The sequence below is a fragment of the Sorghum bicolor genome, chromosome 6 (genome assembly GCF_000003195.3).
Source record: "Sorghum bicolor cultivar BTx623 chromosome 6, Sorghum_bicolor_NCBIv3, whole genome shotgun sequence".
In the NCBI taxonomy this organism is placed as follows: Eukaryota; Viridiplantae; Streptophyta; class Magnoliopsida; order Poales; family Poaceae; genus Sorghum; species Sorghum bicolor.
In genome coordinates, this window is record NC_012875.2 from 51,128,353 (window position 1) to 51,187,565 (window position 59,213).

Genomic DNA, 59,213 nt, shown 5'->3' on the forward strand with positions numbered 1-59,213 from the left:
TTAATTATTTATCTATAGAAAATTCTGGAAAAATTCATATCTTCTCCGTTTTAACTCCGTTTTTCGTGATCTTTACGTCTATGAAATCGTAGCGCTGCGTAGAATCTTTTTATAAACTTTTCATACTGTTTTTATATGATTGGTGTACTGTTCTAATTATAGCCTTGTTTGCTTCGTGTATGTTGTCTCCGTTTGTTTGTGTGATGATGATCGAGTTTAGACGGAGAGCAGTTTCGGTGATCAAGATCAAAGCTTTGGCAACAAGTGAGACTAGCAGAAACAAAAGGATAAGCAAGAGCATTTGGATTAAGGCAAGTTTAGCATTTGGATTTTATTTCTGTGACCATGATCCTGTGACTAGATCAATGTTAAGTAATAAATGATAAAAATGACTTTTTAGCCACTTGATGATTTATCTGTAAGTGATAACCGGGACAACAGTGCAACCATGAGGGCTATAATGGCTCTGGCTTTAGTTAAGTATGAGTAACTTTTCTAGCTCGTTAGCGGTTACCCGTTGTGGCGCAATTGGGGAATAGCAGACCGTGGATTCCTGCGGGTGAATCACATGGACTGACTAATGAAACCAAGCGGCCCTAACTTGTTAGACGAACCTTTGAAAGACTTCATAGTGATCCCTGCCGACCTCCCTAGGAAGGGGGTTAAGAGACTAGCTACCTCGGGCGAAAGGGTAAATCATGACTCATGGGTAAAGATGTGCAACCTCTGCAGAGGGTTAAAAACTAGTATACTAGCCGAGCTCACGGTCAGGAGCGGCCTTGGGGATTCTTGCTGCGACGATGATGATTCTTGTGTGTTAAATATGCCCATTATTTATTATTTAATGCTTTACATTATTTATGTCACATTGATCATGAGATTATGAGGGCTATACAATCTAGCTGCTATACTTGTGGAGTTCGACATGGACTCACTCTTGCTATTTCCCCCACACTTCAGGAGATGTGTTAGGCTTGTGATCAACCAGTCAGTTGGATCCTGTAGAGAGAAGTTAATACCCGAAGTTTGGAGTTGTCTATCCGCTGTTTGTTATTAAAGGTTATCTCTTTTATACTAAGTACGTTATATATTTATGCATTGTCTTTTGATATTACCCCTTATTTGTAGCTATATATGAGAATTGACTTCTAAAACTCATATATAGTGTATATCTGGTTTTGTCCTTAAAATCGGGTATTACACTTTAGGCCGGCCACACGGAGCGGCACGGCAGGCCGACCGTGAGGAGCTGTGCGCGGTGGGGCACGACTGGCCGGCCACGCGGAGCGGCGCTGTAGGGCGACGGGCAGGCCGACCACATGGAACAACAACAGCCCTCCCCACATGAATCTAGCGGCGACGGCCCCTTCCTCACGTAGATTTGATGGCGTGGCCCCTTTCTCACTCGGATCCTGCGGCGTCGCCCCTTCCTCACGCGGATTCGGTGACGGCGGCCCCTTTCCTCACATGGATCTGGCGGCAGTGGTGAAAGGTCCTAATATGGCTAGAGGGGGGGGTGAATAGCCTATTTAAAAAATCTACAAACTCACTAGAGCAAGAGGTTAGTAAATAACAAAGCGAAGCTTTTTGCTCTAGCTCTAATAGGGTGTTTGCAAGCCACCTATCCAACAATTCTAGTTGATATAATCACTAGGCACACAAGAGCTATGTCACTACTTACAATAGAAAGCTACCTAAAGTTTCTATACAAGTAAGTAAGCTACTCTAGTTTGCGGAAATGTAAAAGAGATGGTTTGAACTTTAAACCGCCGCGTAGAGGGGATGAACCAATCAATAATATGAAGTCCAATCACCGGGAGAATGCCAATCAAACACAATTGAGACACCAATTTTTTCTCCCGAGGTTCACGTGCTTGCCGGCACGCTACGTCCCCGTTGTGTCGACCAACACTTGGTGGTTCGGTGGCTAAGAGGTGTAGCACGAATCTCGTCCTCACTAGGACACCACAAGAACCTACCCACAAGTGAGGTAACTCAATGACACGAGCAATCCACTAGAGTTACCTTTCGGCTCTCCGCCGGGGAAGGTACAAGACCCCTCACAATCACCGGAAGATGGCCACGAACAATCACCAACTCGTGCCAATGCTCCTTCACTGCTCCAAGCCGTCTAGGTGGCGGCAACCACCAAGAGTAACAAGAAAACCGCAGCTAGAACGATCCCCAAGTGCCACTAGATGCAATCACTCAAGCAAATGCACTTGGAATAACTCCCAATCTCACAAGGATGAATAATCTATGAAGGAGATGAGTGGGAGGTGTTTGCTTAGGCTCACAAGGATGTTAAGTATGTTAGAATGCCAAGAGAGTGAGCCCCAAGCCGGCCAAACACGTATTTATAGCCCCTCAAACAAATAGAGCCGTTGGCTCTTTCACTAGGCGAAATACGGGGTCACCGGACGCTCTTAAAGGGGCACCGGATGCTCGACACCAGCGTCCGGTGCTCCAACGTCAGCCGCGTGTCAGAGTCTAACGGTAACCTACAGAGCACCGGACACTGAGCAGGTTGGCACCGGACTCATGCGCAGAGAGCTCCGCAAACTCGCAGGGTCACCGGACGCAAGCCACCGGACGCACACTGAGCGTCCGGTGCTCACCGGACTCACACCCAGAGAGGGTCGCAAAACGCCCGCACACCGGACGCGCACCACCGGACGCTCAAGCCAGCGTCCGGTGCCTATCGTCCGGTGCCTTACCCTAGCTGGGCCAGGCACTGTCTGCACCGGACGCTCAGACGCAGCGTCCGGTGCCTCAGAAGCTAGCGTCCGGCGACTTCTCCAAATTTCCCACCGGCGCAATAGAAAATATGCACTTCATTTTCTCGAAAAGCGCTGAATCCCGCCTCGCAAGCTCGGCGGGAGGGAGAGAGGAACCCATCCTCTCACTACCCTTCCAACTCCACCTCCTTCTCAAAGTGTGCCAACACCACAAAGTGTGTACCAACAAGTGCACGTGTGTTACCTTTTTCACAATCATTTTCTTCGAAGAAGTTAAGTTAGCTCACTAGGTTCTAAAAGCATGCATATGAACAATGACACCTAGTGGCACTTGATAACCGCTTAGCCAAAGAATTCCCCTCTTTATAGTACGGCTATCTATCCTAAATGTGATCACACCCTCTATGGTGTCTTGATCACCAAAACCAAAACCCTAAGCAATACCTTCGCCTTGATCTCCATAGGGTTTTGTTTTTCTCTTTCTTCTTTTCCAAGTTGAGCACTTGATCATCTTGTGGTCATCACCATCATCACCATGATCATCACTTGCTCCATCACTTGGCATATGCCAACCTCATTATGTCTACACACACTTAGCATAGAGGTTAGTACTAGGGTTTCATCAATTATCCAAAACCAAACTAGGGCTTTCAGGTGGCCCTCCCCACGTGGATCTAGCGGCAGTGCGGGCCCTCCTCCTCCATGACACAGACAATAGGTGGATCCGTGAGCAGCGGCTGCTACACATGGATGGCTCGGGGGGCCCTAGATTTGCTCGGCGTGCTCATCCAAGGTTTTTCTTTTATTTTTTTATCTAATTAACCGAGCTAGGCATGACACTGTCTCGGATAATTGTTGATTTATCGTGAGTCGTGACCTTTCATCAGAGAGGTTTCTTTTGCCCGCCTCTTAAAATCCAAAACGTCTGCCTCTATTAAGAATATTGTAGTAGTGCTTCTCACTTGCGGACAAATTAATCTGCCGGGGTACATCTTATCAGCTGACTGAAATTCCGTGATTCTCTTCAGTGAAAGAAAGTCGTGTGGCTTTTTTTGGTTGAAAAGCCTGCAGCCAATCTCATGGGTTGCTTTTCTATCTATGCTACATTAGTCATTATTAGGGCATGCAGGGCGCGTTGTACATGAAATTTAGATAGTACTGCATATAGCACGTAAACGCTCATTTGACAGCTTTTGGATGGACACGTGTGACATTTTATTATTGAGACACATGTTTAAGGCTATGTTTGGTAGAACTTTATTGGCTCTAACTCTAGCTCCTGACTTCTTCGAAGAAGTCCTACCAAATGGTTTAATAAAAAGAGTCGTTTTTTTAAAAAGGAAGCCGGAACTGTTTCGAAAAAACCTCCCAAACACAATCTAAATACATGTATGCTCGTTCACATCTATTAATGCATACTCTCTCCATACTTAAAAAATAAAGTTATTTTGAATAGCAACACAGTCTTCAAAATATAGCTTTGACTTCTTGTTTTTATAAAATATTTATCAAAAAAAGATATATCTATGTTTCAATAAAAATATTTTTAAGACAAATTTATTATTATGGTTTTCACACTTCAAACTCAGAAACTTAAAAAATATTCATTATTTATATTTTTAATGTTTGATTCAAGTCTTGTCTAAAATTATTTTATTTTTTTTAGTACGGATAGAGTATATACCATATCCCATGTAAAAGCTGCGCTTATAAAGGACTCCGAAAATTAGATCCGTACATATCGATGTATGCCTACACATCAACAAAGCTGCCTAATTCCATTCGGTGCAATCATCTTCAGTAACTTAACCATCGGATTGCTTTCATATGCATCAGCTGATTACTGCCGTCACCTTTAGCTTTCAGATAAGCTCTTGATATGATGCGGCGATGGCCCAATTGGTCAACTAAAACGGTGAAAAAAAAAATAGAGGGGTCAAGTTCACTTTCACTGACACGTGTACCTGACGTATTAGAGAAGAAGACAGAGCGAGTGGGTCACTTCGCACTAATAATTTACATTTTCTTTATCTGTTTCAAATGGAGATGATCCCCAAGTCCCCATCTCCAACCACGTACTGTTTAGTATCGCTGCATAATTCACCTTCACCCGGAGTCCGGAGAGCACATATTTTAGAGGACCCAGACAGCACTTGAGACGCGGGGAAAAAAAAAAAGAAAAATTCTATGCCCGTGATGCACATCAACCCCCTACAGCTAGCACCTCTCACACGTCACGAACCCCTACAGCAAGGCATTGATCAAGAGGATCTAACGGCATAGAATTAATAGAAAGGGTGTTGTATACAGGTTGATGTTTGTACACTGTACGTCACTCATGTATAGAAATTTTTCCCCCGAGACGCGATCCACGACTCAGTCACGAGACTCAGAACCATTTTCTTCGAGAACAAAGTACTGTAGGCAGCAGCTGGTTCTTGAATCAAAAACAGTGAGCAATCGAGCCTTGCCGCATTTGGGCCTACATAGTTCTTACTTTGGTTGGTGGTCGCCCAGCACGACTGATCGAGGCGTGTGGGCTCAAATAAGCCCAATGGACCAGAGTCGAGACCCAAACATCGTGGAGGCCTGCTTGATCAATGGCGGCCTCCACCCGCAAATCCCCAACGCCGCCGCGACGGCGCTGCTAGTCTTTGGTACTCCGTTCTGCTTCTGCCGTTCTTCAATCGAGAGATTACGATTTCTATAATCAAAATCCAGACGCGAATCAGAGAGAGATAGGGGGATTTGGGGGAATTAGTAGATACAGTAGAACAGAAGAGGAGGAGCAGCAGGTCGAAGGAAGCCCCAGCTTTCGCCGATGATTGCGGCGGCGGCGGAGAAGAGCCCCGAAAGGGAGGCGGAGGAGTCGAACCCGCGCGCGGAGGCGTTTCTGGATATCATCTGCCGCGTCCCGGCGGGGGAGGTGGAGGCGGCGCTGTCCGCTTGCGGCATCGGCCCCACGGCGGAGGTCGCGGAACTGGTGCTCAAGTCCTGCGAGTGCTACAAGCGCCCCAAGTCCGCCGTCCGCTTCTTCCGCTGGGCGGGGCTGTCCCTGTCGCACACCGCCTACGCGTGGAACCTCCTTGTCGACATCCTCGGCAAGGCCGCCATGTTCGAGCCCATGTGGGACGCCATCCGCTCCATGCACCAGGAGGGCGGTGGCCGGCTCGTCTCCGTCGCCACTTTCGCCTCCGTCTTCGCCTCCTACTGCGCCAGTGGCAACCTCAAGGATGCCATCGCGGCCTTGGACGTCATGGACCGCTACGGCCTCAAGCCCGACGCCGTCGCGCTCAACTCGCTGCTCTCGGCGATTTGCCGCGTCGAGGGCCGCGCGCAGGCAGCGCACGACGTCTTCGAGCGCACCAAGGCCACCATCCCGCCCGACGCCGACACCTTCGCGATACTGCTCGAGGCATGTGAGAAGGAGGGGAACGCCATGCGCGCCAAGAGCGTCTTTGGCGAGATGGTCGTCCGCGTCGGCTGGGACGCGGCCAACGTGCCCGCGTACGACTCCTTCCTCTCCACTCTCGTCCGCGGCGGCCTGTTCGACGAGGCCTTCAAATTCCTGCAGGTGATGCGGAGCAAGGGCTGCTTGCCGGGGATCAAATTTTTTGCTACCGCTGTGGATCTGGTCGTCCTCAAGCGTGACTACCCCAACGCCGTAGCCATCTGGAACTTGATGGTCTCTGAAGCTGGCCTCGTTCCCAATTTCTCAATGTACAACGCCATGATTGGCCTCTACTGCAATGCTGGTGCCATGGACTATGCCCTTGGGATGCTTGATGAAATGCCCCTCAACGGTGTCTTTGCAAATTCTGTCACATACAATACCATACTGGAGGGATTCATAAAGCATTGCAAGGCTCGTGAGGCTGAAAGATTCCTAACAGAGATGAGCAAGAATGAGCAACTGCCTACTGCATCCAATTGCGCTGCTGCTATCAGCTTGTTCTTTAAGGAGTTTAACCCATCTGCAGCAATTGACGTGTGGCGCTGTATTGTGGAGCACAACATTACCCCAGCTGAGGACTCTGCCAAAGAGCTAATAGCAGGGCTGCTTGATTTTGGCAGGTTAACTGAGGTGGAGAGGCGTGCCGATGAGATGATTGACATGAGAGTTGAGTTGTCACGGTCTACAATGGATAATATGAAGCGTGCTTTTGCTAAGGCTCAAAGGCACCAGTCATATGACCGCATTGCTAGAAGGCTGAAGAGACACACCTGAATGCTTTAATCAGCTGGTATGTCTTCTTTCCACTGTTTAGTGTGTGCCACTGTTTGTATGAAATTGACTGTGTTAGTGACTGTGAGTGCCATTGTTTGTATGTGATTGCTGATCATTTCATCTTGTGTTATTCACTTCCTAATTAGGCCTTGTGACATTTTTTTGTTGACTACCAAGTGCTATATTGAACTGTCAAGTTCTTGTATGTGTCAAGTCTTTGTTGCTCTTGGTTGGTGTTACTCTCCTTGTCTTGGTAAATAGGGTCCTTTAACACAATGCAAGACCTATAGAAAGGACTGTAATATGCTAACATATTCCTTTGATTGCTTCTCACCTCTTTCTTTGTCAAGGCATTGAATGTTTATTCCTTTTTTCCATTATCATTTATGGAATGTCGAATCAGCTTGCACCCAAAACCTTTTGAGGAACTTGAATAAAGAGAGAACTCACACATTTGATTCATTGAATGAATGTAGCTTGTTTCCCTTCCTTTGGTCTAATGACTCAACAGTTATGTCCTTGTTTTAGGCTTTACTAATTTTTCTCTTATATAACTATCATTAGTTGTCTTGGTCTTGCTATTTTGCCATAGCTGAGTCAAGTCATATTTTAGCTTAGGTTTAGTCAAACTAACAATGCTTGGCATATGAATATGAGATTCTTAACCCTAAACTTTGAAGACTTTCTTTCCTTGTTATACGCCAAAGCCAAGAGGTGGTGTCTGTTGTGCAATATTCTTCTTTCATTGTACCCTATTAGTAGCTTTCCTAAATGTTTTTGGTCATCATGGAGAAAGATTTATTGCACTATGAAGCATGGGTTTCTGTGGATTGTTGCTCATATTAGGTACGCTTTAATGTTTCTTCCATGTGGACCCTAGAGCATCTTGACATGTGTTCAGGATCAAACCTCTTGATTCATGTAGTTTCAGTGGAATTAAATGGAATGACCACATGACGATGCCATATTGTTAGCTACAAAATGTTTATGTTTCCATCCTAGAAAGTTCTTTAGATGATGCAAGTGAGCTAATAAGAGAATTCAATCTGTGCCCTCATTGCCAAGACATAGTTCCTCTCCTCGAGATCTAACATGGAGACATCACATAACATGACCTTTTGCTCTTGATCTCACATCAATCGACGCTCCTTAGTAAATACCTTGCGCTCTTGAATTGTTTCGGCCTCCTGCCATCTCATGTCCTTCATCTTCCTTTCTCCTTTTCCATAGCAACTCTTGAATTGCATCCTTGTATAATGCATCATCCCTCCTATCTTCCTTTGCTATTCCTTTGCACGCTTCATTCCAATGGGCCTTTTTCCTTGTGATGCTTGAGACGAATCAACAGTTTGGGTGCTCTTCACACCTTCATCTGCTTGATCTTCATCACAAAGGATTGGATTAGCAACTATGTCATTGTTACTCTTCTGCGTTTTACAACCTTTGTGGCAGGTCAAGTGCTTGAAACTTGGGTGAGTTCCTCACTTTGAGCCAACAATGAAGGAAACGAAATGACCTCTTATTTGAATCCTTACCGATGTAGCGCTTCATGCATCCGCATCAAAATGAAATAATTAGTAAAACAAGTTAGCATGCACACAAAAGGAATTTGAATTGACAAAAGACTACAAACCAAACCTACATGCTCTTGGTATGGGACACCACTGGGATGATGACATTCCACAATCATAAACATTGCCTGAAATTTTTTATGCTCCCTTTGCCCCAATGGTGCTCAAGTAAGCAGCTTTTCTTATCGAACTCCAAGCTCTTGTTGGCATGGTAATGTTCATCAATCCTTTTCCAATAGGACTTCTCCAACTGCTCATTGCCGTCAATAGGACTGCAACCTGTATTCTCCCAAGACATGTAAAGTTGTATGTCTTCTTTGGGTGAGTAATTGGCAGCTCTTTTCATGGACTTTGATTGAGTAGATCGATTGCCAATTGAAATTGCTTCAAGATTGGTGTCCTTTGACATGTTTGTGAAGGTCCCTCCGGAATTCATTCTGAACAATTTCAAAATCAAAAGCATCACGTTATCATATGAATGAATTTTTCATATTCCAATGCCTCATTGCAAGCTAATTTATAATACTCAAGCAAAAAAATTCTGGAGTCAATCTCATATATTCGTAAAAGTTCTCAAATCAATCTCATGTTGATGCGGATCGTAAATGTTTCTGAATTGGGAGCGTGGAACGTGGCCATGTTCCATGTTTCCGGCGTCTAAGGTCCTGACCAGACAGTGCACTCCAGCCAATGCTAGGTTGAAAGCCATGCACTTTGGTTACAAGTATGGAAACTGGCTGTACGGATTGTAGACATAAATGACTTGGATCTTGTGTTCGACATGAAATTTATGCCTCATTTGGCACGACTCCAGCTCCTTGCTACAATGTGCATAGGAGCCAAAGTAAGTGAAGCTAAAAGTAGTCGGTTCACTGGCTCCCAATCCATTCTGAGAACTAGGAACTAAAGGTATGGCCAGTATAGTGGCTGTAAAAAAAATATTTTGTTGGTAGTATGTTAGGTTGGTTGTTGACTTTTTTTTTAAAATAACTAAGCATTTTACCTACTATGAGCAAAACGATCAGATAAATCACTGTAGCACCGTAGCAATTCTTTGCAATTGTTATGCAAATATATGGATCATGGTTATCAAGGCGTCGCCTAGACGTCCGGGCAGTTTTCCAACCAAGTCGTCGTTTGGATGTCGCACACGCGGGAGAAAAAGGCACATCATGCGGGAAAGAGAGGGAATCACATGCCTATAGCTCTCCTGCAAGCAGGCTGCATTGGTAATCTGTGTGAGTTGAGAGGAGGAGGGGGGGGGGGGAGCGATGAGAGGGAGAGAGAAGAGGGCTGCCACTACCACTGCTGCTGCTGCTTCCGCCTGCCTGTTTCGATCCGCCGCTTGCCTGCCTCAATTTCGCCCCTACCCCTCTGCTCTTGAATTCGTGACTCCTTGATGGCCTCCAACATTCGTGCCGTCGATTCGCGCCTCCAACCTCCGCCTGACGCTCGTTGATTTGGCCTCAATTCCTTCCTCTGCTCTGCCTCCCTATCAACGGTTCATCACAACATAAGTACGTCTTCTGTCTTCCTCCCCTCTCGTTCCTCTGTTCTATGTTGTTGTCTGCTCCTTCCTTTGCTTGGATAGTTGAATTGGAGTGTATATTTTGGTTTGTTGCTGGTTTGCTGCTTTGTGCTAGGTTGCTAGGTTGTTGACTGGTTGTGCTTGGCTCTTCTCTACTCTGCAGCCAACAAGGCAACAACACAATGGAGAGTCTAGCTGCATATGATCCCAACAATGATCCAAAACGTAGACCACTGAACTTGAAAGATTAAGCTCTGCGACAAGAGAATTATAGCAGGAATTAAAAGATTGAAGAAACATCTAGCTGGTGGCTATAGACATATGATTCCATGTCCAGAGGCTGGCACTGAACTAAGGAAAAGGATTCAAGAATGCTTGAATGCTACTAACAATGTCAATAAGTTTGATGATGATGATGTATACTAAGAGATGAGAGGCAAGAGTTGGGTGTTACGTCATTAGTAATTAAGTCGTTATGCCATTAGAGTCTAATTTGTTGCTATTGAGAGGAGAGATTATTTCAGATTTGCTATTTTTCTACTTTATGTTGTGCACTAGTACTCAAGTGGCACTACTTATTGTGGCATTACATGCTCAAAATGGGCAATATTAAAGTATAATTTGCTTTTAAATTCTAGTGGCATTACATATTATATATTATAAGATGTTTGTATGCCATCGCCTTGCCTCGTGCCTTAAATACCTATGCATCTAGAAGGGGTAGCTTGCCATGCGTCGCCTTACCGCCTTAATAACCATGATATGGATATGGCTTGGGTTGGACATGTAGCTCTAGCCCTGCTTGCCAGCCTGTGCCTGTCTTGCACACCTATAGATTGAGTTATATGTGGCAAGGATATCGAAGGATGGTTCTGTTTCCATGGGCCGCCCCCATCCACGCCTATATATACATATACATGTACCTTGTACTTGAGATATCAATCTACTATTCTGCATATTCTCACAACTTACATGGTATCAAGAGACTCGATCAATCCGATCCTCCTTTCGTTTCCCTTCTCATGCCGTCTCCTCAATCTCTCGCCTCACACCACATTTCCGCGTGTCTCCTCCTAACTGATCGATCGATCTCGCTTCCCTTCTATCTTTGTGTTGCAGTGCCGCCTTGACCCTTTCATGTCCGGCATCCCTCATCCATTGCTTCGAGAACCACAGCGGAAGCCTAGCTTGCCACTGTTGTTGCTACCGCGTACTCGAGAATGGGCTGCCACTGTTGCCAAGGATCTAGAAGTCGCAGTCGCGGCTATTGTTGCCCCTCAGGAGCTAGTAGCAGCAACCATTGCCACCGCCAAGACCAAGACGACGTTGCGAACGTGAGGCCGCCCTTACTGCCACGGAAAGTGATGCTGCTGAGGCTTGCATGCGTGATGTTATCACCTGTGCTGTCACTGCACCCTCCTCTTGAATCCAATGTACATCACATCGGCTCGGACAACCACAATTCCATGTTGCCGAATGTTTGCGCGGCTTTGAGGCCACTGCCATGGAAAATTTTCACATTGTGCCATCTTGGCCACCAAAATGGAAACTACATTTCCTAGTATTTATTCTTTTCAAGTGGTACATCACTAGTCCATACCCCCTTGATGTGGGTTCTAGCGCCAACTTAACATGCTAACTGGGTTTGTCGCACGTGGCATCCCAGCACATGACAGATGTGCTCTTCCACATTTGCGTTGCATGTGAGAACGATGAATGAGAGGCCACCACAAGTGAGACCTCGTTCACCACGTGGTCGATGAAATGCGCTAACTAAGAGTTGTCTCATGGAGACCAATGAACATGCCATGTTAGCTCTAGTGCCCACGAGGAGGGTATGGTCCTATGATGCATCAGCTAAAAAGATTAGGGACATTGAAATGTGCTTTCATAGTTGGTGGACCTAAGTGACATTTAAGGGCCACCTATGTATTTAACTCTTTTTCTCTAAATGGATATTTAGAGGACCTTGATGAAGGTAAGAGACGGGGATGGTGAAATATGAGGCATAACAAGCATCATGCAACATTCAACACAAGGCAACATATGTCCTTGACACAACCTAGTCATTAGAGGCAAGTTTGAGGTTAGGATATGTGATCAGGGTTCAAGAATCTTAGATCATAGGTTTGTTTGAAATAATGTCATCATGACCGATGGCAAAACGTCAAGAAAGAGAGGGAGTAGCTTGACCAACTCTTGTTGTTGGCTACCATGCTTGTTCATAGCTGAAGCTGACATGGTCACCATCATCGATATGAAGAAAGAAGCAAGAAAAGACACGAGGGAGAGATGAAAGGTTGTGGGAGTGATGGAAGGAAAGGAAGACAAGGCAATAGAGGCAACACTTGTGTTGAAAGAGGTGACATGGTGCTAGCATGTAGCGAGGAAAGACATGCTCAACCAACAAAGGAGTTGAGAGATGACATGAAGAACAAAGGGTATGCTGGTTGAAGTTGGTTGAGTCTATTTCCCTATCTTCTGATGGTTCCATTTTTCATTTTCCCCTTTCTTTTGATTTAGGGGTTTATCATCCCTTCATTAGATTTTGATCATATAATTGTTATCTAACTTTATTTGTGAAAGGAATATTCACGCTTTATTATTATTTTTTTCCTATTAGCCTAGTGAGTCATTGTAGTCACTCCAAGTCATGAACTAGTGCCCTAAAGAACCCCATATTTGCCACATTTGCTCTTTAATACATTTTTGGTGGTGCATGACCGTGCTCACCGTAGTTCTTTTTTCTTGCCATTGTGGTCAAGCCGCGGGGCGGGATTTGGTTGCATGTGCATTGGCAACTTTGTCATTAGGTTGGATGATGTGGAGCACAAACTTGATGTGCCCTACCCTCTTCGGCCTTTGTTTTAAGCCATCCACATCCCTCGCCTCTTGACCTAATAAAGCTTGGTTTGTGGTGACTATGGTTGGACACCATTATAACATATTGGAAGTGAAGGATCTTTAATGCCTCAATCTGAGCTGCTCTTCCTTAAACCTGAATCTGCATTTTAAGTTGTTACAATGTATTAGGTGAATGGGGTACCCATACAGGGATATTTAACTGGGGTGAAATTTCCCTAGTGGGTATAGCGGGTGTGGCGATGTTCTTCTACCCTAGTCACCTATCTCTTTATGGGCCCCTGGAATTGTGACATGTTGGGACTAGTCATATGTCTGGCATAACTCATGGAAAAGATAGGAGGCTTCTCGTCTTGTATAGTCCTATTAATGTCCCTTGATGTCCTGATCTTTCTTATATTTTTTTATGTTGCTCGGATTTTGCGATTAGCCTGTGTATTATGTTTTTGTGCCATATTCTCATTTTAGAATTTAATTAATTGCTCGTACATCATATTCAATGTGTAAGGGAGCCATTGGGTATCCACTATTCATGAAGGATGGGGATGTGGGGAAATGCTACTGGGGAAGGGGTGATGACCTTTCCAGGGTTCCCTCATCGAGGAATGGCCCCTGTTGCTATTTGTAGTTTGTTATCATAGCAATCAGCCATCAAACAGTATCACATTTTGTTGTCATAGCAATCAGCCATCAAACAGTATCAAATTTTTTAATATCCAAATTACTATATATGTCTAGCATATATGATATATGAATACTTATACGCAATAAATCCTAATTCCTGTTTTATAATTTTATTGTCCATTATCTTCGTTGCTGAATATTGGTTGGGTCGGACGGTAACTAATGTTGTCGAATATGGTCTCATTGTCGGTCTTGGTGAGAGGTTGTCAAGATGAGAAACCAGATAAGGGATGCTCACCTGCCTGCCTGCCTGTTTAGGGAACTTATGATTCTCACCGTAGCTTGTGAAGAAGAGAGGGAGTGATGTGTGGGCAACCCTGGTCCAGTTTGGTATTTGTAAGATTAGGAATGTCTTGAAAACTGCTGCACTGTCTATGTTCAGTTAGGGCTTTCACGTCTCAAGAAGTTGGTTGGAAAATTCTTGCTCATATAGGCGATACTACTCGAGTCATAGAGCTTGATCTTTTTTTAGGAAGCTTACTGTTCTATTTTTGTTCAAACTGTGAATTTACCAAACCAAAATTGATTAAAAATCTTACTGATTTTTTTTCAAGCTTTGTTCACTGTAGAAAAGAAATGTCTTTTCAGCCTTTTTCTGTTGCCTCCCTCTGTTTTTTCTCAACAAAAAAGGGAAAGAGCTGGTATTATTCTCTCATCATTGTAGGAGCATGGTCTGTTTGGAACTACCATAACGGATGTGTGTTTGATGGGATTCAACCTAGTCTTAATAGGGTTTTAGCTGTAGTTAAGGACGAACTGCACCTCTGGAGTCTGGCCGGAGCTCGAGGAGTTTCCCAATCTCCTCGCTCTAGAACCAGCCAATGGGTGAGTTCTGCTCCTACTAGTGGTCAAGGCCTCAAGGGTCAGGTCTTTGTCTAGAGAGACAGATTGTGCTTTGTGAAGTGTGTTGGTGTGTGTGTGTGTGTGGTGTTGTAAGTGTGTTGTCAAACATATTAATTGTTTTTTGTGGCACCCAGAATGGTTAATATTCTGGTTTATGCTGTTAAAGACTTAAAGGTTAACAAAACCTTTGGTAGCAAACCAACAATTTTTTCTCTTATTTTTCCTAAGTTAAAATGAGGAGAAATGTCCAAACATCTATTTGAAGTTTTGAACTAGCCGTTATTTATACATTGCAGTGTAACTATTACATTTGGCAGTTCATTTATTTCACATTAACATGTACAGAAACTTTTGAGGCTCACGGGGTAGAAGTTTAACGCCTGGACTGCTGAATTTTCTGATTACCAAGGTTTTTGACTAGCCTGGATCCTGCAAGCCTGGAACTATACTCTGATCCTACAAGCAGTGGTCGGGATTTTAGTGTAGCTCTTGTAGATTCCTGACCCCATTTTGTGCTAGTTTTCGGCTGGTTACTGATTCTGGTGTAATAAGGGGGCTAGTTTAGTCACTATTTATTTTTTTCAGAATATATGGTATGAATATCCAATTGGGCTATGTAATATCAGAAACTCCTGGCTCTCAGCGTTAGGCGCCTATGCTGATCCTTTGACCCTATTCCTGAGCTACAGTTTTTCGTGTAAGAAGCTTTCTAACATCTTTTTTTCCCCCAGGAAGGTTTGAGCCTTTGATGTGTTCTCCTGTTGTCATTCTTTTAATCAGATCACTTACTCTTATGTGGCAAGTTATTCGATTGCTCAGGTGCTGCTGCAGCATCGTTAGGACCTGGTTGTCTGCATGCACAACGAAATTCCCTCTGTATCGTTTTAATTTGAGATTGAAAAAAATATGAACTAAGAGGATAACATGTTGTCTAATGTTGACAACGAAGTGTAGTTGCCAAAATCGATCAAACAAATCGGCGTGAGTAGGACCCGAGCCGTCCAGCTCGTTTCAGCCATAAAGGGTTGTAAATTATGCAAAGGTGCCAGCGTCACTGCTTGATTGCTCCACCGTTGTCCGTTTCGCTTATAGTATTCTGATGGCTGTTGTACACCCGGGTCTCGACGTTGCACGAAAACTGCATGACTGTTTCAGTAGCGTCTCTGCCTCGCGTCGCGTTCCAGGTAGTCGCCACGGGTGAACAGGAATATAGGATGGCACTGGAACATGAGGCTCGACTCGAGCGTCCTGTGATGGAATCTCGTGGAAGATGGGACGGGACCATTGGCCGGCTTGGCTTTCTGTCTCGTGCTGCTGCCTGTCCTCATCATACACGAAAAGAGTCTTCAGGTATTCTGTGCACCAGCAGCACAACAACGGCAGCAGACACTGATGAGCTACGGTTCTAGTACTTGCTGCCTGGTGAAAAGCAACGGAGAAGGGGCCTCCAAATACAGCGCTCGTTGCAACTAGCTAAGCGACCCGTGTGGTTCCAGACCTGCTGCAGTTTCGATGGTTCAGGAAAGTGCTAGTGTGACATGGCGTCATGACTGGGCATTACTACACGCTGTGCTGCCACAAGTTTTGTACGCCCCTTTTTCGTGTCAAAGAGACGAGGGATACAGCCAGCCAATGCTTGCGCACGACACGACGTTTAGGTTGCACCTAATCAAGCGCTCTGATAACGATCTTAATTAGCAGCAGCCATTAGGTGGTCCTTGCGAATGTGCCTCTGCGTGCTGCTTAGTTGTCTCCCTTTTGTCCGTCCTCATTGGCAGCCAAACTGCTGATTGAGCAGCTCTTCATTTTTATTTTTGAAATCGAGCAGCTCTTCATTAGTGGAGAAGCATACTGCGTTGCTAGGCAAACGATAATTTTAAAAAATTTCTGCCAATTTGTTGTAGCAAGCTCGATTGTTCTCCATACAGCCGCTGAAAACAGAGAGATACAAATTCGCAAAAAAGAAAAACAAAATAGAGAGATACAGAAGCTCCTTGTTTGCAGAGAGGTCGGTGGTCTTTGCCGCAAGCATAGCAGAGGCATGCATATGGTCACTCTAGACTTCACAGTTCACATTTTCACACCGATGAGGGCACACGCTTGTGCGTGCCTTCCTCACCACACATTATCAGATGCAGACACGCTGACACACATGGATCGTCGCTGAATGAAGCTTAGCCACTGATTAAATTTAGTCCCCAACCCCCGTATTAGGCAGAGCCACGCACCGGTTAGGCTCCAGAATTGTCTAACGACGATGAGCGCTTTAGTCGGTCGCCGGTCGGCAAAAATTATGACCCCAGAAACCTCCCTGGCCAGACGCTCGGCTCCGGCCGGGGCCTTATCTCTGAGCACAAGAACACTAAAGAATCCAATCATGAAGCAGCCGCCTGTTGCTGTCACGAACCACCACCGTCTCATCACTCTCTCACTCTCCCTCCTTAAATACCTCGCCTCTCCTCCCCTACTCTCGTCACAGCAGAAGCGAGCTAAGCTAAAGAAGCAGAGAAAGCAAGCAAGCAAGTCTCGTCAGAGACAATGGCCAAGGACATCGAGGCGGCGGCGGCGGCGCACGGGGGCGGGGGGGAGTACACGGCGAAGGACTACTCGGACCCGCCGCCGGCGCCGCTGGTGGACGCGGAGGAGCTGACCAAGTGGTCGCTGTACCGCGCGGTGATCGCCGAGTTCGTGGCGACGCTGCTGTTCCTCTACATCACGGTGGCGACGGTGATCGGGTACAAGCACCAGACGGACGCGTCGTCGTCGGGCCCGGACGCGGCGTGCGGCGGCGTGGGGATCCTCGGCATCGCCTGGGCCTTCGGCGGCATGATCTTCATCCTCGTCTACTGCACCGCGGGGGTGTCGGGCGGGCACATCAACCCGGCCGTCACCTTCGGCCTCTTCCTGGCGCGCAAGGTCTCCCTGGTGCGCGCGCTGCTCTACATCGTCGCGCAGTGCCTGGGCGCCATCTGCGGCGTGGGGCTCGTCAAGGGATTCCAGAGCGCCTTCTACGTGCGCTACGGCGGCGGCGCCAACGGGCTCAGCGACGGCTACTCCAAGGGCACCGGACTCGCCGCCGAGATCATCGGCACCTTCGTGCTCGTCTACACTGTCTTCTCCGCCACCGACCCCAAGCGCAACGCCCGTGACTCCCACGTCCCCGTAAGTACTAGCTCGATCGTCAGCGCCTACCCTAGCTCCATTACTAAGCTTAACTTACTAATGCTTAATTTGCGCTTGTGCTTTGTTTTTCATTCAGGTGCTTGCTCCTCTCCCAATCGGGTTCGCGGTGTTCATGGTCCACCTAGCCACCATCCCGATCACCGGCACCGGCATCAACCCGGCCAGGAGCTTGGGCGCTGCTGTCATCTACAACAACGACAAGACCTGGGATGACCACGTACGTCCTAGTCCTACACATAATCACATATATTTATTCTCCTGCTAAAGCTCTACTGATAATGACGGGACATCCTGCCAAAGAATAAATTAAATGCTAATGGCTTACAGGCATATGGCTGGCCGCTCTGCCACGAACACTGGCCTAATCTTGATTAACAAATCAAACAAAACTATTGCGATGTTTCTCAGCCGTTGGCTTACTAGCTAGTAGGAGGAGCAGATAGAACTGATAGACTATTATAACAAACTGGAGGCTCAGGAAGTCAGGATAAGGCTCAATGATGATCACTTAATTAGTTAAGCTGATCAGCAGATGTCACCCAAATTGATTATTTGTATACAGTTCTTTAATCAGTACGCTACTCACACAGCCAGTGACATTTTCAGCCACTTGATTAAAAACACACTGAAACAAAACACGCAGCCTAATCTCTTCCCAACAACCACCACCCTCCGACCTAACTTAAAAACTGTAATCAAATACCTAAATGTTAGCATGTCGTCGATCATCTTACTGTTTCTGCACTGATCAAAAGCACCATTTGTAAATTGTATATAATCATATGACAACAATTGGTATGTATAAAATCGTAACCCACTTGAACAGTCTGAAACTCTGAATGTCTTACATCGACTGCTTTGCTTGTCTTGTCGTCTGTGTGATTGCAGTGGATCTTCTGGGTGGGTCCCTTCATCGGCGCCGCCATTGCCGCGGCGTATCACCAGTACGTGCTGAGGGCCAGCGCCGCCAAGCTGGGATCGTCTGCCTCCTTCAGCCGCTAGATCGACCATCGATGGCCTCCCGCCGGACAAGGACACAACCGGAGGCGTGAACTGTAGATATATCAGAGGCCGGCCTCCTCCACTGCACTCGTGAATGCCTACGCTACGCGTGCGTCGTCGTTGGTTGCTTCTAGCCATATGCCGCATTATATATGCACGCCTTATGATCAGTTTGCGTATGTATTTTCCACTGCATCTGCTTGCTTTTTTTTTCCCAAGCTAGTGTGATTGTGCTGTTCTACGTACTTATTATCCGTGTACGACAACTGGGCAAAAATGAAAAAGAAAAATGAATGCATACATATATTTAAGTTTTTTTTGAAGTACTTGAAGTTGAGAATGCTTTCGTTGACTCGCTCGTGTCGCTGTTGATGCACGCTGCATATGCCGTGTGGAGTGCTGCGCCTATAGTCCCTCTTTGTCAACGGCATCACTCCATGAGCTAGGCCTCAAATTTCAGAACCGTTCAAGGGACCTTTGGAACACAGAAATTTGAGAGGTGGGAATAGAAAAAAAAAACGTAGGAATAGAATAGCGCCTTGATCTTGAATCATATTGATTGGGAAAATACAAAAACTTAGCACAAGAAAAACACAGGAACCAGAGAGAGAGAGAGGGGTTTCGATTTCAGTGCTACAAAATTTTTGGTCACCCCTGAAATTACAGAAATTCATGTAATTTGATCGAAATTTCGTTGCTTTTTTCAAAAAAAGTTAGATCTAAATAAATATTAGCATGATTTATGATTACACATCTATTGAGTAGAATATATAATATGCAACATAAATAATAGAAGATATGAGTTTAGAGTTGTAAAGCACATGTATTAGTGTACTACAAATTTCAGAACCGTTCAGGGGACCTTTGGAACACAGAATTTTGAGAAGTGGGAATAGAAAAAAAAAACTACAACAAAATTGAAACTCATGTGGAGTTTCAATTTTGATCTTTTATAATACGGCGATTTTGATCTTTTATTTTCTGTAAAATCTATAGCAAAAATTTTATACTAAAGTCTAAAGTATGTTATATTATATATTCACTATGTAGATATACTCATGTGAAGTCTAACAAAATTAAATTTTTTTATTTTATGATTTTGAAAAATTAACTAAAATAAATAAAAAATAAAAAAGCAAAACATTGACACTGTAGCAAAAATCATGATTACTGTAGCGAACCATCGTCGAAAACCACCTGAGAGTATTTGAACGAAAAAATAGAGATAAAACGTAATTTTTTCCAAAAAAAGAATTCGGACTGGGGGCCTGCAGCCCTGGCCCTGCACACCGGTTCGTCGGCTCGTCGCGGTCATGTGTGGACCCCGCCGTCCTCATTGCCGGATCCCTCCAAGATCCCGAAATCCCAATCAACTCCAGGCCAACCTACCCGCAAAGATCCCAAGAACGTACGCTTCTCTCGGCGCCGGCTTTCTCCCCCCGAACTCGACCGTCCCCCCTCACCGCCGGCGAAGAAGATGCACCTGTGGCCATCGCTCCGGATCCGCGACTCGTTCAAGCACGGCTACCTCCAGAAGCTGGAGCTCAACCTCGGGCACATGAAGCGCGCGCAGCGGCAGCGCCAGGGGCGGCAGGGTGAGGGCCAGGAGGACCAGGACGGCGAGCCCGGCGGCAGCGGGAAGGCGCCGCTGCTCGAGGACCGCTCTCCGTCGCGGTCCGTGCTGGCCGGCGCGCTCGAGCTCGCCTGGGACGCCGTCTTGCTCCTCACCTGTTGCTGCTGTTGCTTCTGCTGCGGAGGTATGCGCCTGTTTCTAGTTTACTCGATGAAGACCACTCTCGTATATTTTGTCATCTTATTGTCAAGAGAGCTTGCCATTTCTCCTGGAATCGCTAAGCTTTACACTTTGGTTGATAAAACTAAAGCTGCAGAACGAAACATTGTTGACTAATCCTTAAGAAAGTGTCTACCCGTTTTTCATGTAGAATAAATGATTCCATCGCTTGGGAAACAAATTTCTAAACTAGTATATGACAGTTTGTATTTAAATCACCATTCTTCTAGCATCCCTTGAAGAGAAATGTTCAATTCATCATCTTCAAATTGTAAATTTAGGTTCCAAATTTAACAATCCACATTTCATACCCAAGTGGCCAAGTAGAGCTTCAATAACCTGAATTTATAATTTGTATTAGCTCCTTTTGTATCTGTAAAATACCCACTGGAATAGTCAACAAAATTTCAATGTGCTAATTTCATTATAAAAATAATTTGGCCTTTTCAGAAACTTCAAAATGGCTACTGGTCTGCTATTCTTAGAACTATATTTTTTTCTTCTAAAGAAAGCAAAAGAAACACAAAGAGGAGGAAATACACAGGGTAGATACTTGAGAGGTTGGGGACATAGATTTCAATGGGTGATTGTTCGATGAAAAAGTGGGTAAGAAGGATTGCAGACTTTGTTACTTTAGGACCTTACTAATATGAAGGTTTAGAGAGCAGGAGTCATTAAATAGGTAGAAAATGGGGGCCACTATTTGCTTTGGGTTGGTTAGTGTTCAGCTCATGCTCAGGTACAGGTCTGTCATATGGATGAGATTAGGGTGATATTGGAATGGCTTTGATGTCTCATTCCTTTTATGTGGTGCAGCATGATTTCTTGATCCATTAAACTTGGTTCATGTTTTTTTTAGTGAGCCCAGGGATTGGGAGTGCTTCTAAGTTTACGTTTACAGGGTATGTTGAGCATATGCCGCCCAACTCCCCTTAGCTGAGTTTCAGGATATGACTCCATGCCTTACAGTCACAGACAAGCTAAATATTTTGACACTCTTAATTAGAGCATCTCCAAAAGCTCCTTAAAACAACTTTGTTAATTCACTTTTTCGGGAAAAAGGAAAAAGGGCCCTCCAACTGTTTTGTAAAACAACTCCCTAAAGATAAGTACTTGGTAAATCTCCCCCTCAACTCACAGACATGCGAGTGCCTTCCGCGCTAGCTATTTGCCTGGATCCCCCTGTCCCCTCCTGCCCAGATTTCTTCCTCCCGCTCGGTTTTCAAAGTTTAGGAAGCTAATTGTTGGAGGAAGCCAAAACTAGAGCTACACATTAGTGGCTTTTGCTCTTTCTCAGCTTGTAGATTATTCTCAGTCTTATATTTGTTTGTTCAGTTCACTAGAGTTCTTGCATGTCTTGCTAACTACTGGTACTCCTGAATCCTTGTGGAACAAATTCACACTGGAGAAGCACAGTATTTTAGTAAGCTGGTATCTCCAGCCTTGGATTGATGGCCTTCGTTAAGCTTTCTAATAAAGCCAGGTGAAAGCCTTTGATTAAAAAGAGCACAGTACTTTAACCAGCATGATTTAGTTCAACGTTGTATCAGACCTGGCAGAAAGGTTTGATATTTGAAACTCATGAATTTGTTTCCAGTTTTATGGCCCTCCGTTAATATGTTCATTTGGTTATTGCGGACACCAACAAGGTCATTTCTTTACCAAATTAACATTTCAAAATGAACTTCTTGAAGGGGAATTTTTAGAATTGAAATTTAGGGTTACAAATTTTATGATTTGATTAGGTTATTTTGACTCCTTGGCTGTTTCAATCTTTTTTCATTTCTCTTGGGGGAAATCCTTGGTCAAATTTCATCTAGAGAATTGAAAGAATCAGCTAAACTGAACCCTGGGGAAATCCTTTTTCATTTCTTTGATTAGGTTATTTAGTATATCTTGATTGTTTGTTCCTCTAATTGTAAAGAATTCATGTAGGCTCTGTAAAAGAAAATTAGCCTCTCCAAACCCTGGTGTGCAATGAAGTGTCTAGTCTTCTTTCTATGCCTGTAGATATTGTCTCTGAGATTTCTGAAAGGTGTACCTTGATGTGGATCCACTGGAATGGATTGTAGCAGTATATAACCAGAAAGTAAGACATTGAAGGAGCTCTTAATGGCTAGAGCTAGCATAAATTTGTTCTAACTTTTTATATGCCAAGGTTCTGTCCAATACAAAGTGGTAGTGGTGACTGGTGGTGGCTGATGATGGAGGATGATAATTACACACCTCTGGTAGTGTCTTATAAGTGTAAAAATGCCTCAACTTCAGGGCCAACCTACCTTTCTCCTGGTATACAGGGAGGTACTAAATTTGTGATTAAACCTTTTAAATAATTTTCTGTGCTTTATTTGTCGCACAAGTAGATAACTACTGCTATCGATGGTGTCACTCACCTTTGCAGTTTATTTTTTTTTTCACACAAGTAATAAGAGTTCAGACATTTTCTGTTTTCCATATCAGCTTGTTCTCTCTCTATAACAATAGTGTCAAACGCCTTTTATTCCCCATGCCAATGGTACTTGCGACTGGTTCTAACTTTGCCTTTTATTGATTAATAATGTGTCAGCTTGTAGCGATGAGGAGGATCACCCAACTGCCCGCTAAGAAGCGCCTTCAGGGGGCTGATAATTCATCAGATCAGGAAAACCAGATAATTTGTGGGCATAATGAATTGCAGTCAAATAGTTTAAATAGTTTCGGTCAGCTTTGTACATATGGATTTCTATTTATTAATCCCTATTATGCGGCCCATAGATGTCGCTGATAAACGGAAAAAGATCCTTAATTTTTTGTTGGAAATCCGTTGTGTAGGCATTTTCGGGCCTGTTCGTATCTGTATTCAGGATAATCTGTGCGATTGCTGTTTATCGCCGACACAATGGCGTTTGGTCCACGTGACGCTTGCCCGCATGAATGCTAAGTCTCCTGCTCCCTTGGTTTGCAAATACTTGTCGTTTTAGACAGATTTGAGTTAACTTTTAAAACTTTGGTAACAAATAACTTTTAGGGTATTTAACTGCCTTGTTTAGTTCCTAAAATTTTTCAAAATTCTCCGTCACATCGAATTTTACGTCACATGAAGCATTAAATAAAAATTTAAAAAGATAACTAATTACATAGTTTATTTGTAATTTGCAAGATGAATCTTTTGAACCTAGTTAGTCTATAATTAAATAATAATTATCAAATAAAGCCGAAAGTGCTATAGTAGTGAAACCTAAAAATTTTCGCGAACTAAACAAGACCCTACATTGAAGAAAATTTGCATATTTTTATTGGAAAGTGCTTTCATATATGAGCATATTTTTTGTTAGGATGTTTATTTACATTCTAATAGAAGATAGAGGTCAAAGCTATATTTTAGAGACCATGCTATTGTCCATAACGTCAAGTATTTGCAAACTGGAGGGGGGTAATTTGAGTGAGGACGTTTTTCCATTTGTCTTGATCTTGTTTGATTTCATCGTAGTTGGAGCTCCGGTTTCTGCTTTTCTTTGCGCCACACCCAGACCCAGGAGCCGAAGGGTCTCTCCGCTGTTCGCTCCGTTCCGCTCGGCGGCGCACCCTAAACCGCACGTCCGCTGTCCGCAGCGAACACGTCCTCCTCCCGTCCGTGTACACAGCATCATGACGACGTCTTGGCCGCAGAATTCCATCTGCGCGCGGGACACTCTCGCCAATCGCCATCACTGAGAACGCAGTGCGACCGATCTGCGCCGGCCTACATACGTCCGTCGTGCGGCGATGGACGCCTTCTTCAGCGGCCTTGACTCCCGGCTGCGGGATGCGGTGAAGGTGGCGGACTCCATCATGGTGGGGCTGGTGAACGCCGCCATGGAGGACGCCTACAAGAAGAGCCTCTGGAAGGACGGCGACCTGGAGCGCCTCTTCCACAAGCTCCGCTTCGCCGAGCTCGCCGTCATGCAGCTCGAGTGGTGCCTCCGCTTCGTGCGGGGGGAGATGGAGGCCGATGGCGCCGGCGGTGCCGACGACGGCCACGAGGAGCTGCTGGACGACCTCCTCGAGACGCGGGACCAGATCCAGGCCCGCCTCGACGAGGCCGAACTCGCCGTCGCCCAGGTGGACAGCGACTACATGCGCCGGAAGCGCGATGATCTCGACCCGTCGCGCCGCTGCCGGGAGACGCCGTCCGCAGTCGACCGCCGCGGCGCCGAGGTGGAGGGCGGTGCGTTCGCGGAGCTCAGGGGGTCCGTGGGCCGGAAGATGACGAGGATGAGGGCCAGGCTGGAGGACGCGAGCTCCGAGCTGGCGGCGCTCATGCAAAAGGTCAGCGGCGAGGCGTCGCCGATGGCGAGGCTGCAGGACCCCGGCCACGAGGGCGACGGTATCAAGGGCGTCTCGGGATTCTACAGCATGGCGCAGCTGCTTATGGAGTTCCAGGAGATGGTCCTGGACGCTGGCGTCGTGAGAGACAGCGTCGCATCTGCGTTCGATGCCATGGAGAGGTCGGTCTCTGCGCAGCAGGCAGCCATGGATGAGCAGCGGTGGCTCATGGATGCAGAGAGGGAGATGTACCGTGCCGTCGTTGAGGGTTTTCTCCGGGAGATCAACGTGCAATCAACTAAATGCGATCATTCTGAGGGAGAAAGATGTCCGACGCCTACACTGCATCATAGCAGAGGTGCTGCTGAGAATAGCTTGGACGAACTCCAATCTCTGAAGGATGAAACTAGCGAGCTGCACTCAGCAAGGCATATCTCGGCAGAGAAGTCAGAGAGCAGCAGACTACGTTGTTATAATTCAGAAGAGCATCGTATCTCCCAAGAGGAAGCTGAAAGGCTAACAGAAAGAACGATTGATTCAGAAATCAGATGTGAACTGCAGCATGTGTTATACTCAGCAGTATTCAAAGACCTATTAATGAATCAGGCATCTGATGCACAAAAGCTTACTGAACAAAGAGATGAATTGGAAATCAAAAGTAATCTACAGTACGAGATACATAGTATCATGTTCAAATACTTGGTAAAGAACTTAGGTGTTGAATCCGTTGATCATCTTATCAAGACCTCCATCGAAGATGAGGTGCATACAGCTCTTCTTGCCAAGACTATGAATGCCTGGAAGATCACTACTGAAATGGTTCACAGTGAGAGACTTATCAGGGAAGAGATCAACCACATTGTCTTTGGAGGTTTGATAAATGATTTGGTAAATGGTCAAAATTTAAGTGTGGTCAAATATCAACACCAAAATAGATCCAGCGATAATCTGGGAAGATTCGGTATGATTGACAGCACCCAGCAGTTAGAGAAGGGGAAGATACAAGTCAACGTAACCACTGAAGATGAAGGTGTAGGCTCTGATCAACATCAAGTACTTGTGAATCAAGAAGTTTTAGGTATAATTGATAATTGTGACAGTCGAAATTCAGAAGGAAGTGATAAGCAAGCTGAAGCATCAACAGACAGAGATATTGTTTATGATTCAGTTAATTGCAATTTTGAGGAAGGATTGAATGATCGGAAGCTGCAAACAGAAGAGGTAGCTATAGGTTTGTGCATGCCTTCTGAAGGAGTGAATCAAGAAATGTGCTTTCCATCGACAAACATTTATGAAATATTCATGAACTTTGAGGCTATTACCTGTGGAAAAATAGGAACAACTGTGCTGAGGTTTGTAAGTCTCCATTCTATACTTTCTTATGGATGCAATAGAAAGCTGAGACAGAAATTGATTTAGTAGTTCGGATTCAGATACAGACATGCAGTTCATTTTGGTGTGAGAGAGGCGGCACTATTTAACTAACATATGATCAGTGGATCATTGTATACCTATACAGATTGGGAGACATGGACAGACAATTGTCAAACTTGATTGAACAAGTGAACTCTGTTAAAACAAGTGAGCTTATTTTCCGGAGGGCTTTCACTAGGAGATGTTGCGACCTCCAAACAGCAGAAGCAGAGGTTAGAAACCATGGTTAATTCTCTGTATGCTGTCCATGGCTACTGCTTCATGCATGGACAAAAGCACTGAATTAAAAACAAAAGGAGCTAACCTTTGATTGCCATGAACCATAGGTGGATCTTCTTGGCGATGAAGTGGATCTGCTTCTTGGACTTCTCAGTAAGACATACCGAGCTCTGGAGCATTACTCACCAGTTCTTCAACACTATGTGGGGGTAATTTTCTAATTTCACCGAGTTAAAAGGCTTTGGTAAGTTTAACATGTACAGTGTTAATGTGTTATTATGCCATCAAGGAACACAAATTTTTAAAAGCTAATACAGCTACAGAATCCAACATTTTATGTTCCCCACGTGTCATCTTGATAACTGAGCTTTAACAAGCATACATTTTGCTCACAAAAAGAAAAAAAAAAGCATACATTTCTACAACCTCTCGGCATTTTTAATTCATTTCTTTCTTAATTAGTTGGCGTGGAGTGATGCAGAATTAGCCATATGTTTTCCTTTCCAGATCAGGGAGATGATGCACCTGCTTGGGAAGGAGCTTGCTGTGAGGCTGAGTCATTAGGTTCGGTAACACTCCTGTCCTGAAAAAATAGATCCAATAAGTCATTTTAGATTTGACTAAATTTATAAAACAAACTATCAATATTTATAATACCAAATAAGTTATATTAGGTTGGACATTAAATATATTTTCCTAGTATAACTATTTGGTATCATAATCATTGATATATTTTTCTAATAATTTGGTCAAATTTTTATTTTATAAAGACAGTTAAATTATATATTATTTTGGAGGGCGTACATAATATAGAGGATACTATGCAGTTAAGGCCTTGTTTAGGTCAAACTATCAAGATTCTCCATCACATCGAATCTTTGGAGAAGTAATAAATATAGATAAAATAAAATAACTAATTATACAGTTTGTCTGTAAATTACAAGATGAATAGCTTAGTTAGTCCATAGTTGGACAATACTCCCTCCGTCTTTGAAAGCTGCAACTTATAGAGTTGTCCTAAGTCAAACTTTTAAAACTTTGACCAAATTTATAGAAAAAAGCACTAAGATTTATAGTACCAAATTAATACCATTAGATTTATCATTAAATATATTTTCATAAGATACTCATTTTATGTTATACATATTGATGCTCTTTTCTATAAAGTTGGTCAAAGTTAAACAAGTTTGACTGGCACGGATTCTAGGAATTGAAGCTTTCATGAACAGAGGGAGTAATTATCAAATACAAATGAAAATGCTACAATGACGGAACCCAAAAAAATTCGTGAACTAAATAAGACCTAAGATCTACTCCGTCCATACCAAAACAATTACACTTATAGGATGCCAAATTTGTCCCATTCTATGAGTTAGTATCTTTAGCTTGTGAACCACCTAGATGGTACGTAACTTTTACTACTTTTTCTATTTTTAAAGTGTAATCATTACACGTTGGTATTACTTTTGATAAACATATTTGGAATTTTATAGTAGCCTTGGTCTTTTCACAGCATCTTAAAGGTGCATTTATTTCCTGATGGAGTGAGTATTTTTCATGTGTAAACATGATCACAGTAGGCTTCTTTATATATTTTTATTGATATCCAAATAATAGCTTATTTGGACCAAAGGACTTTTTTTCTGTCTTGTATATTTTTCTATCAAAATGAATTAATTATTGTGAAATTTGTGTATTTCTGTAATTGTTTACGTTCCAAAAAAGCTATTGTTAATATTTTTCTTTTCCAAATCCGAGAGAAATGTGCCTAAAGGTTGAACAGAAGGTACCAAAAACGTAATGATATTACTTTACTCTGCAAATTTCGAACTAAGGACACGTAGACGTGCCATTCTCCATTTCGGATACTTCTGGAAGTTTCAGCGGTTACCCTCCGCTGCTCCCACCGTCCCAGGGCACCGCAGAAACACGGCGCGGATTCTTTGCACCTGCCGTCTCTCGTCTCCACCGCCATCGTAGTTCCTCAGCTCCGTTTCCAAGAGTAGCTATGGAGCTCGATCTGCCGCCGCAACCGGCCCTGCCACTCACGGACCTCACCGCCGCCATCCACCGCGCCGCGGCGGCCGCCGCAGCGCTCTCAGCCCCCGCGCCTTCCTCCCATGCCGCCGCCGCGGTGTCCGCCCTCCGCGACGCCCACGCCGCCATCGGCTCCTTCCTCTCCCGCCTCGACGCATCGTCCGGCGATGGTGATCAGCCCATGGCGGATAGCGGCGAGCAGCTGGAGGAGGATGGGGAGGGGGCGCAGATGGTCGGGGAGGTGGAGGAGGGGCTCCGGGACTGCGGTCTGCAGGGGAGCAAGCGGCGGAAGCGTCCCGTCCCGCCTTCATGGCCCCTTGGGCGCCGCTCGAGCAGCAGTTCCGAAGCGCCTGCCGCCGCGCCGGTGCTGGACGTCGAGGAGCGGCGGCGCGCGGCCATGGATCTCTTGATGCAGTTCCATGCGTGATGCGTAGGAAGGAAGGTAAGTGATATCCTATCTTGGGGCCGTAACGGAAATTTAGTTGTTTGCGTCAGCGTTAAATGTAGAAATCGTGAAAATGGTTTGGCATTTCTGGGTATTTTTATTACCTAGATAGATAGATATCGTTCATGGTTAGTTGGAGCTGGACAGTTAGTGGTGTCGATAAGACGAATTGACGACGATGAGATTGAAATGAACTATGGCAGAAAACGATGATTGTACTCAAATTTCACCAACTTCCAATGCTCCCTCATGTGCAAAGTAGGTCTGCAAGCAATGATCGATTGAACCACACATTTTTATGATGCTACTAAAAGTTTATAAATTTTGGTCGGTGCTAAATTTACATAGACAAATTGGAGCTTGAACTCTGAAATCTAAGAACTGCATGGCTGCTAGCATTATATAGCGACTGACAAGTACTAGTTGCTAACACACCTCGATAACTTTGTCCAAAGTTTAGTAAAATCTAGAAACGAGAAATGCGTACTTGGCTGTTGTGGAAGTGGATGAGCTTTGTCTGTATTGAGTGAGTGTATGTTTGGATCCTACCAAAATTAGTGTGCCAACATCTCACGGTGCAACCGGTCAGCACAACACGCCAAAGAAGCGGTTGGCTAAGCCAGCCTGGGTTCGAGTCATGGCACCATCTTCTTAAGACGAAAATCAGGGGGACGTCTCTCCCCCTGATCGAGTCTACCGAAATTAGTGTGCTACTCATAACACTTTTAGCATTTGCTAGCAACATCCATCTTGCTAATTCTTGCTATTACTAGCACACCCCACACCTATTAGTATGTGGCCTATTTAGATCCACGTCTACTAAATTTTAGTTGCTAGCTATTAGCAACATGGATCCAAACAGGGCCGTAAACTTGGTGGGTCCTCCATGTTGCTATATAGCAACTAGAAAATAGTAGTATGAATCCAAACGGGCCATCTACTAAGAGGTATGCTTACTACTAGAAAAAAAAGCAAGGTCAATGGTGCTAGTAAGCGCTAAGAGTTAGGATGTTAATTTTAACATGGTTCAAATAGAGCTAGTAAAGTAGTGTCCTGACAGGGAAATCTTTGGAGATCATAGTAAACACTTTTTAAGGAAAGATCATAGTGTACATTGGCGGCATAAAGCACATAAGCATGGGCATATGTTCTGTCTAATATTTGTGGATTCGTGTTGCCACGGACATTCTTTATCTAAATTTTTCCAGTGCTTTTGTGTCTACATGTTCATAGGCTATAGCATGCTACTTGCTACATTACAGAATACAAAGTTCTTAGAGATGTTGGCGCTAAATAAATCTTTCCTGTTTTTGAGCTCATCTGTTAGGCGAAAGATAACATTGTGTCTACATGTTCCTCTAGCACAGTTACTGGGGTCTGGGAAGTGGGTATTTGCAACATCATCTCAACTTTCCAAGCTGGATAGCCACATCCGTCAGTACTTAACTGAAATGCTAATAATATTCATTTCCTAGGGCAGCTAGTAACACTTTCCTGTTATTTCATTTATATAGCATTTCCTACTAATGCTAATTTGCTCCAGTGAATTTCAGGAATGGGTTTACAAGCCCCATAGAACAAATCACAGCGGCGCGGAGCACGTTTTGGATGTCCTTCACATAGATGCAGGCAATCAAAGAAACAGAAAATAGGCAATGTTACCCCAGAGTGAGACAGATAGGAATTGGGATTGAATCACCCTTGCTCTCAGTTCAGCTGTACTGTTTTCATTTTGGTAGTAGTAAATACGGAGTATACCTGTACGAGTAGACTGACGATTGCATGCTCAACATTTATATCGTTGTAACTGCAATTGGTTTTGCACAATGATGTCCAGCAAAAACTCGTTCACGGGTAGCATGTTGAGACGTTTCGTTCATCATCTTCTGATTTCTGAATTCTGAATTCGAGTGGATATCTGATTCGAGGTTTGGCAAATGCTCCACTGGTGCAATATATTTTCACTAGCATCCCTTGGATGACGGATGATATGTATACGTCAGCGTCCGTTTCCTCGAGGCCCGGGCAGTCGAGCTTTTGACAAAGTCAAAGCTCCCACCTACCGCGAGACCTCGGCCGCGACCATGGCGATCCCTCTCCTCTTGCTCCTCCTCGTTCTCTCCTCAGCTTCTGCGGATGAGTATGGGGACGAGCTGCTGCAGCGCGCGTGGGGGGAGCGGGAGTGGATGGTGAGTGTGCGGCGGCGCATCCACGCGCACCCCGAGCTCGCGTTCCGGGAGCACCGCACCGCAGCCCTCGTCCGCGAGGAGCTCGAGCGCCTCGGCCTCTCCACCCGCGCCGTCGCCGGAACGGGCGTCGTCGCTGATGTAGGCTCCGGGGCGCTCCCCTTCGTGGCGCTCCGCGCCGACATGGACGCGCTCCCGCTCCAGGTCCCTCGCGCTGTTCCCCTTTTCTGATGCTTCTCATGTTCCGCTTGGGTCCTAGGGTCATATGAGCTTAGGATTGTGACATCGGATGGCAGCTTCTATAATCGGATCTTTTCCGTGGGGGAAAGATTAGGATGGCAGCTCCTTCATTTGAATTGACATCATTCTGTTGGCTCCGACTGTAGGAATTAGTGGAGTGGGAGCATAAGAGCAAGGTGGACGGAGTGATGCACGCCTGCGGGCATGATGTCCACACAGCGATGCTTCTGGGGGCAGCAAAGTTACTCAGTCAGCGTAAGGATCAGCTCAAGGTGTGTCCTTTTTCATACAAAGATCTCTTCCATGTAAGACAGAACTAGTTATTCAGGAATTATGGTTCTGTTTTAATTTCTGAGCTAAGGTAGTTAAGCAAAGTGCCTGACTTGTATTTGAATCAACATACACAGCATGCTATTTTAACTAGTGTGGCAATAATGAATATGAACAACTCACAGGCAGTGAACATCCTGATTTCAGCTGTGATAATTTCTGTTTAGGAGCAGCTTATAGAATCACATGATAATCTATTCTCCGTTTTTATTTTCTTTTTATTCTTCATTTGATGGCTTCTCTTGCATTCTGAACTGAGTTAGTCTAATCTAGATAATTAGTACCCCCTCCGTTCCAAAGTATAAGATGTTTTGGATTTTCTAGGTACATTGATTTTACTATGTATCTAGACATAGTGTATATCTAAATGTATCTAGAAAAGCCAAAACGTCTTATAATTTGAAATGGAGGGAGTAGAAGGTCAAATGAACTTGCTTCGACTTAATAAAGCATATGGGAAGATTCTCTACACTATCCGAACATATTTGAAAGTTCCCTTGTATGGTTTATCACCGCACTTCTTTCAGATCACGGTTTCTACATAGCCTGCTATAGTTTGTACATAGGGTTTGCCACTATATCCCTCTATAGCTTTTATAGCTTCTGGAGGAGGCTACCGCTAAATGGCTTAGCCCACTTTTTACAACCTTGCTTCAGATTTTACATGGAGTAATTAATTAATTGCCATTTATATTACTGTGAAGGGAACAGTGAGACTCCTTTTTCAACCTGCCGAGGAAGGTGGTGCAGGTGCATCTCATATGATAAGAGAAGGGGTTCTGGATGGTGTTAAAGCCATATTTGCAATGCATGTTGACTACCAGATACCAACTGGTGTAATAGCAGCTCACCCAGGACCAACACAAGCCGCTGTATGTTTCTTTGCAGCAAAAATAGAAGGTAACACTGGGCCGTCTGAAACCCCACACTTAAATGTGGATCCTATTGTCGCTGCATCTTTGGCCATCCTGTCCCTGCAGCAGCTTATTTCCAGAGAAGATGATCCTCTTCACAGCCAAGTATGATACTGCTTTTGATAATAATATTTTACTTTGTGGATTTGTTTAGCATGCCATAGAAAGGCATTGCACATAAATCAAGATTAGAAACTACAATGAAATAGATATTTTGCTTGTAGACAGTTAACTGAGGCTTGGTTTGGTAGTCCCTTTACGGTAGACTAGTAGTATACTCTGTTGATAAAGATCAAGCATCAGCCTGTGCAGACTGCATAATAGTTGTAAACTTGTAATAACATTTTGACTCGGCCAGCTGCTAGTTCATCCTTTTCTTTTTTTCTCAGATGAAAGGATTGTTTCCAGCAGAAATAACCTTGTCTTGAGCCCTTGATTCTGCATTTGTTCCAAAATGTATTTTGGGCACCCATGGTGCACCATGTTGCTGATTTCATGCAGACTGACTTTGAGTGATTTGGAATCTGTTTTTATTTACTACTGAATTATGTTAAAGAAACCTCAATTGAGGGCATAACAGTCATGTTTACACATTGTACTCATTCTAGTTTTTTTTTCTTGAACATGCATGAGAGCTGCATATCATTATATTAAGAAGAACAAGGGGTAACCCTTACTCACTTCTAGTTGAGAGGGCGTCTGTTTCCTTCATTAACAGTGGACTCCATAGTCGGTCTATTCTGGAGTGACTAACCTGAAGAGAATATCAACGTTTTTTTCCCTTATATTGATGCTATTGGTGAAAATCTTGGACATAAATCCCATAAAATCCTTGTGATGATTTATGTTTATTTCGTTCAGGTGGTCTCGGTTACCTATGTGAAAGCTGGAAAAGCCCTTGATGCTACCCCTGATGTTGTTGAATTTGGAGGTACTTTGAGGAGCCTCACCACTGAAGGCCTTTACCGTCTGCAGAGAAGGGTTAAAGAGGTTGGTAAAATCATGTATTACACATGATATTTTTTGTTATTATTTATTTTATTATGATACAGGTGTCTTCTAAATGAACTAGTACATTCAAAGCATTGATTGCATAGATGCATTTCCTTCGCAATTGCTTTCAAACTACTTACGCAATGAATGGTATAGTGTTATACACCTGCAACTGCCCCATAGGCCCAGTTCAGTGTTATTCTGGTATGCCTGAACACAAAATAGCAACTCATGTTTTTCTTTATGTGAGTAGTCCATGGCAATGTTGTTAGTCTTTTCAAAGCTGAACTAATGTTTCAGTTTCAAAAGTAAGCAATGGTATTTACCTAATTCTCAGAATAATGGATGCTTGATGCTTCTAATAAAAAAAATAACCCTGCAATTAATAGGATTCACATATTCAGAAGGAAATGGGAATTCACCCTTTTTCAGGTAGTAGAAGGCCAGGCTGCAGTACATAGATGCAAGGGAGCTGTCGACATGAAGGCTGAGGACTACCCAATGTACCCTGCTGTTGTGAACGACGAGAGGCTGCATCGGCACGTAGAGGATGTCGGCAGAGGCTTGCTTGGCCCGGGCAACGTGAGACCAGGGGAAAAGATCATGGCCGGCGAAGACTTCGCTTTCTACCAGCAGCTGGTTCCCGGTGTTATGTTTGGCATCGGCATTAGAAACGAGAAAGCTGGTTCTGTTTACTCGGTTCACAACCCCTATTTCTTCGTTGATGAGGACGTCATTCCTGTTGGTGCTGCTTTGCATGCTGCGATTGCAGAACTGTACTTCACTGAGGGCTCCTCTCTCAACAAAGACTCGTAGCTTCTCACTCGTGCGGTTGATCTTGGGTTGAACAAATATAATTGACATGTACAGATGCATTGTAAAAGTGTTTTTTTTTGGCAAAATTGTGACTCACAAAACAATGCGACGTCATTTTGAAGCAGAGCTCTACTGTACTTGACTACTTCCCTGACGGACGCTGCATTTCAGGCGACCACGACCTCTGGTGGGCAATCAGATCTGAACATCTGATTCACCGTAGTGATTAGCTACCCACGGCCTGCATCACCCTCCAACTACTGTTCTCCCCCTCTTTAAACAGACGAAACACTACAAGGTTCCCAATCCTATCGTGAAGGGTTTCTGAGCAACTCTACAAGATCTCTTACGTTATCCTATACTATAAGTTGTTTCATCTCCTACAAATTGTTTTAGAAGAGTACCTTAAAATTAATCGAGAGTACACTGATTACCTAAAATATACTCCCTCCATACTCATAAAGAAAGTCGTTTTGTACAAGGTTTGAGTCAAACATTAGAAATATAAATCATGAATAACTTTTAAGGTTTTGAGTTTGGAAATAAAAACCATATAAATTGATTTGTCTTGAAAAACACTTTCATACAAGTATACATATACCACTTTTTGATAAATATTTTTATAAAAACAAGGAATCAATGTTATGTTTTGGACACAATGTCGCTGTCCCGAACGACTTTCTTTATGAGTATGAAGAGAGTATAAGATATACAATGTAAGAAGGTTATTTATTGCTCACAGTCCAAACCATTACCATTACAATGTCCAGATCTAATTAAATGAATGGCTCTCAGTCCCACAACAAAGCCCTAAAGTAAATCAAATAAAAGGTTATTTATTGTTCAGTCCAAACCATTATAATTATAATGTATACTGTATGAATTAAGGTGAATACAACCAATCAACAACTCTCAAATCGCTGATCACGTGGACAGTGGACTGTCCATCCATCCCAGTAATAACAAGCAGTAGCTTTGTCAGGTCGGTGGAGCAGCTTAGCCACCCGTGCTCTGGTGATCTGTAGCCTGCCAAGCACGATCTCACCCCTCGCACGCACACGCGACCCTTTGCCTCAATCTACGCACTGCATTCCACAGACATCCACGCATGCACTGATGCGCCTCCTCTACATCGGCGCACAATATCAATTTTTTCTGCACCCGTACACTCTGAGCAGTGCAATTTTACTTGTTGCCGAGAGGCCCGAGACGAGACTGTCGGGACACGACGAGCAAAGCTCCAAACTTTGCACCGACCAAGTTTGCATTAGAAAAAATGTGCTGACTCAGCTTTCCGATTCGATCCATTGTACAACTGGCGAAAATTTGAACAAATACAGGATTTGGATTTCGAACGAGCTCTAGCTAGCTAGGCCTAAGTAAGCCCTATATAAACCCCCTACGACCGTGTCCCGTCGTGCCGGTCATTCCAGTTGGAAATTGCATCTGGACGTATCACACTCTGCTGTCAAAAGCCGTCAGAGTAGTGTGGTTCAGCGTCGAATCAAAGGATGGCGTCGACCTCCCGCCGCATGGTCGCATCATCCGTCCTCGTCTTCCTGCTGCTGCTCGCCGCCTCAGGTGCATGTCGTCTCCCCTGCATATATATATATATATATATATATATATATATACTCCCTCCGTTCCAAAAAGAGTGTCGTTTTAGGTTTTCGTGCCACAAGTTTGACTCAATTTGTAGAAAATACGTATAATATTTATATCTCTAAATAAATTTGTTAAAAAACTAGACTTAAAGATCTTCTCAATGATATTAATTATGTATTATAAATATTAATATTTTTTATTATATATTTAGTTAAAGTTATTTCTTGGGAAGCGAAAACGACACTTATTTTAGGACGGAGGGAGTATATAGCTCTCGTGCCACTGTTTTTAGTAGCTAGCATGAATATCTTGTTCCTGACATGGTGTGTGCACCGTTGCTTTGCTTGAGTTCGTGCGCAGAGATGGGGACGACGAGGGTGGCGGAAGCGAGGCACTGCCTGTCGCAGAGCCACAAGTTCGTCGGCGCCTGCCTGAGCAAGAGGAACTGCGCCAACGTCTGCAGGACGGAGGGCTTCCCGTGGGGCGAGTGCAGGTGGCACGGCATTGAGAGCAAGTGCCACTGCAAGCGGATCTGCTAGCCGGCCGGCTGCACTGCATGCAGCGTTGAAGCATGATCTCATATCGACCTGCCGGTCCGTTTGGGTTTGCTGTTATTTGTTGCGATGTTTGCGCGTCGCCGCCGTACGCCGTCCCTGCTAGCTGTGGGCTGTGGCTCGCGGCCGGTCATCACCACCTTACAATCGTGCGTGTCCGTACGTGTGCGTGTCTTCAGTTACTCCTAGACGTACGTGGGTGTGTGAGTGTGTGTGTGTCTCGTGAACCGGCCGGCTTCACGTGCTGTGGTTTAGTTTTTACAGTTTATTTCTAATGTGTGTTTTAGCTTCTACCTGGAATAATAAAGTTTGTCAGTCGTTGCGTGTTGCGTATTTGCGTACAATGTGTGTGTTTCATTAATAATGTTAAAAGTTGTGCTAGATAAAGTTGTTTATTTTATAAAAAAAAAATTGACGAACAAACTTATGTTTATAAGTTTTTTATTTATAAATTTTTTTATAAAGCTATGCTAAAAGTTATGTTGATAAATTGTTACATAAGTTTGTCCATTGATAATTATGAACAAAAGTTAGATTTTAAAACTCATGTAGAAAAGTTGTCATGATAAGTTGTCTATAAAATAAAAATATATTAAAAACATGATGATTAGATGTTGTGGATTGTGGTGATAAGTTATATGCTACAAAATATTATGCACAAAAGTTGTGGCTATAATTTGTTGTTTTCTAATAAAAGAAGAAAGTTGCGAAAAGCTATTGTTTTTAAAAAGGAAAACTCGCCGATTATCTTTCTGGTTGTTAATATCTTTATCGTAAAATGCTTCTTCCTATTAATATATGTTTGGCATATTCTTGTTTGTGACTCTCTGGGAGTTTTTTTTTTTTGGAGCCGCTTTTTTCTTGATTCCAGTCACGCTCTTAAACCATTGCTATAAATTGATAGAAAATATTTTTAAAAAAATAGAAAAAAATCATCAAATTTGAAGTTAGTATGAATGCGAAAGGTTTAGAGAGAGATTAAAAAGAAAAAAATATGCTTGTTCATATGAAGTTAATATGAGGCCTCTTGTGCTATTTTTCTATGTGTGTTTAATTTTTCTGTGTGTATTTACTTTTTTCTGTGCGTTTTTTAGAAACCCACATAATAAATTGTAATTTTTCTCTGTGTGTTGGCACAGTTAGAAAATTATGCAATTTTTCTGTGGGTTTTTATATTTTTTTTGTCTGTATTTTTGGAACACACATAATAATTACTAGTTTTTCTATGGGTACCGGAGAAAAACACATACAGAAAATGTCAGCATACACAGAAGTATTCGAGTTTTTAATAGTGGTAGGTTCTGTGAGAGGCGAGATCCTAGCTTTCCATTCATTCATCTACCGCACTAAGGAAGGGGATGGTCCTTCAAATGAATACACATCGTTTTTCTTTAGTGTAATTTAATAAATTAAATAGATAATTCCTTCTCTCATATTTTCCATTTAATTTATCTGGGGCTTGCCAGCCTGCGTCTTCGGCTGCGCGCCTCAACCCTCGCACCTCAGGTTCTTTCTGTGGCGGCTAAACGCCGGAATCGGGTGTAGTACATTATTGTCGCGTGTCGGCACCACAAATCGGGGAAAAAAAAAGCTCGCTCCCACTTGCACGCAAGCACATCGATCGTTGCCCGATGATGTGGATGTCAGGATGTGTGCGTCGAGCTCGACGGCCGCTGCTGGGCACCGGAATTGAATCTGTCACGCTGGAGCCTGGAGACTGGAGGTAGCTAGTGACATTCGTCTTTGCGATGACAAGGAAAAAGACCGGATCTGGTCCTTCTTCTTCCACGATCAAAGTCCAACTGCGATGAGTAGTATTCGAGCTGCAGCGTACCATCTGATTGCCTGCACGTCAGGTTCACCCAGCTATACATATATACGCGCCGGAATCTGCCGTGCATTGTCGGCACCGGAAACCGTGAAAGCTCATATATACCCACTTGCACTCAAGCATCGTATCAGAGTCCGATGTGTGCGTCGAGTCGCCCTTGCAGTGCATGATCAATCCGTCCTGCCCCAGTCGCTTCGTGTGTGCATCTCCTTTCAAAAAGAAAGAGTTGATTCCGGCAAAGTGGGTGACGCCGCCCCCGTTCGCTTGGCTAATAAGCCATAACTGAAAGTATTGTTTACTAATTTGTTGCGAATAATTGGCAAATTCAGCCGAAGTTCAAGCGAACATGCTAGCCTCGCAAAGTTGCAACCGGGGCCTACTGCCGTACTGCGTATGATTGGAAACGTATTGATTGGGACACCATTATGACGAAACTCAAAACACTACATGAGGATGACGATATCATAGGGTGGAGGACTGGAGGTTCGGTAAATAGGGAGTTTTTTTTTTTTTTCATGTCAAATCCATGTATGATGCAATGAAGCAGGCTCCTCATATAACATCTGGAAGGGAAAAGTTCCTACAAAGATTAAGATTGTCGTGCGGCTTATTGGAGAATAATGCCATTCTTACACACTAAAGACAACATGATAAAAAGGAAGCGGAAGGGGGATCCATCCTGTTAATTACTTCTGTAATCAACCTGAAAGCATTGCTCATCTATTCTACTCTTGCAGTGTAGCTAAAATAGTTTGGGCAATAATTGCCTTAGCTATTGGTGCTAATGATATTCCCAGCTATCCTCAACAGTGTTGGAAAATGGTGCAAGAAATGGCTCCCTGGAGGGAGGAAATTCTATGTTTTTGGCATCGCTGCCAACTGCTGGGCAATTTAGAAAGCCCAGAATAAGGCCTGCTTTTGAGTGCAAATTAATTCACAATCCTGAAGAAGTTGGCTCAGAATCGTGCCGTTTGGGGTCCTGTGTTTTTTTTTCACCGTGAAGCGGGGAAGTGGCACCAAACGGGCCATATAAGAGCCAACAAACTAAATAATTTATGAGAAACTTAATGATTTTATTAAAGTATGGAGTTTACCAAAGGAAAGTACAGCCTGCCTTGACTTGGAGAGGAGTGTGAGAAAAAGAAAGATGAAAGGGAAACACAAAAGTTTGAAGCCAAGGACTTTGCTCAATGATAGCTACATGAAGTCCGTACAGTTGAATGTAGTGAGGATGTAAGAAGAGAGGAAAATTATAATCGAACAAAAAAACTTAAATGTTATAATAACATGCCACCTTGGTAGTCTAATAAAGGTTTTAAAAAATCTACATATACCAAATATTAAAAGTGGTATATTCTCTTTCTTTTGTTTCCACTCTCTCCTACATCGTCCATCTCTCACTCCTTTTCCATCACTAGATCCGACATCTCTCACTCTCTTCGTTCTTAATTTTGAGTTTGGTTTTATTATGGGCCACGAAATTTTGTTCTATTTAATGTTGGATTAAACCTTACAAAATCCAACAAAAATAGATAGTTCGTTATCATTGACATGAGCAACACGTACGCTCCAAATTGTTTGTACTATTATAACGCATGTGCATTATTGCTAGTAGTAATTAGAAAAAGTTAAACTAAACAAAGAAACTAAATTACTAGACAATCAAGTTTTGATATCACATAAATGGTATACAACCGAGCTACGGTCTGTGCACTCCTATCCCGTAATTCAAGAAGAGCGTGCCATGTACGAGCAGCTCTTTTTCCAGCTCTATTGTTGGTCACTTCCCACCGGCAGATATTATTTAAAAGAAAAAAAATCTCACCAGCAGATGGCTTTACTAACACTTCAACGGTTTACTTACATCTTGAAAAAAGAAATCAGCCCTTTGTTTTGGTCAAACAAAACGACGTCGGGCAATAAACGACGTCGGGCAAAGGATGAGATCGACACCAAACTTGCAAATTCAAGACTAAACTGACTATTGTGATAGTTGAAGGACGATTCTGAGCTTTGGATAAAAGTTCAAGGACTAATATGGCTATTTTGCCTTTTTTTTTTCTACAAGAGGGATGTACAATATATGTGTAGTTAAACTTTATCTTCCAAAGTGGTAATATACAATGATGATAATAGCTTGTGATAAGCGCACACGTCGTCCTCGTTCACTTTGTTGTATATATATATAGTGACCTATATACTATAATATTACCTTTTTTAGAATCATAATAGTACAGTATATATTACCTAAGCAAAGGGGGGTAAAAAGAAAAGGAAGCAAGCGCCTCAACGGCACAAATATTCTTGTACTTTGAGGTCGTGCTCGCATCCAGCGTAAAGAAAAGGATCGCCTGATCTGGGAGAAATACTATAGCAATGGTAGGCTACCGGGTAGCACAAGAAAAGGTTCATTTTGGTGGAGAAATATATTAAAGTTATTGCATAAATTTAAAGGAATGACAAGGTTTGAAAGTGGCAGTGGAAATTCTTGCTTTATGTGGCATGACCTGTGGGGTGACGCAATTCTGGCTCAAAGTTTCCCTGAACTTTATTCATTTGCGAAGAAGAAGAACATCACTCTAGCTGAAGGGACATCCCAGTTGCCCCTTCACACTCTCTTTCATCTTCCGATGTCAACACACGCCCATTCTCAGATGCTGCAACTTCAGACCCTAATAGAGCATACAAATCTTGGAGAAACCCCTGATAAATGGACCTATATTTGGAATTCGAGCAACTTCACAGTCAAGCAGGCATATAGCCACCTGAGTGGACAGATCATTGCTCACCCTTTCTTCAAATGGCTTTGGGCTTCCCCTTGTCAAAGCAAGCACAAAGTCTTCTTTTGGTTGGTTCTCAAAGATCGCTTAAGCACAAGAGAACTGCTTAGAAGAAAAAGAATGTTTCTGCCAGACTACACCTGCGTCCTTTGCAATGGAAGTGAAGACGAGTCACTTTTTCATTTGCTTCTTGACTGCCCTTTTGCAAGGGATTGTTGGGCAATGGTGAATATTACGGTAAACAATCAGCTTGATCCCTTTCAAATCCTGATGGATTTCAAAGATCAGCTTGGGATACCTTTCTTCATGGAAGTCTTGATTTTGATGAGCTGGGCTATTTGGAAAGCAAGAAACGACTTCATCTTTCGACAGATCTTGCCAAATCTGCAAAGTACCAGATCGTTCTTCAGAGATGAGCTTAAGCTCCTAATGCTTAGGATGAAAAGAAGTGTTATCCCCCGCTTTGAACAATGGATTGCCAGCTTAGTTTAGCCAGGCCCGTACTGGTGTTGTCTTTGATTTTCTTCCTAACGTTCTTTGTTTCTTGAGCGGGTCATGTCTTTGACTCTGCTTTTTTTGGTTTCTTGTATTTACTGAACCTCTACTTTTTATATTATTCCATTTTCTGTAGGGGTGCAAACCCCTCCAGTTCCTTAAAAAAAAGAAAAGAAAAGGATCGCCGCTGGTTCGCATTTGCGGGCCGTCATTTTCAATCTTTTTACTGCCGCGATTGCTGCTTGAGAAAGTTTGGGAGCCCAATCTTTCGGCCGGTCCGCTTGACGTCCTCCTGCACCTTCCTCCTGTACTCCCCGAAGGTGAAGTCCCTATACGGCGACGGCTCGCCGCACGTGCCGACGGGCGAGTCGTACGACGGGCACAGGAAGTAGGCCGCCGAGAAGCGCTCCGCCGTCGCGTTGGCCACCACCTTGTGCTCCACGCTCTTGTACCGGTTGTTGCTCCACGCCTGCACGTACACACGTAATTAGCTAGAGAAACCATGTAATTATTACGTCATCAGATAGGTACAGTACATTTTTTCCGCTACAGCGAACGAACTGCCTGGTCAAAAGTTGAGCACGTAAAAGAAAAGATGCTCAGCGCGCGGCACACGGTGGTGGAGAATGAAGGAGCGTTGAAGGTACGTATCGGGACTAGCTAGCTATCGCCGCACTGTTACCTGAAACAGATCGCCGATGTTGACGATGAGCGCGTCCGGGCGGGGCTTGACGGCGACCCAGCGGCCGTCCTTGAGGAGCTGCAGGCCCCCGACGTGGTCCTGGCACAGCACCGTGAGGAAGTCGCTGTCCGTGTGGGGCACCAGCCCGAAGGTGTCCGCCGCGAACGGGCACGCCGGGTACCTATTCAGCCGCAGGTAGCAGGTGGTCTCGTCGCAGCCCGCCGGGAACGCCGCCGCCGCCTCGTGCTCGTCGTGGCCGCCGCCCTGCAGCAGGCTCCCCGCCAGCGCCACCGCCACGGTCTTGGCCACCCGCGACATCGCGTCCGCCACCTCCTGCATCACGCCCCTGCAAATGCATGCACTGCTCTGTTAATTTAAATTAATTTACCACGGTAAAAAAAAATTACCAGTAGTACTCATCAGTACTACTAGTTAGGCCTTGTTTAGTTTCAAAATTTTTTGCAAAATCGACATTGTAGCACTTTCGTTTGTATTTGACAAATATTATCCAATCATGGACTAATTAAACTCAAAAGATTCGTCTCATCAATTTCGACCAAACTGTGTAATTAGTTTTTATTTTCGTCTATATTTAATACTCCATACATGCGTCTAAAGATTTGATGTGACGGAGAATCTAAAAAATTTTATAAAATTTTTTGGGAACTAAACAAGGCCTCAGTAGTGAATTAATACTGACCGAGGGATGATGCAGCATGCATGTGTGCAGTGCCAGAAAGGATTTTTATGGTACGGTACCTACTGGAGTACGTGTCATTAGCATATTTCGCTACTTCACCCCCACTGTATGCCGATGGATGCAGCATGTGCCGGAAAAGATTTTAATAATAGTATATATATAGGAGAATCAGTGATGGAAGCTTGGTGTTGGTAGGCTGGTTCGATGGACACGACGGCGTTAAATTGGGTTCGTGTACTAAAAGCTCCCATGTTTCGTGGTCACGTACACCACCGCACACATGATATCATCAAGCATTGAATCGTAGCGCCAGAATATAAAGCTTGGACGAAAGCCAAGTTTGCAGCGGGCCGGGCGGCAGTGTGTGCGCCGTTGAACTTTCAGAATTCCTATTATTGTTACGACTACGATGGGATGAAAAACCAGTATATCGCGATCTAGCAGCGTACGTGGACAAGAGAAATAATAAATATCCCGGGCGGTGGGCTGGGACTGAGGCCTTGTTTAGTTCACCCTGAAAACCAAAAAATTTTCAAAATTCGCCGTCACATCGAATCTTGTGGCATATGCATGAAACATTAAATATAAACGAAAACAAAAACTAATTACACAGTTTAGCTGGAAATCACGAGAGAAATCTTTTGATCCTAGTTTGTCTATGATTAGATAATATTTGTCACAAACAAACGAAAGTGCTACAGTACCGAAAACTTTTCACTTTTCGAAACTAAACAAGGCCTGAGTTCTTTGCAGCTTGCTGTGTGACTGTGAGACGTGTGCAAGGTACAGACGCACATTATTTGGTTACGTCAGAGGTACCACGGGATGACGGGAACGAAAGCACGCCCGGCCAGCAACGACGTACGCCTTGCATATATGTGTGTGAGCACCGGCCTAAGCCGCCCTTGTGGGTGGCCCGGCCCCGGCCGGCCTAGAAGATATTAGAGATACTGTATACCCATGGGCATGGGTGGAGCACCGAAGCACACATGTGCCGATGTGCTTGCGGCTACGTACGACCTACGAGATGCACATATATGTGATAGCATGTCTCCCCTTTCTCACTCAGTAAGTACCTCGCGTCTCTATTATCGACGGGGACTTTCTTTTGGGTCGCTAAGATACCTGCCGCGCGTCTCTGTTACTGACAGGCATTTTCTCTGATATTGACAGGGCATGCATTATTACTCCTATATTATATGGTCATGATTAAGAAGGCGGCTAGCTGATATATATATACACCCCATATATAGTAAGTAAGTACTAGCAAGTAGCCGTAACCATAAACAACGCTACAGTAACAACAACTTGTGGGGGGGTATGGAAGACCATATGGGCAAAGCAAAGCAAAAGCATATAAGTAATACCTGAGGGAGCTGAGGTCTCCGAAGTCGCAGGCAGCACCGGAGATGCTGGCGAGCGGGACGTGGAACGCCTCGGACCACGAGAGGTGGCGGAGCGACGTGGCCGCCGTGGGGGCGCCCCAGCGGTAGGAGCCGTTGAGCAGCCCGGCCTTGGCCTTGGTTTCGAACGGCAGCCGGAACAGCCGCGCCTGCTCCGCCCGCAGCCGCTCCAGCAGCGCCCGGCTCACGCCGTGCCCGGTCACCTGGAAGAAGCCCCACTCCGAGGCCGCCCGCGCCATGGCGTCCGCGCACGCCGCCCTCGCGCTGCCGCCGCCGCCGCCGCTCCTCTGCTGCAGGCACGACAGGTCGATCAACGGCAGCTCGCGCTCCTGCACGCAGCAGCGGCCCTCGGTCCGCGGTGGCGTTGCAATGCCGCCGCGGCGGAGCAGGTCGAGGTAGCTGTCCGCCAGAGGCGGTTCGGCGGCGCTCTCCGCGGTCGTCGTCGTCAAGGCCGGCATGGTCGGAGTGGCAGCTACGTAACGCATGTAAGATATTATGTGTCCTTGTGTGTGTGTGTCTGGTGATCGATCAGTTCCACACTCTCTAGCTAGCTAGCAACCTACACGTATGGCGCACACGCACGTAGTAGCAGCAGCTTGGTGCACTACACTTGCTGCTAGTAGTTGCTAGCACTGGCTCATATCAAAACGCGCGTCCACCGCGGCTATATATAGAGAGCAAAAGCAGGGGGGCGGGGGGGCAGCTAGCGCATCGCGTGGCAGCTGCGGCTACCGGTTGCAATAGCAATGCGTTGCCCGATGGGGGGTGAAGAGGCGCAGCGGTGGGGGTTTAGTGTTGGCAACGGGTAAATCCCCATCGGGTATGAACTCTCCAGACTCATTCCCGTGACAACAATATGATACCACGGGTATCCCCATATACAGTGATGGGTGGAGAAATTTCTTCAGACCCATACCCGGGTGGGTAAATTAGACCCGACGGGTCACCCATACCCGCGAAACATCAGCAATCCACAAGCACCAGTCACGTAGTAGCAATTCACAAGCATCGTCACATAGCCATTCACAAGCATCGTCACATAGCCACCTCACTATATACCTAGCAAATAGCAACATAATAATTTCTGCTGCAACCACTAGTCACAACACCATAATAGTTCATTGTCCATACAAATCACGTAGTAGAGAGTAATACTTTGCTAGCACTACATAGGGTTTCAGTGTATGGGCTGCCGGTGGACTGGTGGCTGGTGGGCTTCTTTAGTTTTGGGCTGGGTATTTTTCACCCATGGGTAAATGGGTATGGGGACTACTAGAACGTCCCCATATCCGCGTACCCAATGGGTGAAGGGTTTGCTCCGTTTGTGTACTGGTTTCACTCCATATTGGTACACTAATAGAGTAAATACCCATCGGGTCGCGGGTCGCGGGCCCCATTGACATCTTTAGGGGTTTTTGCATAGCATACGGGTGCTGCGGCGCGCGCGCGCACCGTACCTTCACACTGACGGTGAAAATAAGGCTCTGGCTGGGTGGCCCGGCCGTGACCGTGTCCGTGTTCGACGGTGAGCCACGCACGAATCGTTCGGCCAGGGCCTTGTTTAGTTCCAAAAAAATTTGCAAAATTTTTCAGATTCCCCGTCACATCGAATCTTTAGACACATGCATTAAGTATTAAATATAGACAAAAATAAAAACTAATTACACAGTTTGGTCGAAATTGACGAGACGAATCTTTTGAGCCTAGTTAGTCCATGATTGGATTATATTTGTCAAATACAAACAAAAAAGCTACAGTGTCGATTTTGCAAAATATTTTGAAACTAAACAAGGCCCAGGGATGGATCCACACTTGGGGGCCGGAGGACGCAACAAGTTATGGGGGCCGTGTCCGTGTCTTTAATTTGACCGGCCGTGCCGGGCCCTCTCGTATATACCGGGCGGAGGATTCATTGAAACCGAAAAGTGCAAGGGGGTTGGGATTCAATGGAGCGAAAGGTACGTGCTGATGTGGAGAGCTAGCTAGTAGTTGAGTGTTGAGCCACGTCTGTGCAAACCCCGGCTACAGTGACTTTAATGACTCTGTTCTCTAGTAGTACCACTTCAAGTACTTTTTAGTAAAAAAAAACAGTGTTTTTCACTTTTTCTCATACGATATTTTAGAATCTGTTTAGTGCACGACCAAAATTTGGCACCCAAAAGCTGGGCAAAAAAGGTTACCAAAAATTTGATAAGTCAAATGTGAGAAGTTGGCAAGTTTTAGTAGCCAGTTAAATACTAGCCAAAATCATGTCTTGCCAAATCCTTGATGTCGCCAATTTTAGTCGTGAAGCAAGTAGACCTCTACATCAAATTTTAATGATGACCAGCCGACCATCGTACCGAAGGATTCATTAAACCGAAAAGTGCAAGGGGTTAGCATTCAATGGAGCGAAAGGTAAGTGATGATACAGAGTTGAGTTGAGCCACGTCTGTGCAAGCCCTGCTATAATGATTTTAATGGCTCTATTCTTTAGCGGTTTTTTTTAGCAAAAGATTTTTTTTTCTCTTGTAACATTTTAGTATCGGGATCAACATAAACCAAAACCGGTTGGGCCGGGCCATCCTACCGGAGGATTCATTAAAACCGAAAACTGCAAGGGGGTTGGGATTCAACGGAGCGAAAAATGAGTGCTGATATAGAGAGCTAGTAGTTGAGTTGAGCCACGTCGTTGCAACTTGCAAACCTGCTACAGTGACTTTAATACTATAAATATATAATGCTATACTACTGAGAGTCAAAGAGTGTGTGAAAGCTGACAGGGCAGCCCGGCTGTCTCCTGTTTCACCAGACTTTTTGTGACTCAGGTCTGTACCGTGTTTCTTCAAAAGAAAAAAAATTCTTTTCAGTTTTTTACCTAGGGTCATAAATTCGTTATTTTTGTTTACCTAGACTAGATAAACATCTGCTACTACTTTGTCCTATTAAAAGGTCAAATTATTTTAAAATTTAATTGAAGTACAGAAAAATGTACATAAAAAATATCAGCATTTATAGCTCTAAATAGGTATACTATAAAATATATATTATATAATTAGTCTAGTAATATTAATTTGATAACATAAAATTTATATAGATTTAACTTAACATAGTTTAACTTAGAGACTAAGGGTTCATTTGATAGACATGAATTCATTTCAATCTATGTTAAACCACTCAAACACACTCCAACACATATAGAATGAGGCGAATTCACGGTATGCCCTTCAGCCTATAGCCATGCCTGAATGAGTGAAATCACCAACTTGCATTTTGCATAACAAAAAGCTGCAATGCCAAGCATTTCACAGATTGAATTTTTGTTGGAGACGTGGTGCACAATATGCACCATCTCAGCCGCAAACCGATACCACGAATTATCTGTACGATGAATACAATTTCTAAAAGCAGGATCATATTTTTCTGGAATCACAATACCTCAAAGGTAGGAAGCTATATGTATTCTGTTGTCATTCATCCTATTCCACCTTTACCCCCAAAAGATCGTACATGAGGCTATCTCCAACAGCAGACTCATTTGGGAACCCAATTCTAAAATAAATCTCCAACACAATACCTATAGTCTCCAACAGAATACTCATACAAAATGGGTCTTGTATTTTGGTCTAATGTATGCAAATTCTTTCTTTCTGCAGCCCAACGCAGCTGTGCCAAAGACCAAACTTGTCTTTCTTTACTTTCCATTTTTCGCTTTCAAAGCTAACTACATACTCACTCCGTCCCAAAATAAGTATCGTTTGCGCTTTCTAAAAAATAACTTTAACTAAATATATAGTAAAAAATATTAATATTTCTAGTATATAATTAGTATCATTAGAAAGATATTTGAATCTATTTTTTAAAACATTTATTTAAAGATACAAATATTACACGTATTTTCTAAAAATCGAGTCAACCTTGTGGCATGAAAACCTAAAATAACATTTTTTTAGACGGAGAGAGTACAATATATACAATATATGTATTAAGGCCTTGTTTAGTTCCATCAAAAAACAAAAAACTTTTCAAGATTCTCTGACACATCGAATCTTACGGCATATGCATGGAACATTAAATATAGATGAAAACAAAAACTAATTGCATGGTTTACCTGTAAATCGGGAAACGAATCTTTTAAACCTAGTTAGTTCATAATTGGTTAATGTTTGTTAAATAAACACGAAAATGCTACAATAGACCAAAAAATTTTCGTGGAGGAACTAAACAAAGGCCTAAAGCATCAAGGTCCCCGTCCATGTGAAGACTTGGAGAAGCTTTGAACGCGCTTTGGCTAGCTAAGACCTTGTTTACTTCCAAAAAGTTTTGCAAAATAGAAATAATAGTACTTTCGTTTGTATTTGATAAATATTATCCAATTATAGACTAATTAAACTCAAAAGATTCGTCTCGCAAATTACAGATAAATTGTGTAAATTGGTTATTTTTTTTATCTATATTTAGTGTTCCATGTATGTGTCGCAAAATTCGATGTGACAGAAAATATGAAAAATTTTGCAAAATATTTTAGGAACTAAACAAGACCTAAACAGAGTTAAGGTAGACCATGAGCATGAGGTATTGCTTCTTGCTGTCTTGTTCGGTAGTCCTAATTTGGTGTAGGGCTGCTGGGTGGGGGCCGCGCGACAGACCGACAGGGGGTTGGTCTGTGGCTTTGAGATTTGGCATGCTACACTGACACACTAGAAGGCCGCCGCATGCAGCCCCGGTTACTTCCCTCACTATTCTATCTATCTATATATAAAATATTCAGTTTGGTCATTCATTCTCGGATATGTTTTCTTAACCGGCTACCCTTGTCAAAAAAAAAAAGACGACCGGCTACAGCGCATTGACTACACGAAAAAGCTAGATCATTATATGTGTGTCTAAAAAAGTATTCTTTATGTAAAACTTGGATCCAGCATCACCTATGCTTACAGCAAACCTTTCATATGGAACAAGCTAGGCTATAGCTTGCATAGTAGGTGCCGGCCGGCTTGCTTCTACTTTATTTGGTCTAGCTTTTATAAACTACTTTCCCCTATGATTCTAGCATTTTGACGATAGAGCAAGGTCAATAATAAAGCTAAACGTTTGGCTATAAGCCAAGTAATTAGAGCCAAGTTATACAATAAGTTATCTTATATTTGTCTCTAAAACACATTCTCTTTCCTATTTCTCCTCACAACATTTGCTATTTGGGCCCACTACTACCTATGCATCCGTACTCAGCTTGGTGCTTACATAAGAGCCAAGCTATCATTTCTCTCCTCTCTTCTCTCCACCACATCAGCATGAGCTTAGCTATAAGCCCATTATTGTATCTGCTCTAAAACGTAGAACCATCTGGACAGCTCGTACAGCCATTTGGGTGCAACTTAATTAAATGCGCCATCCATCATGAAAATATAAAAGATTCTAACTTCATTCTAAGGTAAACTATTTAAAATTCAACTTTTTGATAGAAAAGAATATGTAGCAATATTTATAGTATCAAATGATCATAAATCAGACACGCTATGAAATGTATTTTCGTAACTTACCTCATTAATGTGGTAGATACTGTTCATGCTCTTCTCTATAAATTTAATCAAACTTAGATAATTTAAGATAAACTCAATATTTCTAATATTTCAATCTAGACACAGTAGTACTTGAGACCTAATAACAATTAGGATCGTATGGTTACAAATCTAATAAATATGTGTTCGATGATTTAGGTGTAGCACTGTACTTGAATTTTACTTGTATTGTTGAGATGAAAAACATAGAAATATCTAGTGCTTCATATATAGATTTTTTGTTGAAGATTTATATGTAGTTTACTTTCTTTATTTAAAAATATAAGTTATTATAGGTTCACCATCTGGCACTCTAATTTTGAAAAGGTTTAGAGAAAAGTAAATATTTATCTATGCTCATATTAAATATACGTCTTAAAAGGGTGGACAAAGATTTGCAGGTTTTATTGGATGGAGAAATAGAAAAAGAGTTGGCAGAAATTTTAGGGGAATACGAAGACCATAAACTAAACAACTCTATGCGATTCATTAGAGAGAAGCAAGCAAAAATCCACAAGGGAAGGTTACCAATTAACAAGTAACAACTAATGACTTGACACATGGCTAAGTACGTAGAAACAGGTGTTTGATTTTCACCTAGAGATGTATGGGTGTATCATGTTTGGCTCCTTGTCACGTCTTTGCCAGCCTCAACTACAACGCGTCACGAGTAAAAGGCTGCTGTTTGGTTAAACGACTTTAGATGTAGCACTGTAGCAGCCACATGCTTTCGTAATTAAAAAAACACGCCACACTTGCAGCGGCCTTTTTCGCCACCATGTTCTTTGGCGATGCCAGAACCTTTGCTACCATCAAACATCCGAGTATGTAAGTATGAGCTTGCTAACCAGTAAACATTCACGAGATAAGAAACCAACAAACAATCTGACATCTCCATGATTTTTTTTAAAAAAAAAAATCAGTTTTTGTAACTTCCTATTTTAGAAAGTTACAAAATTATACTCATAATTTTTATCATTTTAGTTTCTTGTACTTATAAAAGAATTACCATTTTCTGAACAAACCTATCATCATAACATTTTTTTATCATAACTTTTACGTACTGTTTTTTAACATAATTTTATAGACAAACTTGTGGTGACAATTTTGGACTAAATGGAGTACAAGGGCCTAAGGGGAATGTCAAAACGGAAGTCTTTCATAGTAATAATTAAGTTTTCTTATATGTAAACAAATACAAGTACACAATAATCATTGCATCATTGGCCGGCCCGTCGGGGCCTGACTACCAGCCCAACGTCGTTTACGGGTGGTCCTAGTCGGAGTAGGTTCCGATCTTCCTCCACCGTCTCTACAGTTTTTGCAGAGCGCGGCGGCAGTGGTGGTAAACAAACCACGAAGGTCCGGTTCTTGGTTTCCGTCTAATCTTTCTGTCACTGTCTCTTTTTTTCGCCTTTATTTTCGTAACAAAAAAAAAATTACAGCGAAATGCCCTTCCCATTCGATCCGATTGCTTCCTTGAGCCCAGAAACACACACAAAAAAGAATCACGTCCAGCTTCTCGAGGGACGTACAGACACGGCCGGCCGTTTCTTTCTTTTGGCCGGCCGGAGCAGTTGCAAACTCGCGTGACACCGAAGAAGACGGCCTTCTGTTTCTGCGGTTCTGCCCGTCAAAACACTGTGCCTGTGGCGCACGAGGTGGGATTCGATCGTGGCCCCGTGGCCGTCCCGTGACGGTTTGTTTGTGTTGGTCGGTCTGGGGTGCGCGAGTGGCTGGCCTGTGTCGCTGGGCCGCACACGCGCTTGCATGCGCTTGTCCCCCCGCGGCAGCCGCGTGCCGCGCTCACCGCCTGCTGGTCAACGTACTGGCACCCCCGCCCCGCGGCAGTGGGCAGCTAGAGTCGGTCGCCGTGGTTTCCTTTGTACTCCCGTGTCTGCCAAAGCGGCAGACAAGGAGGACGATCGAGCGCTAGAAGACTCTCGCCTGTGAGTCCTATAGCCTAGCTAGCTTTCAGCATTGGTGCTTAATGTAATGTCATGATTATTCTACAGAATCATCTAGAATGTACTGAAAGGCTAGCATCTAATTTGTTATGCAATGCAAGTGCAACAGCCGATGGAATGGAATTAATGAAGGGAATTGGAAGGGATGATCTCAACGCTGTTTGCCGCCAGCCACTACAACTCCAGTGCGCTTCAATCAGGTACGTCTTGCCCTCACCCCACTGACCCGGCCGGGAGCCTGAGTGCCTACTAGTATTTGTGTAGCGTGCGCATCTGATTCGTTGCATGCATGTGGGTCGTCTTCTCGGTGCTGCTATCACATACAGCACGTGAACACTGCACACACTTAGTAGTGCCTCAGCTTTCGTCCAGGCTCTCGCTCGCTCCTAGCACTAGTACGCATATTATTGGCTCGCTCATCCAATTTTGCAGCCGTGAATGCTGAGGCTGATGAGGGACAAAGATGGACCAGAAGCCTCAATGAGCATGGAAGCAGCATTTGGCGGCAAAGGCGCAAAGCTTCAGCGACGTGCGATCCTGCTGGATATCCTGAAAGCAAAAAACCATCGATCGGCCGACAGTAGTGGGGTGAATTATTTGTCGGCAGGAGAAGAAGTTAACTCGCCGAACAGTTTCCATGAGTCGTTTCACTGTTAATGTTACTGAAACGAAACGAAGTTTGGCATCCGCCACTGATCGATTCACGGTCTGCCGAAACAACGAACACACCACGCAAAGCGCACTTGCGGACTTTGCTGTGCCATGACATGATGAGCGCTGAAAATCAGAAATCCTCCCCTTCAGCGCGCGCGTCAATCAGTCGAAATCATCTCGATTTGCTTTAATCCATCCATCAGCGTTTTCAGCGATGCTCCCTGCCCCCGCATCCGCAAGGCCGCAATGTCAACTGGGTTTAGACTTTGGAGATGTGGGCCTTGTTTAGTTCTCCAAAAATTTTGCAAAATTTTTCAGATTCTCCGTCACATCGAATCTTTAGATGTATGCATGAAGTATTAAATATAGATAAAAATAAAAACTAATTGCACAGTTTGGTCGAAATTGACGAGACGAATCTTTTGAGCCTAGTTAGTCCATGATTGGACAATATTTATCAAATACAAACGAAATTGCTACAGTGCTCATTTTGCCAAAAATTTTGGAACTAAACAAGGCCGTGATGAATGTGATTTGCCACTTTTTTTTGCCATGGCTGTCGCATGTTCGTGAATGTACCTTCTTTTCCCCGCTGGTGTGACTTTTCTTTTTTACTATATATATATATATATATATATATATATATATATATATATATATATATATATATATATATATATATATATATATATATATATATATACTGTACTGGACGCCTAGTACAAGGTATCAAGGTGACAATTAAGGTCTCAGCTGGTTGCCTGCTAGTCAACAACTGCTACTGTCCTCGTGTTGGACTGAGGAACAGTCATGTACCACAAGCTACTGTTGTCCTTCTGTTGGACTCACAGTTAAAAAAAACAGTCAAGTACCAGAAGCTACTGTAGCACAGATTCTTTTCCGGTCGCAATAGGACGTGGTGGTTACGCTACTATTGTGCATGTTTGAAGTTCGTACAACATGCACCTTCCGCTAACCTCTCACCGGCAGAGAGAGAGAGAGAGAGAGAGAGAGAGAGAGAGAGAGAGAGAGAGAGTTGTAGTGCATCATGGTTCATGGGCCTCGTGGACATCCTATTGCACAGCCGCGTAGCAACGGTCGTGGAACATGGTCTACTATGGTGGAGGCCTCCAGGTCCAGGGCTTGAGCTAGACGTGTCAACCAAACGCGTGGACAAGGCGAAGCGCATGGCATCAGCGCAATGTTTCCGAGACGGTACACGGTGCCGCGCGCTCCCCTGTTCTGTTCCCTGCGCCCGCGCGCGTCTCCCTCCGCCTTGCTTCTTCTTCTTCCCCGCGTGCCTGTAGCCGCGCGCGGTACGGTCCTTCTCCGCGGCACACCAGGCTGTGCCGATGCCGTCGCTGCCGGCCAGAAAACACGCGGGCCATGGCTGCTCGCCCACCAGGCTCTTTTTCCTCCTCTTGTGCGCGTTTTTGTCCTGTCGTCGGCATGGCGAGCACCCGCGCCCGCGTCAACCGGCCGGCGACGTGACTCCGTCGGTGGCCCGGTGGGGGCACCCTTGGAGGGGCTTGTTTATTCTTCTTGTCCTGCCCGTCTGGGGGGTTTGATGAATTGATGTTGCAGTGTTGCTGTTGTTGGCGCAAAGCGGCAAATTAAAGGACCCCTGCTGCTTTGCTTCGGTCCAACAAGTCTTCTGTGATGTAGGCTATCAGCTAACTGCCCTGTCTTCAGTGATGTAGGCTATCAGCCCACCAAGTTTCTGTCACGCTTCGGTCGGTCGCCACCGTTCCCGCGAGGCAGTTCCTGGCACTAGATGCCTGCCATGGCCCATGGCCGTGGAGGATGGCTGCAAAGCAGACATGGGAATTACGGAAAACTTTTCACCCTATGCCGGCCTTGTTTAGTTCTAAAAATTTTTGTAATTCCCCGTCACATCGAATCTTTAGACGTATGCATAAAGTATTAAATATAGACAAAAATTAAAACTAATTGTACAGTTTGGTCAGAATTGACGAGACGATTCTTTTGATCTTAGTTAGTCTATGATTGGACAAATATTTTTCAAATACAAACGAAAGTGCTACAGTGTCGATTTCTCAAAAAAATTTAAAACTAAACAAGGCCTAGAGAGAGTATTAAGGGACTGTTTACACCTCACAACAGCTTCATGAGCTGTTGTGAGCTTTTTTTTTTTGCCAAACATTTATTTCCAAAACAGCCTCATGGGTGAAGCTGTTTTTCTTCTCCTCTCACAAAAATATGAGTGGGATGAAGCTAAAAAAAGTAACTTATTGCAACTCTCTCCCTCATTTATTTCTCCCATCTATACAAGAAATAGTTGGTAAAGCTATTTTACCAAACACTTTTTCCAAAATAACTTAGCTTCATTTAGAAAGTTGCTCATGAAGCTATTTTCCAAAAACAACTTTACTAATGAAGTTGAGCCGTGCCAAACAAGGCCTAAATATAGATAAAATAGAATAAAAAACTAATTGCATAGATTAATTAGATTTACGAGATAAGTTGTTTAAGACTAATTAATTCATAATTAGACTTGCTAGAGTAACACATATGTTAATGATGAATTAATTAGGCTTAATAAATTTATCACGTTGTTTTCTGACGGATTCTGTAATTTGTTTTCCTATTAATATTCAAACACCCCACCACCCAAAAACTTTTCACACTCCAGGGCCTTGTTTACTTCCACCCAAAAACCCAAAAATTTTCAAGATTTCCCGTCACATCGAATCTTTAGACGTATGCATGGAGTATTAAATATAGATAAAAATAAAAATTAATTACACAGTTTGGTCAGAATTAACGAGACGAATCTTTTGAGCCTAGTTAGTCTATGATTGGACAATAATTACCATAAACAAACGAAAGTGCTATAGTGTCACGAAATTTTTCGCTTCATGAACTAAACAAGGTCATGTCGGCGCCGTTGCGCAAGCCGAATAGAACGACACCACGCGAAAACTTCCTCAATGGCTGCCAACTAGGTTTTTTTTGTATGAGCTATGGTACACAAAAATTTCACATACTATTCAAAAAAACACTATAATCGTTCCTGTTACCGTGACTATAAACACTGATAGACAAAAATGTTGTTTAGCAATTCGATAACACAACTATAAACATTGTCCCACGGTATGGTACAGGTACTAAATAGCATTTAATAAGTCTAAAGTTTTTTTAAAAAAAGCTCAAAACTTGAAAAAAAATATAACAATATAAATAGTAGTGTATACACTATACTGATAGCTCAAAGTGTGCATAAAAGAATTTTGGGCACGAAATTAGATTGCAACGCTAGTTCGAGACATCTCTTAACCATAGGAGATGAAGAACGAGCCTTCTTTGCAGCATGTTTCCAAAGCAGATAAGCAATGTCTTCGACTCTCTTAAATTGGATAATTCTACACACAAAGTTGTAAGCATCAACAATCAACCCATCAAATTAACTAACTCACGGATGATAATATCTAGACCTAGACATCTAGTCGTGTACATTTGGAGGCTAAGATTTGCATACCTTAGGTCTTGTTCAGTTAACCCCTCAACCTGGGATTAGAGGGAATTAGGGAGGATTTTATCCCCTACAAGTCAAAATCATTCTCAGACTGAAGATCAACCGAACAAGCACTTCAGGAGTCGTCAAGTTGGGGGTAGTCAGCTAGCCAGGCGCTCCTATTGGTTAAGGATATGAGGACGAGTGATACATGATGTCCACTTTTACACGTACTCTATTCCAAATTATAATTTGTTCTGGCTTTTATAGATGCATAGCTTTTGCTATGCATTTATTTTCTGCATTATATTTAGATACATAAAAAGCTATGTATTTTGAAAAGTTAGAACGGTTTATAAATTGAAATAGAAAACGTACATATTGTATATAAGAAAAATGTATCTCCACGTGAACTGCCACTACCCTCTCCTAGGTGACTGCCTCCTCGTTCCATGTCCCCGGTGTTTCAAACATTCCTTCGTCACCAAGATTATTATAAGTACGTATTTTATAGCTAAAATAAGTTGAAACTAAAAAGCCAAATAATATATTTTTGACATCTTTTTATGGCTGTGCTTCTCTCCGCAGTCCTATTTTATTGAAATGCAAGAAAAAAACTAGGTTAAACTAGTTTATTCCTAATAATATTTTTTCTCTATTTCTAGAGAAGCTATATCAAACGTGTCATTCGCGAAGAAAGCTGGTGTGGTGGCGTGACATGCTCAGATTCAGCCCCATGGAAAAGAGAGCCCTGGGCCTATAATCAGCCAGCTTTCTGATAAGGAAAAAATATACTTTAGGTCCTTCAACTTTCGCGAAAGTCTGATTTTCATCCCTGAACTCTAAAACCGGACAAAATACATCCCTCAACTTTTAAACCGTGCACATTACATCCTTGACCTGGTTTTGAAAGCGGTTTTATCTTTATCTTTTTATTTAATTTAGCTGATTTTTTTTGAAAAATCACAGTAAATCACATAAAAATTATAAAATAGAAAACTCAATTTTGTTGGACTTCAGATCAGTAGATCCACACATTGAATATATAATATAGTATGTTCTAGTACAAATTTTTTTGATGCATCTTTAGATCTATGTTTTTCTGTAATTAATTAGACTAATTATAGCTACATTTTCTATGGTCTAATTGTGATGAAATTTATGCGGCGAGCTAATTATTCTATGTTTGAGTTATAGTAAAAATTTTATACTCATTGAATCATGTATTACTTAGTTATAGATTTATTTAGGTTTATGCTTGTTAAATTATAATAAATCTATAACTAAGTTATACATGATCTAATGAGTAAGAATTTTTTTACCATAGTTTAAACATATAATAATTAGTCTAAAATAAAAAATTCACCACAATTGGACCATACAAACTATAGCTATTATTCTAATTAATTATAAAAAAATAGTTCTAAAGCTACAATAAAAATTTTGTACTAAAGCATACTATATTATATGTTCACTATGTAGATCTACTTATCTGGAGTCCAACAAAATCAGATTGACTATTTTATGAATTTTATGTGATTTACTATAATTTTACAAATATTCAGCCAAAATAAATAAAAATGAAAAAGACAAAACTGCCTTCAAAACCACTCATAACCATGTCAGGGACGTAATATGCATGGTTTCAAAAAAATGAGGGATGTATTTTACCCGGTTTTGAAGTTTAGGGATGAAAAATAGACTTTTGCGAAAGTTGAGGGACGTAAAGTGGACTTCTTCCTTCTGATAAATTTGAGCCCGTTCTTCGTTCTGCGCAGAGCATTGTGTTGAAGGAATCAGGACCCAAAACACTACTGAACCCGGCCCAACTATAGATCATGATACAGTAAGGCTCATTTATCTAGGAACTTGACTTTATATTTATCTTTTTATTATAGTCTTGGACTTTGATACATATCTTTGTCTGTATATATCTTCTAAGGTACATATTCTTAAAGTCCTTCAAGTTACAATATTTCTTTAAACAATTGTATACATATGTCGTCTTCAATCAAAATAAAAGATCTATCTATAAATAAGGCAAAATTTCAGCATATTTTCTGGTACCTATTTTTTTCATGGCCTTCTCTAATTATCTCTATGAAAAACTATTTCTAACTATTTCTGTTCGTCTCTATACAACTAGATATGTTTTCTATATATAATAGTAACACAGATAGGTTCTTTTGAGGTAACATGAATAGGTACGAACCCGAATCCTGATCCAAATAGATTCTTGTAAGAGCATCCCAAAAGTTTGACAAATAACTTCTTATCCATAATTTCTTTAGCAAAATGATAAAAAACTTGCTTACGAGAATATATATGCTACAGCTAGTATCGGAATGAGAGGTGTCAAAAAGTAGGATGTATGCTATGTGGAGGGCAGGGCGTGTTGTTTTGTTTGCCCGTTGGATGACTTATTTCTTTTACGTTGCTAGAATGCTAGTGTCTTTTTTTTTTCTTTTTAATTTTCCTCTATAGAAAGCCTCCTAGTACAACTAGCATTCTAGCAAATATAATAGTTCTGTATTTTATCTTAACAAAATATGAAGTTTGCTAAGTCTCAAATCAATATAGAGAGGAGAAAAAATGTTACCTCTAATGGTTTGGCAAAATTGAGTTGACAAAATTCAAAATGTGGACCTAGCAGTTATTTTTTCAAGGGAAAATTTTCTTCACGCCGTCAACTCCAAGGTCCAAGCAACAACCGGCACCAACACACAAACCCCAGGCACCATGGAAACCCGATACACATACTGGAAGGATGAATCCATAGCCATGACATACATAACTCCTCCACAGCCGGTTTGATGAAGATCGCCTCCCTCCAACTTTCCGCGGGAAGAAAACAGCGACGGCAGGAAACCACACGCGAGGCTACGCAATGCCAAGCGCAAATACACGGTTGGCATATATACCAAATCTGGCCAGAAATTTATGAAGTTAACTAAAATGTAAAGCCCATTTGCCAAACCTCCATATTTTATATCACCAGAATAGGAACATGCATAGTTTTCCCGTTAGTTAAAGAAAAACATATTTTTATCTAATCTAATAATAATAAGCCAAGTCCGGTTTAACAAGAAGTCAACCAAAGGCAGCCCCGTTAAACCAGGTGCTCAAAGAACTCCTCGCCTCCGGTGACTCCTACTACGAGTCGAGCATAGGCGTAGGGCCCACCTGCAGCGGCCTGCG

The 59,213-nt window shown here is 43.2% G+C and overlaps 7 protein-coding genes and 1 pseudogene across 9 annotated transcripts; 7 read left to right on the forward strand and 1 right to left on the reverse strand.

The window, feature by feature from the left end:
* Positions 5,330–15,209, forward strand: LOC8056017 (pentatricopeptide repeat-containing protein At1g77360, mitochondrial). Of its 3 annotated transcripts, none has more exons than XM_021463146.1 (2): positions 5,330–6,986; positions 13,841–14,619. In XM_021463146.1, the coding sequence occupies exon 1, from the start codon at positions 5,560–5,562 to the stop codon at positions 6,964–6,966; it is 1,407 nt and encodes a 468-aa protein (XP_021318821.1). In that variant the 5' UTR covers positions 5,330–5,559; the 3' UTR covers positions 6,967–6,986; positions 13,841–14,619. The 3 variants fall into 3 exon arrangements, with proteins under 3 accessions (XP_021318821.1, XP_021318820.1, XP_002446795.1); XM_021463145.1 differs by lacking the exon at positions 13,841–14,619 and adding an exon at positions 10,229–12,650 and having other exon boundaries at positions 5,330–6,982; XM_002446750.2 differs by lacking the exon at positions 13,841–14,619 and adding an exon at positions 14,800–15,209 and having other exon boundaries at positions 5,335–6,982.
* LOC8075940 (aquaporin PIP2-5) lies at positions 16,856–18,965 on the forward strand. The gene is made up of 3 exons (XM_002446751.2): positions 16,856–17,616; positions 17,714–17,854; positions 18,526–18,965. Exons 1-3 carry the CDS (start codon positions 16,993–16,995, stop codon positions 18,637–18,639), a joined length of 879 nt encoding a protein of 292 aa, XP_002446796.1. The 5' UTR covers positions 16,856–16,992; the 3' UTR covers positions 18,640–18,965.
* LOC8075941 lies at positions 19,956–23,341 on the forward strand. The gene is made up of 2 exons (XM_002446752.2): positions 19,956–20,396; positions 22,998–23,341. Exons 1-2 carry the CDS (start codon positions 20,117–20,119, stop codon positions 23,033–23,035), a joined length of 318 nt encoding a protein of 105 aa, XP_002446797.1. The 5' UTR covers positions 19,956–20,116; the 3' UTR covers positions 23,036–23,341.
* On the forward strand, positions 23,694–28,354 carry LOC8075942 (WPP domain-associated protein). Its single transcript, XM_002446753.2, has 5 exons — positions 23,694–26,067; positions 26,235–26,361; positions 26,476–26,577; positions 26,876–26,932; positions 28,284–28,354. The coding sequence occupies exons 1-4, from the start codon at positions 24,176–24,178 to the stop codon at positions 26,930–26,932; spliced, it is 2,178 nt and encodes a 725-aa protein (XP_002446798.2). The 5' UTR covers positions 23,694–24,175; the 3' UTR covers positions 28,284–28,354.
* LOC8075943 lies at positions 28,347–28,855 on the forward strand (annotated as a pseudogene).
* LOC8075944 (IAA-amino acid hydrolase ILR1-like 5) lies at positions 30,213–34,474 on the forward strand. Its single transcript, XM_002446755.2, has 6 exons — positions 30,213–30,284; positions 30,404–31,240; positions 31,423–31,548; positions 32,311–32,625; positions 33,382–33,510; positions 33,946–34,474. The coding sequence occupies exons 2-6, from the start codon at positions 30,836–30,838 to the stop codon at positions 34,327–34,329; spliced, it is 1,359 nt and encodes a 452-aa protein (XP_002446800.2). The 5' UTR covers positions 30,213–30,284; positions 30,404–30,835; the 3' UTR covers positions 34,330–34,474.
* On the forward strand, positions 35,733–36,829 carry LOC8075945 (defensin Tm-AMP-D1.2). Its single transcript, XM_002446756.2, has 2 exons — positions 35,733–35,910; positions 36,295–36,829. Exons 1-2 carry the CDS (start codon positions 35,841–35,843, stop codon positions 36,471–36,473), a joined length of 249 nt encoding a protein of 82 aa, XP_002446801.1. The 5' UTR covers positions 35,733–35,840; the 3' UTR covers positions 36,474–36,829.
* LOC8078396 (gibberellin 2-beta-dioxygenase 8) lies at positions 41,582–45,915 on the reverse strand. Its single transcript, XM_002448154.2, has 3 exons — positions 44,344–45,915; positions 42,277–42,622; positions 41,582–42,063 (listed from the first exon to the last, which is right to left on the reverse strand). The coding sequence occupies exons 1-3, from the start codon at positions 44,862–44,864 to the stop codon at positions 41,818–41,820; spliced, it is 1,113 nt and encodes a 370-aa protein (XP_002448199.2). The 5' UTR covers positions 44,865–45,915; the 3' UTR covers positions 41,582–41,817.

Excerpts from the sequence above, each read along its gene's own strand:
- LOC8056017 (XM_021463146.1), top strand. The coding sequence starts at position 5,560 with ATGATTGCGGCGGCGGCGGAGAAGAGCCCCGAAAGGGAGGCGGAGGAG.
- LOC8075940 (XM_002446751.2), top strand. The coding sequence starts at position 16,993 with ATGGCCAAGGACATCGAGGCGGCGGCGGCGGCGCACGGGGGCGGGGGG. Across the intron at positions 17,617-17,713 it reads CCCGTGACTCCCACGTCCCC|GTGCTTGCTCCTCTCCCAAT; the intron begins GTAAGTACTAGC and ends TTTTTCATTCAG. Across the intron at positions 17,855-18,525 it reads ACAAGACCTGGGATGACCAC|TGGATCTTCTGGGTGGGTCC; the intron begins GTACGTCCTAGT and ends GTGTGATTGCAG.
- LOC8075941 (XM_002446752.2), top strand. The coding sequence starts at position 20,117 with ATGCACCTGTGGCCATCGCTCCGGATCCGCGACTCGTTCAAGCACGGC. Across the intron at positions 20,397-22,997 it reads CTGTTGCTTCTGCTGCGGAG|CTTGTAGCGATGAGGAGGAT; the intron begins GTATGCGCCTGT and ends ATAATGTGTCAG.
- LOC8075942 (XM_002446753.2), top strand. The coding sequence starts at position 24,176 with ATGGACGCCTTCTTCAGCGGCCTTGACTCCCGGCTGCGGGATGCGGTG. Across the intron at positions 26,068-26,234 it reads ATAGGAACAACTGTGCTGAG|ATTGGGAGACATGGACAGAC; the intron begins GTTTGTAAGTCT and ends ATACCTATACAG. Across the intron at positions 26,362-26,475 it reads TCCAAACAGCAGAAGCAGAG|GTGGATCTTCTTGGCGATGA; the intron begins GTTAGAAACCAT and ends CATGAACCATAG.
- LOC8075944 (XM_002446755.2), top strand. The coding sequence starts at position 30,836 with ATGATATGTATACGTCAGCGTCCGTTTCCTCGAGGCCCGGGCAGTCGA. Across the intron at positions 32,626-33,381 it reads ATGATCCTCTTCACAGCCAA|GTGGTCTCGGTTACCTATGT; the intron begins GTATGATACTGC and ends TATTTCGTTCAG. Across the intron at positions 33,511-33,945 it reads TGCAGAGAAGGGTTAAAGAG|GTAGTAGAAGGCCAGGCTGC; the intron begins GTTGGTAAAATC and ends ACCCTTTTTCAG.
- LOC8075945 (XM_002446756.2), top strand. The coding sequence starts at position 35,841 with ATGGCGTCGACCTCCCGCCGCATGGTCGCATCATCCGTCCTCGTCTTC. Across the intron at positions 35,911-36,294 it reads GCTGCTGCTCGCCGCCTCAG|AGATGGGGACGACGAGGGTG; the intron begins GTGCATGTCGTC and ends GTTCGTGCGCAG.
- LOC8078396 (XM_002448154.2), bottom strand. The coding sequence starts at position 44,864 with ATGCGTTACGTAGCTGCCACTCCGACCATGCCGGCCTTGACGACGACG. Across the intron at positions 42,623-44,343 it reads GGAGACCTCAGCTCCCTCAG|GGGCGTGATGCAGGAGGTGG; the intron begins GTATTACTTATA and ends ATGCATTTGCAG. Across the intron at positions 42,064-42,276 it reads ACATCGGCGATCTGTTTCAG|GCGTGGAGCAACAACCGGTA; the intron begins GTAACAGTGCGG and ends GTGTACGTGCAG.